General features: G+C 40.0%; 1 protein-coding gene across 9 annotated transcripts; it reads right to left on the minus strand.

Annotated features, from left to right (window-relative positions):
• Positions 1-12,664: 12,664 nt before the first annotated feature.
• phactr4a (phosphatase and actin regulator 4a) lies at positions 12,665-41,638 on the minus strand. Of its 9 annotated transcripts, XM_035182189.2 has the most exons (16): positions 41,293-41,638; positions 40,563-40,779; positions 34,202-34,252; positions 28,196-28,366; positions 28,030-28,110; positions 26,760-27,929; positions 24,204-24,578; positions 20,669-20,800; positions 19,593-20,169; positions 18,447-18,697; positions 17,020-17,191; positions 16,777-16,832; positions 14,742-14,803; positions 14,506-14,643; positions 14,010-14,086; positions 12,665-13,835 (listed from the first exon to the last, which is right to left on the minus strand). In XM_035182189.2, exons 3-16 carry the CDS (start codon positions 34,212-34,214, stop codon positions 13,820-13,822), a joined length of 3,291 nt encoding a protein of 1,096 aa, XP_035038080.2. In that variant the 5' UTR covers positions 34,215-34,252; positions 40,563-40,779; positions 41,293-41,638; the 3' UTR covers positions 12,665-13,819. The 9 variants fall into 9 exon arrangements, with proteins under 9 accessions (XP_035038080.2, XP_035038079.2, XP_035038084.2 ...); XM_035182188.2 differs by lacking the exon at positions 40,563-40,779; XM_035182193.2 differs by lacking the exons at positions 34,202-34,252; positions 40,563-40,779.
• Between the last annotated feature and the right edge of the window lie 14,862 nt (positions 41,639-56,500).

The raw sequence follows: 56,500 nt of genomic DNA on the forward strand, positions 1-56,500 counted from the left end.
CCCTCCCCCTTCTACTTATCCATTTATTCAATATACATACATACGTAATTAGTATTATCCCCCCCTTTTTTTGTTTTTTTGATTTAATTTTATTTCTTTTCTTTATTGTGCTGCTCGGCAGCCGTTGTTCTGTATGTGTGCGTGTGTGTGTGTTTGTGGACGTCTGTTGGAGTGTTGTTTGTCCCCGTCAGGGCCCGACCTGAGCTGGGTGGGTTGTGGGGGGCATGGGTCAAGGATATTACTGACATACTACTGTATGTCTCCACCAACCTCGACAGGTCCCGAGTTGCGTGTGCTCGGGCCCGTTCACTGCTACAACATATCCCTAGTTTGGATTTATTTCTTTATTTAATCATTGTTATTACTAAAACTACTAAAAATATGTAGAATTTATTCTAGTAATGAAGCTCAGCCTGCTCGGCTTTAACCACAATGCAATACAGTGTGGCAGATGACTTTTTAACATTGATGGCAAATTGTAACTCTTTACCGGGTGACAGGTAAAGGTTAAAATGATTGGTTGTCTGTTATCTTTAAAGAGTCTGTTCATAATAATAATAATGCTGTGTAGTGTCCGGGCATCTGATGAGCTTTTGATATCAGTCAAATTGAACCAAGGAAAGTACGTTCCCCACCAATGTAGACCCTTGTAACACGTCTGCATCTACCTGGAAAAATGGTGATATGATGTGTGAGTCTTATTTGTACAGATTAAAATGCCGCAAAATCTGTAAAGAGAGAAGAGTTGTTGTGGTAGGTTGCGTTGATGTAGCACTTCTTTTGGTGTCTTCCTGTCCTGATATATTTCAGATTAGATCAAATTGTATTTTTAATATACATGTAATTCAGGTTGAAAATAATGGGCCTTTTTTTCAATGAGGGCATTAGGGGTAGACAGTAATAACCACTGTTTTCATTTTGTTTGTTTCATACAGAATTGATTCGATCTATGGCAGTGGTGGCAGTGCATGCGCATTGCTTGCCACTTACAGGTATGCGCACAACTGCGGCTGAATCGCCGAGGTCTGACTGTCTGCATAGGAGGTAACAACTCAATGCAGCAATGGGGAAAAATACCCAACATAATGTGTTGTTGAGGGAAAATGTATTAAAAACATGGTTCATTATAAAGTAACTGTAGCAGGACAAATTTGAATATTGTGGGCCTCCACAACCTAGATCATTGATGGGGAACGCTGCTTTGACATGGAGAGATAGGGCATTAGTCTTGCTGGAGGTATGTGTTCTCAGAGTGAAGAGTTCATCTCATAGTCTTGGACATTAATGCTCTACTGAACCAACCTCCACTCCATGACCCTCCATCAGGTGTTGGAAACTGGCTATTCACACACACGAGCACTAGAAAATGTCTGACCCGATGTTGGTTGATGAAGCCTGACACACAGTCTGAGATCCAGTTCATCCCAAAGGTGATGGAAGTGGCCCTGTGCAGGTGAGACAAGTTCTTTCTAACTAAGTGGAAAAACCATTTCCCAGCAGCACTAACTGGAACTTTGGAACCAAACTGCAAACACAGCTCCAAACTAAATGAGGACTAATGGAGTCTGATTCATTTTGAACATATAAAGGAACTGCTGGTTAGTGAAACAGCCCACAGCTATATAACTCTATGACAACATTATATCCTGGTGAAAGTATAATGGTGTACTCATATACTAAAGTATTGTAATTGTTTCAACACAACACTTTAAAGTACTTAATTACAAGTAAAAGGTCTTGGAAGAGGTCACAAGCCAAAAAAGTTGGGAACCACAGGTCTAATCTTTAATGATTCAGTGTATGTGTTCAACCTTCGGGATTAATGCAAAATCTTTATCTGAAAAGTCACAAAGTGATAAAGCTAAAGATATGGTAAAAGGAGTAAAAAGTACAACATGTTTTCCTCTGAAATGTATCCTTTGTATAATTTTGAGGTGCGTGAGTAAGATGTTTTCCCTAACTACACCACAGAAGGTTATTTCATAACTTGACCCTTAACTTCTGACCATGCTGCATCAAAACAGTCGGTTGTCAAGCTGCAATGGCTACACACAACAAACCAAACATTAACACAAACAAACTAAAGAGGAATTCACCATGGAAATAAACAGTATACAGTATTGATGAGTAGTAGAATAAGTTTTTCTTGTTTCTTCTGGGATGCAGTGGGGATGGACAAGTACACGTTTACATTCCCTGGCATCTGTTTTCTTAATTCATTTCTTTGAGGCGACAAATAAATTGTAATGAAATAAGCAGCCCCAGACCAACAAGGATGACATAGTTTAAAGCTCTGTCACTTTTGAATGCAAAAAAAAATGATGTTTGATGTTCAGGATGCAAAACCTTTATTTGTATTTGAGTAATCACTGATGATTAATTCATAACGATCTATTTAAACAATGATTATTAATATTTTATGAATGTAGTTGAATTAAGAATATATAATAAGAACCGTTTCAGACCCACTCCTTCAAATGTCTCCACTTTAACTTATTTGAATCCACACTGTGAATTCATTTAATTCCCCACTGATAAAATGAAAGAAAAATAGACTAGACATAAAAAGCATTAACAAAGCAGCTTCAGCAGAGTTAAACAAAGAAAATACAGTGAATGTGGAGCTCTGAGGGTTTTCATATTTAGGAGCGCAGTAAAATGACATTAATCACTCGGTGGCAAGACGTCTGCATTTTTCTGGGGAGCTTTTCTAAAAGGTAATTGGTAAATCTGCAAGGCTCTTTCTCTTAATGCCTGAGTGCTCTTAAATTGTGATATTTTCTCTGTCTCTCTCGCCACCATTTTACATAAAACTAAATTTAGCTAACAACTAATGGGAAGGATAGAAGGCACACAGATCACGGTACTGAAAGAGTAGGGGCACGGAGTTAAAACTTTTAAATGTAACTTGATTCAGTTCAAATATTATGTTATTAATAGAATGGTGCCTTATGTCACATCTTGTCATGTTAATCGTACTTTAAAATCTACATGTTCATGGTGCTGTGGATATCCTGTGTGATGCTCAGCCAGTTTAAACTGCTGACGTCCGCAGTATGAGACTGCATTCATTGAACATAACTGACAAATGACATATACCCATAGTCTGGTTCATTTTGAGGAAAAAACTGGATCTTAACCAGAACGTGCGCACCAGTGCTCTTACCTTGAGCACCAGCCAAACAGCATGACAAAATTAGATTGTCGTACATTCAATGTGAAGGCGTGTTGTCACATGAGGTTTTTAGACATAGGTGATGCGGCCCTGTAGAGTGACCTTCATGAATAGCTTTGTGTAGCGTCACTACTACTACTTGCTGTTTGTAACATCAAGTAGTAGCTGCCAGGGTTAAAGACAGAGTTGGTAATTCTGAGCAAGCTAGCAAGTGCAGGCTACACATAAAAAAAATGCAACCAATACATCCCTACCCCTCCCATCAGCACCCTCATCAAAGCTCCGCCCCCAAAACACATGAACACGCACTGCCTAGTAACCGCTACAGGCCGACGCTACAGAGTGTGACTGAATTCTCAGTAGACTGTTATTATGCAACCTCATTTAGTGACATCTGCTACCTCACCCTCCACTTCCAAACATGAAAGGGAACCTGTGGTAGCCTTCAGTTGTCATTCAAACTCAAAAGGTGTTTAGTTTGTCCAGTTTGATTTACTGTAAAAAACATGGCAGCCTCCGTAGAGAGGACCCACTCCCTATTTAAATATTAAGTATTTAAATATAAAGCTTTATGTTACGTTCAATTTCTGGGAATAGATCCCTTTCACCTAAATCTTACACACTGAACCTTTAATGCATTTACTTTAAGAGCTGTTAGAATGAAATGTAAAACTTCTTCATCTAAAAGCATTGTAAAGTATAAAGAAGATAAGTAAGAAAGTCCTGAAGCTCTTAACATTTAAAATGTTCCCCAAACCACCAGGTTCAGCTTGTAGCGTAGGTTTTCTAAATTCAAAAAATAAAAGAGTTGGGCACCAGACAGGGCTTCTTCACCTGTCAAAAATTGTAATATCTCCCAGTAAGAGAGTTAACCCAGATAGCTTATTTACCTAACTACAAAAGGCATCAAAGAAATCACAAACAATCAATTTGGTTTATCAATATATATTCAATTGAATTATTCAATCAAGTTAACAATCAAATCAAATAGGTATAATTGATAAACAGACATTTACCAATGCAGTAATCAATGCAAACAAATTCATTTCCAAATAAGAACAATTAACCGTCCATTAAATAAACATATGAAAGAAGCTTCCATTAAGAGTTCATGAGGAGTATAGGTCGAGTTCAGATCAAGTGTGAGATTGTGTGTGTGGGGAGAGTGTTCAGGAACAAAACCGTTTGTATATAATATGCCATTCAGTTCATAATTCGATTGGTAAAGAAGGATGTGTGTGTGTGTGCGCGTTTGTTGGAGAGGGGAGTTAGGGTCCAATGAACAGGTAAAGTGAGGGAAATGTGTTTTTTTTGGCGGTCCTTTAATCTCCAGGTAGAGGGAAGATGAGGGGTGAATTTTCTAGAGGCAAAGGGAACTCGGTGAAGCCAGGAGAGTTTCAATAGGGAGACTTAGCTTGTTTGGTTCATCCAGGACAGAGGGAATCACGTTCCAATCCGAGCAGGTTAGATAGGTTTTTAAAATCCACTTCAGGCTCCAGGGATCAGCTTTTTTGCTTCATGGTCCGGGACGATTGTGAAATAAATCCAGCCGGTTCTTGGATCAACTTTCCAGAAACTAGTTTATCTTTTTTGGTGATCTCCTTCCTACAGTTACTCTCACTTCACATGCTTCCACTCCATGCTGCCTTTGTTTGATTTTCCCTCTCCCCTCTGGCTCACAGGTGTGTCCAACTTATCATCTCCCTCGCCCCTCCTTTTCCTGTTGAGGAGTAAAGGGCCATTCTGTCCTTTTAGTTTTCTCCTTTCTGCTACAAGTTTAAATCTGAAGGAGTCGTTTTCTAGATATAAAGTACAAATGTTACACAACTACTTAGCAAAGCAATTTACAACGCAACAGCCATGTTTTTTTACAGTAGCCCAGACTAGACAAACTAAATACCTTTTGAGTTTGAGATATTAGAGATTTCAAAAAATAATGTCATAATATCTCGAGAAAAAAGTTGTATATTACAAGGTTACTGTTGGTTACATCTGAGTAATATTCAAAGGGGTTTTGTAATTTCTCTAGAAACAATGAGATTGGTTTAAGATTCTGAATCCTGAAGGAGTGGACCCCCAGCAAGCACAGGTTTACCTTGCCGCTTATTTGCTAAACAATGATTTTTCGAATTATGCTCGTAATATATATATATATATATATATATGACTTATTTATCATTAAGGTACGGCTTTAATCTTGTAATATGACTTTTTTCTGGTTCAATTCAGACTTTTTTCTTGTTAAATTACTATAAATTACATTCTTGAAATGGCAGTTGTTTGTCATATGGCCTTTAAACTTGTACAATATAGAGTAGATTGTTTTGTAATATTAGAAAAAACACTCCCCTGGGGACTAATAAGTATGATTTCAGTCAGGTTAAAAAACATTAGGCTGATATATTCCACCATGTCCCAGCACATGGTTGCATCACATTCCAGTGTTGTATTACACTGCTGTGGTAGATTGTGCTTCACTTATATTGATTCATGTGACATAATGTCGCAGTATATATTTGCAGATACAAAGCTGAGCCTCTCCTGCTGTGCAGTGCAGTGTTACCTCAGCCTCCAGGTCTCCAGAGGAAACCTTAAATCTCTGTCACACGACATGTGAATCAACAATATTTCGACATCTGTTTGCCCCTTGGTGAGTTCAGCCTCCTTTTTTTGTTAGCTTCACGTGGGGCCCCTGTGGGCTGAGAACTCAGTAAAGCTTCTCTAATTAGTCTAGATTACAAAGCATGCAGTGGCATCCTTCTAATTACGCCGCAGTTACCATCACGCCTGTTGGAGCAGAGCTCAGCTACTTGATGCAGCTCCTGGGCATTTTAAAGCAGCGACACTCGGGGCTGCAGAGAGGGGCATCAACAATTCTAAAATGCAGGTAGTTAACACACAGAAGAGTCCATGGGAAAACATTTTTAAAGAGAAAGGTAATCAAAAGAGTGAGTGGAGCGGATGAAATGAATCGCTTTTTGCACGTCTGTGAAATGAATTCAATTTGTGCTGCAGGCCAACAAAGTGCTCCCAGCCTAATAGCAGAGCTGATAGGTTGTCACTGGAGATCCATTTGGTTTGGATGTAACAGTCCTTATGGAGAGAGGGTCTATATAAATGTATACGATTTCAGTGCCTCAGCACACATTTCATCACTTCATTTCTATTTCCCCCACTATATATTCCCCCATTGCTTTTTCTGTCTCGCTGCAGCTTTCATGCCTCTTGTAAAACAGTCATTTTTCACCAGCGCTCTTGGTGCAAAGGGCTCTGATTCAGCCTGATGCGGAATGGACTTGATTTTCCAGCAGCCACGTAAAAGCTGAGGCCGAGGCTCTCGACCGGCTGCATAGGACACAAGAATTATTGCTTCATGGTTGTATGTCTGAACCTGTCAAATTCAAGTAAATATGGTCCCAATCTGCCCCTCTGAAGGATGATGTTGAATAATGGCCAGAAAAGTTTTTTTCCAGAACATTATGATCTCAGTGTGAAGTTGACCTTTGGCCTTTTGCACTCAATACGCATGATCCACAATGTTACTTACGTCCTAGTCGCCGCTGCTATAGAGCACTGGTCGCCTGTTTATTCAAAGTTTATTAATACTGATCGTATCGTGTCCAAATCGCACCAAATTTGACTCTGCTCTTCATTGGGCCATTAATCAATCATCAATCAATCAAATTTTATTTGTATAGCCTATATTCACAAATCACAATTTGTCTCATAGGGCTTGAACAAGGTGTGACGTCCTCTGCCCTTAACCCTCAACAAGAGTAAGGAAAAACGACAACAAAAATCCTTTTAACAGGGTAAAAAGAACGTAGAAACCTCAGAGAGCCACATGTGAGGGATCCCTCTCCCAGGACGGACAGAAGTGCAACAGATGCCACGTGTAATGGAGAACATCAGAAAGATAAGGGTATTTGCAGCATTGATTAGAATAAACACTTTGTAGCATAATGGAAGGTCAATGAATTGATGGATTGTTGTCAGTAATGGTCGAGTATCTGAGGAGAAATATTATCTATCAAGCAGTCTTGTTGTAATCATAGTCCATGGTCAGCAGCCACCACAATTTTGATGAACGGGATCTATTGGCAGAAATTGAATATAAAATAATCCTAGTGATGTTTTCGCGAGTGTGTAATTATCTAAATTGTACGAATAGTTTTTTTCTTTACCTTGAATGGGCCCTTTATATTTAAATACTTTATACTGACATAGGGAGCGGGTCCTTTCTACGGAGGCTGCCATGTTTTTTACAGTAGTCCAGATTGGACAAACTAAACAACTTTTGAGGTTTTATGACAACCGAAGGCTACCACAGGTTCTCTTTCATGTTTGGGAGGGGAGGGTGAGGTGAGGGATATTCAGCTGCTACATGCAACTCCACCACTAGATGTCACTAAATCTTACACACTGAACCTAAACTGGGTTAAGGAACCAGCTTAAAGGGGACATAGCATGCCCATTTTACCACAAGTTGATATGGTTCCTTGGGGTCTTAATGAAATGTCTGTAACATACTTTGGTCAAAATACCACAAGGATCATATAAAACAGCACCCTTTTTACCCTGTATAAAACAGCCCTCCACAGAGTGACCTGTTTTGAGTGCCTGTTCCTTTAAATGCTAATGAGCCAGCTCCCCCCTCCCCCCTCTCCCCCCATGATTTTAAACGATATAAATTACATATTTTATATGATATAAATTATCAAATATGCATCCCATACTTTGTATTCCCCTTCTGTTGTCCTGGAGTTTTAATTTTCCCAATCACATAATTAAATGTCCCCTCTGCCCATCCACTACAAGCACACAAGCAGACAAAAGAGAGGGGTGGGGGCTATGAAGACCATCATCTTACCCCGAACCCCGACATTCAACGGGTACAACAACAAGCTGAGAAAGCAGAATCGCGGGCTGACCTTATATATACAGTCTATGGGGCTGACCAGCCCGAGAAATGCGCGTCCGTGTGAACAGCCAGGCGGCTGCGCGCTGGAGAACGGCGCTGCGCTGCCTGGCGGCGCGCTTCCGCGTCCGGTGTAAACCGGCGTAGCTAGTGGGGGCTCTGTGTGTTTGTGCCAGTGTTACAGTAGTGCTGAACACTGTCTTCCACACTGCTGGCTGTGTGGCGTTGACACAAATTCCAGCTCACGCACGGGAGGCGGCGGTCGCTCGAGCAACTGCTGCAGCCTCCCAGTCCCAACGATCCAGACAAATGCCACATGTGAGTGAATCGCGGGCTGACCAGCGGAGAAATGCTCGTCCCGTGTGAACAGCCAGGCGGCGGCGCGCAGGGAACGGCGCTGCGCCGCTTCGCCTCGCTGCGTCCGGTGTAAACCCAGCGTAGCGAGTGTGGGGGACGGGGATGAGGTGGGCCAAGGCCATGTAGGGAGACTTCCAGTGCCTTGTTACGACACAAAACCCAGGAAGCTCAATCGAGTCACTCAAGCATGACGTTTCTGACTTAGAGGAACCATAACAAAACGCGCGAGTGTTTTTTTCCCAGAGTTTTGGGGTTGGTAGACATGCCAGATACCCACATTAACCTGTAGAAGCACTAACAAAGTGGAATTTGCATGCTATGTCCCCTTTAAGGATGACAGTGTCAGTCAGTCGGTCAGTCGGCCAACTGCTTTGGTCCAAACACGAATGACTTTCCAATGCGTCAAACTCATGTCAGGTCCAGGCTGACCTCTTCTAAGCTTCTCTATCTCAGAGCACATCGACTATCATCTGTCAATCAATCAGCCTCAATCAGCCAATATTTTGGGGCTTCTGATGTAGTCATTGGATATCCAGGCCAAGCCTTAATTTTTCATTCAAGAACACTGTTTACAGTTATGACACGAGTCGAACAGTGATGCAGTGATACCTTGGAAGGTATTTTAGGTCTCGTTTGGGCTTTGGAACATTAATAATTGAAATAAAATCATAGTTGTTAGATCACACAGTTTTAAAGGTGCCATGAAGGATCCAGTGAGATTTTGTCATCCCTCGCTTCCTAAAAATTATATTCCAGGCAGATCCACACACTCCCTGGGAAACACTGAAGCCCTGCCGGAGGACACTTGTTTTTAAATTGATGTGTTTGAAGTTTCACTCCCTAGTTTTCCACTCCCCTGTTTTTACTCCATCTACCTTTGTTATATTCACGAAATGTAATTACAGCCTGGCATCAATGACAACCGCCCCCCATCCCCAAATGTCTTCCACTGAGGAGCCACCGTTTAGAGACTCCCAGGCCTCTCTATTGATTCAGTGCTGCCCCTACCCCCTCCACCCCCGTCCAACCCCCTCCAACCCATGATGTGATACGGTGGTGAGATTTTGAAATGTCACTAATAGAGGTATGCTATCTAATTGTGGTCGCCTGCCACAAAAGCTCAATGCATTGATTAGTCTCCAGGAAGACAAATTGGGCATACAATTTTCATAGCTTCAGTGGAGTCATAAATATTAAATGCTCATATACAGGATTAAGTCGGGTGCAGCTCATTTTTTTCTTTTTTTTTCTCCACAAGAACATAACTCACCACCAGTAAACACAGTTGCTGTCAACGTTAGAGATTTATTGCTAATTATACATTCATGCCGAGCCCGTTTCTAAGAACAGAGGTTCTTGCTGATTGTGTTTTTCTCACTTTGTAATTTCTGTGGTTTACTGGTAAAATTTTACTGGTAAAATTATTCTGGTTTTCGGCACATAAGCTTTATGTGCTTTTGTGAAAATAATGAACATTTACTTTGTTAATTTGTTTCAATCACTTTCCTCTCAAAAATATTGTAAATTTTAATTAAGATTTATGATTCCTGTGTTTTAGAGGGAAAATGTTTTTCTGCATGCTGGTATAATCCCAACAGTTTGCTCCACTGACAACAGACAGAATGAAATAAGATAAGAGATCAGTGTCTTACTTTGATGCTTGCTTATGTTTGTCAATTGGTACTAAACTGAAATTTCAGCAGAACTGGGGTGTCATTAGTTTTACAGGTATTTGTCCATGAATCAAAGCACCGGACAAATAACATTTTTGCCTCAATTACGGTGTTTGATGAAAAGATCAATCACCAAGGTCCGTAATGTTTATCATCAGGGAACCATGAATGTCTGTACAAAATACTGTGCCAATCTATGTAATAAGGGTTTGAGATATTAGAGTCAGGAACAAAGATAAGCAGAAAATAATTCTGGCCACATATTAGTGATTGTTTTGAGCCTGAATCCTTTCTAGACTCTGGTCTGTATAAGACTATCTATCCTGTTAGCATGCTAACAATTGCTTCTGGAGTGGACAACAATGGCACTTGAGGAAAAGTTAAGGGGTCGATACCTGATAAATGTCATGGCAATCAATCTGACAGATGAGATATTTCAGTGAAAACTACAAAAGTAAACTTCATGGTGGCGATGGAAGGAAAGTCAGAAGCTCATTAGGATACATCCTCCAGGGATCCTGAATATCTATGACAAACTTTCACAGTAATTCATCCGACGGTTTGTTGAGGAATTCGTCTGAACTACTGTCACGGCATCAACAAACCAACTGACGTCACCCACCCAAGCAGCTGACCAAAGACTGTAAATATAAATGGATGACGGGGCTCCACTTCCTCTCACTTTCCAGAAATGATGCCATCATATCCAGGATATGAGAGCTGCTATCTTGCGCATCAAGGTGCTGCACTCGACCAATCACAATTTAGTCCCAGCTGTCTATCATGATCATGATTCACCCCGTTTTTAAAGCATCAAACAAAAAAATAACCAAACTTAGGAGGGAATTTAACTCTTGGTGTGATAAGAACTGACAGAAATAGTCTTTGAGAAAAATGTGTTTGAGGAGAACTCTGACTTTTTATTTTGCAGCATGTCCCATCCACTATCATTGAGGTGTCAGGATTTATGACCTGTACTGCAGACTTCCACCAGGTGGCTGTCGAGACACTTTGGCATTCATTTTATTGGACAATCATGTCACCCAATCTTTATGTATAGTCTCTGCTAACATGGATAAAAACCAGAGAGAGAAATATATAAGTGTACTGCTGTTCTCCCTCTCCAGCTACATTTAGGCTACTGGCCAAGATGTCAGCCATTCTTATTAGTGTCACACATGTTCCTCTGTGCAAACAGCTTGACAATGTGTTAACTAGCTAACCAATTTAGAGAGGAAGTCTTCTGACAATCTGTTGATAAGGACCCACATGCTCAGAGTTAATAAAATTATAGGATTCATTCAAAGCAGCCTATGAAGGGCCAGAGACACCAAATCACACCCACAGGTTGATCCGCTGTGGCTTGAAATCAGGGGACAAGAGGACAATATCCTCATTTTAGTCCAACAGTCTTCTTAGCTTCTTAGTTACTCGAGGTATTCGCTGAATTTGCCTCATTCGTCTTTTCCTCTTTGTTCTTAAATGTTTTCACTGATATTCTGAATTGAACAAAAGGAAGAATATGTTTTTTGATGTTAGTTTGCTGTCACAGAGACATGATGGTGCTAACGTAATGTGTGTATGTGCGTGTTTATTTTTCGATGCTTCTCTATTATTATTCATGAATTAACTTCATGCAAAGTGCAGTCAGATTACAGAAAAAAAATGTTTTAATGAGTATTTGTTGTGTCTCAGCCGGTCTCCTCATGTGATCAGAGACTGACTCCTTCATGTTTAGATCAGGGCGCTGTGGGGTCCACACCATCTGCTGCCGGACATTTTAATCTTCTTGTCTCTGAACACAGTTCTATTTGTTTTTTGTTTTGTTTTTTGATGACTCTGGCTGTGTGTTTGGCCTTGTTATTTTGTTGCTGAATGAACTGAGGAGCGATCAGACGCCTCCCTGATGTTACAAATGATGGATAACACTCTAAACATGTTTGGTGAAACAAGATATTTCTTCTCAATGTTGGGGTTTCTATAAAGATATTCGAATTTTGGCATTAACACATAATCATCGATTACAGATTGATTAAACCCAACATGCTATGGTTAAGTGGGAAATAAGGATGCTGACAAAATGACAGCATTTAAATCATTTGATATTCAGTATCTACGTGCAGGCTCAGAGGAGGAGAGCTCCATCCCTGTTGACTGTCTCCATGTCAATATGCAGCTAATTCGCAGCATGGGGAGGTTAAAGGACAAACACCAGAGTGTGCGTTTGTTGAAAGAAATGTCAGGTGGACTTAACTGATGCAAATTACTCTCCAATAAGGAGAGTAAATCACACAGGCCTAGAACTCAGAGAAGGAGGAAATTATTCTAATCATGAGTTTCCCTGTCTTATTACCAAAGGTTTGGATTCAGGCTGAGGTGGTGGTGACTGGTGTGTGGATTTATATAACACTGCCCTCATCTGGTCATTTTAAGAGGCCGTTAAAACTATCAGTCACTCCAAATCACCGTTCCAGCAGACAGAAGTATTAAAAGTGGAATAATAATAATAATAATAATAATAATAATACCACCACATTGAAATGAAAATCACTGGTTCTTTTAATTTCTGAGTGGATTTGTCATTTATACAGTGTGGTTGCAAAAAGTTTAAAGATCTCTGTATCAAAAAAAAAGAAAAAGAAAAGTTTTGTACCATTACTACTTGGAAATAACATTTGAAAAATACTTTACAATTAAAACATGTCAGCATTACTGTAGGTATACAATATAAAGTTAATCAAATCTACATGTTTGAGCTATACAATTGCAGCCATCTATAGACTTAAATATATAAAGTACCATAAAACTAGGAAAATCAAAATATGTACATTTTCCTGCTTGAATAATTCAATGATAAACAAACAACAACAACTGAGGCTCAAAACTTTTAAATGCTCAATTAGGGAACTCAAGGTGCCTTAGATCAATTTGTTGATATGTGCTCTATTACAATCTTTTAAGTGATCAACAGAATACAGTAAAATGTACACTTTAGGTCAGTAGGTTGGAATCAATGCTCTGAGGGTCTACACACAGAGCTCAGCTGTCGGTTCAAAAGCGGCTATGACCGAGTTTTAAATAAACACACTGTCGGACCAGCTTTTTTCACATTTTGTCTAAAATTTTACATTACACGAGTGCATTAGATCATGTGAGCATTAAGGCTGATGCCATGTGGCACCTGTGGGTGGACATTTGTAGAACAAACATGTATAGACATATACATAAACAGTGTTTGAACAGACACCAGATTCATTCAGTGGTAACTACAGTCATCGCTGTATGTGCATAGTCCTCCTGTTCTGCAAGGAGATGGCATCATGACAGCAGGTAAAGGCATGGTGAGTGGTTTCCCCTGAGGGAGGCTGTGTGATAACCCTCCATGAGTAACCCTCTCGCTTCCATCGCACCCTCTCGGAGCCTCCAGCAGCGGGAAGGGGGAGGGATTCCTCACTCTTTAGTGTTGGCACCGAACACCAAACAAACTCCTCCTGTCCTGAATTCCACAGTCAAAGAATTTGAGAACCAGCCGTAGTCATTGCGTCGTTCGCTTTGGTTCCAGTTTATCAGCTGAAGCAGGTTAGCAGGCAGTCAGTTAAAAAAAATGAACCAAGTGGGCCACAAGTTCTGTTCATTGTGTGGAAAGGGGCTTGTTCCGCCTCTCTACTCCCAGTCTGAGTGTTTGACTATGGACAGCTAAGGCCGATGGAACCTGCGGGAAAGGAAGGAAAAGGACAAGAGGTTATTCTAGATGCTTAAGAGCTGGAAATAAAAGCTAATCTTCAAAAGAGAAAAAAAAAGCTCATAAAATATGGATGAGACTGCTGAATAAACTTAGAAAACAGTTGAGGTGAATTATTGATGTGGTGATGTGTATGAGCCTGACCGTGTATAGATCTTGCTTTCTTCGTGAACCTCCATCTCCGAACTCTTGAATTCATTGAGCTCCTTGCGGATGGCAGCCTGAGAGGAGACATGACAAAAACAGCACTTCAGCAGGATCGGCTTTATCCATTTATAGCACAACACGAAGGAAGACAGGAAGCATGTGATGAAATCTCTGCTGTATAGTTAGATTTTTTTTTTCACTCTTACTAAACAAGACAAATTTAAACAGACAGGATTCTTTTTTCCTTATAGAAAAAAGTCAACATGTAACATACATGTAATTTATGTTTTACGAGCTTCACTGGACCAGGTAATTAACTTGATAAAATTCAACCCGGTCATTCAGCAGTGTCTGAATTGCATTCCTGGGATTCTTCCCAATCGAAATGCTAGTGGCTGTCTTCACTGTCCCTTCACAATAAAGCCATAAAAATGCCCAAGAAAAAGATGTTGAGTTAATGTGTGTGAGTAAATGAGAATGTGTTGAGTCTCACCTTGTCAGCAGGAGTGAGCTTGGTCCACGGTTTATCTGCTCGCCGGTCGTAGTCATGGGCGTGGGTGCACTCAACATATTCGTGGAAACGCAGGATCTTCCTTTCCTGGAGTTCGGCCACTGTGGGTCTTTGGGACAGCTGGTGAAAGAAAGGACAATTATTGAAGCCAAGTGCTCACAACACTACGATGACAACCCAGATATATTGTCAAATGTACGATAACGTCTCTTCCTGACCTTTCTGGTGAGCCGCCTTTTGATCTCGGATCTCTCTAATCGACGATCTGATTCGTTCTTGGCTGTAAGGGGAAAACACATTCCGTGAGAGAGGGGCAAACACTGCAGCCAGTCAGGTACATTTCATCCCAACTGCCGTCGGCATTCTGCGGTAACAGGAACCTTTAAATCACGGCCTCGCTCTGCACAAGGTGCTGCATTGTTTTAGTGCAAGTGCAAAGCGTCATCTTGGCCCAGTCATTTGAGGACAGGCGAGATACAGTGTGGTGGCATGATTCCTGGATCAAAACCTGTTGACTGATTCTGAGAAGTATTATGTTCATTCTTGGTTCTGGGATCCAAGTTTTACTGCACTTCACTACACTCTGCTCAACATGTTTAGCTGTTCATATGTATATTGTTTCTGTTTGTTACAATATGGTATTTTTGGTATTATTAGGCACAATGCATTCACGACAACAAAATTATGCCTTTATGATACGGTATCTGTCTGAAATCCTGTATACAGTACTGAAATAATACCAAAGCAAAAACCTAAAGGATAAGTAGAAGAAATGGAATAATACATCATAGAACATACAAGAGAGAGAGAGAGCCTGCTTTTACATTTTTATTTTATTTAACTAAGTAGAAAAACTAGGTAATGTGCTCAATAGAGCACAGACCTCTGTCAAGGGGGTGCATTGAGTACAGTGTACAAGCCAACATCCTGGGTTTGAGCTTTGTTATTTATTATATCATACTCAATAATATTGTGGTTTATGTGCTGTTACGTATTTTGATACTATGTCTTTTTATGTGTTTTTGACAATAGTTTTATAACATTAAATAGTTAGATTATTGTAAATATTTAGATAAATGGTGTTGGAAGCAAATATGGCACTTATCAATCCTATTGACCAATAGATAATTGAATTTGTGCAGTTTGTAACAATGGTATATATTATGATACTTTTCTAATTTGAATATACAACGTGACACTGATTAGACTGCATGTTATAGTTAATGACAATAGAACTGAGATGTGTTATATTAAGAAGATATCTTAAACAGCAGCATTATGGGACATATTACTGTTGGATATCTATGTCACAATACATCGCCAACTACACAATGTGCAACACAAAACAATGCTTCTGACTGTCTGATCAGGAAAAGCCATGCACTCGTATCCTGATGTGCTGCCCTGTTACCATGGTTACCAAATGATTTGCTGAGGTTTACCGAGTTAGAATGATGATGCCTTTACACAGCCGCCTGTCATTACAGACAGCTGCAGTTTTACAGCCTCTTGTTGTGTCAGTGTCTCATTGATCACAGATACGTATGATCACTGGCAGTGATCCTTTATCTCAGTCACTGTCATTAATGTCAGAGACATAGTTTATAGCCCTAATATCAAACTCGACCAACTTCAATAGTTGTATTACTGTTGGTTTACACCTGCCTAGGGACCGCAGGTAGTTACTGCATCAGCTAAATCTGCTACAATGCAGCATTTCTCTCTTCATAAGATCAATGTGTCTCACATAAAAACTATAAAAAGAAAAGATCAAGCAAGGAAACAAGGGAATACAACAAATGCACATCAACGGAAAGAATAATACATTTGCAATGTGCATTTGATAACTGTAATCTGAACTATTCTGTGAGGGGGCTAAAAAATAATATTCACAATATCACGGAGATCATCTTTATAAATACCATACACTGTGTGGGGGGTGTGTTAGCACATGGTTTACACATCTGCTCCATGGAGCTTCACTGTTATTTAAATTAGACATTATCTCAATACTTTACTACCAACATTGTAAAAACTGCTGCGTGTTTACTGAATATTAATATGCCTGAGGCAAGAAGAATTTGAAAAAAAATAAAGTTATCCACTGAACAAATGACTGATGCAGATGATTGAGTTCAGCAAAGGATGTGAAAAATGAAAAATGTGCTTTTTCAACTTCTGGTGTTGAAGAATCGAATTGAAATAACCAAACCCGAATGAAAAGGTGAGGGATGGATGGAGTGAGACTCTCACCTGGAAGAATGTTCCTCTGCTCCAGCTCATCTGCAGACGGTCTCTGACTCAGGCGCCTGAAGATGGAGAACACTGTTGATTAACCACTTTCAGAGATAGATGAAATGGTGGATGGAGAGCCTCTCAAACATATGAATTACATTCGAAATAATGGACGTAATCCCTCCAGCTTCGTGACAGTTTTTTTCATCAGACGAACATTATCATGTTCATCAGTCAGCTGACATGATGCGAGTCCTTTACCTTGTCAGCGTACTGCTGATCTTGTTCCTCATTGCCATCCACTGCTCCTTGTTTTGCCAAGTCCTGCTGTCATGGTTCTCCTGAGGGTCCCTCTCCTCTCGCTCTTGTCTCTCCTGTCTCTCCAGCCTTAGGGCTAATGTGTCCTTCCTTTTCACACGACTCAGCAGCCCACCTGTTACACACATGACACATACTTATACATACAGGCTTGCTAGAGGGTACTGGAAATGCACACAGACAAAAATAACACAACGTGTCGAAAATCAGCACAAAGGACTGTTTTTAACTTTGAGTAGTTAAGTCTGAAAACAAACTTTAATGTGAAGTAAAATCCCCTTTTCACTAGGACACAGTTAAACAAAGTAAACTATTAGTAAGTACATTTTTAATAACTGCTTGAGGCTTCAGCTCATATTAAAACTCAAACAGCCCATTCCAAACAGGCAGGTTTAGAAAAGACACTGCACTAGTTAAAACTAAAATCAAGCAGCGACAGTTCTTATAGGTTTCACGAATAGGGATCTGATCTATTGTTCTTGTCAGTCTGTCGTCATTTCTGTGTTAGAGTGTGTTGCAACAAGAAACAAACCAGTGCATTGTACAACAACATTTAACTACACAAATAGTACACATTAACAGTATGGTGTCAAAGGATGGCCACACAAAATAATCCAATATGGAATGTGAAAACAAACGCTTCAGTTGGTTTGTACCGAGCTGGAGTTTCTGTTTCCTCCTCCACTCTGCTCTCACTTTAACTAATAAACACTCAGCACTAGTTATCAGGACCTGATCAGTACATGAGGTAACTTAGTGTTTGTTTGATTCGCTCCAGAGTTAATGACTCTACAAATGGTGATTAATCTTAATTAATTCACAGCTACCCTGTGATTAATCTGATTAAAAATTGTAATCGTTTGACAGCCCTGATATATATATATTTTTTCTATAATATATAATGTCATTCACTTCTTCCATTCTTAAATTTGTTATGTTTCATGTTGCCTTTTTTTATTTATTTTTTCGTTTTTTCTGTTTTTGTTGTGCAAAGCTGTCAGTCAACTGGCTGTGGATGGGCCTCGGGAAAGTGTTACTTATTAATCATTCATTTGTATTAGTGCTTTCAACTACAACAAATTCAGAGCTGAAGGTTTGTAAAAATGGATATTAGGATCATCTTAGCCTCGAGATGCTTTTCAGAGAGTCAAAGCAAGGGCTGCTACTAACAATTGTTATTTTCTGAAAATATACAGAACAAATTCACAGAGCCTAAGCCCCAGTCGCTTGTTTTGTCTGATCAACAGTCCAACATCTGAGGGTATTTTAGGGTAGTTTTCACATTCTGAATGTTGAGAGGTATTCTTAACCACAGCACTTGTATCTCTCCCATAGATCTAACGTAGCAGTACAAGACAGCCAAAACTTACTTGGAGGGCCCTCCTCATCGTCTTCATCATCATCATCATCGTCGTCGTCGTCCTCATCTCGGTACAGGATGGGGCCATCAGAGTCAGACCCCTCGCTGTCCTCGTGGCCTCCTACCTCAGGGATGATGCTGACTCTGGGGTCCCCAATCAAACCCCTCCGGCTGCGGGGCTCCATGTCAGGCTGGCGGGGAGGCCTCTGGGGCTGAAGCTTCCGCATCTCCTCCTCCATGTCAAAGTCATCGTCTTCAGGTCTAAACAGAAACACAGCAGCTATAACAGGGCTGAAGGCTTACATTGGGTTGTTTTACTGTTAGATCTGAGGTTTGGTCACAGCTTTTGTAAAAACTTCTCAAATCCAAGCTAGGCTATCTATGATGACACTGAAAAATGTACTAGTGACAATTAACACAGCTAGTCCAGACTCCTGGACCCATTTTCATTTTACTAAAGAGACACATGCTCTGAGACCAGGCTGCATGAATTTAGAGCACAAATGGTAAAATTACTAACTGGAAGCGTTCTACAGCTCCTAAAGCTCAGCAGCTAAAATAGCACTACATCAGCAATAACTGGTGTCAAAATATGGAGAACCCCAGGACTCTGATCTTGGCCTTTTGCTGTTAGTTTGCCTCTAAGCCAAATTAAACACAGTCACAGAATTTATTTCCATTTGTTGCAGATGATTCTCTGAAGGCAACTATTCTCTAATCATCAAATTGGAGGCTGTGTAAGGCTGGATGAAATTCTTGCTCCTTGCATTGACATCAGTTTTAATTAGGTTTAAACCATCAAGTAATTTAAAATCTGTGTGATTTCTTCTGGAGGATGAAGTTTGTGGTGCTCAAATGAAACAGTGAGAGACCCATTACTATTCCAGAGAACACAAGGGGAAATCTTTGAATGTCTTTAATATCTGTGTCTGTGCTGTTAACAGATACCTACAGTGTAAGTCCATGTAACTACAAGTGACAAGCCATGTGTTTACTCAAAGTAAGGCTACAGGAATTAAACCAAATAATATAAAACATATCACAAACTTCTCGACTAGGGTAAGTACAAATAGGGCAAACTAAAGACCCTTTATTCTTAACTTTCAGAGCAATCATGTTTTGTTATGTAATGTCTTACAGTAAATTGAACACTTACAGCCTGAGAGGTTCGATGGTGATGGGAAGTGAAAGCCTCGAGCTATCCCCCATCTCGGTAAGGAAGTCTGGAGGAGACTCAAACAGTAGTGAGTGGGCTCTCTGAGAACCCTCCGGGTTGGGCTGAGCTTGGCCAGGGCTGGCCAGGGCTCTCTGGATGAGGATGTGCAGTGGAATGGCTGGAGGATGGCTGGGAGGCTCAGTGGTTGGGCTGGGTGGATCCGTTTGTATGATGGACACAGGACCAGAGGAGGTGGTGTCGGGCGGCTGGAGCGACTGAGCCCTGGGAGGTGATGGAGGTATGTGGGACGGCGGTGAAGGCAGAGTGTCGGTGGCAGTCTGAGGAGCTGCTGCACTTGTTTTCTCCTCATTGTTATATCCTTTGGGGCCAGCATGGTGCGCCGGTCCAGGGGCAGCAGCCGGGTCAGCGGTTGCAGACTCAGTGACCTGAGAAGGAGGGGAAGGATCCACAGAGTGGCGCTTGGTGACAGGGGTCATCCTCTTTGGTGGAGTTGGTGGAGAGCGCTTTGCATGTGCTGGAACAATGATGATGCCGCTGCCAGGCTGAGAAAGCTCCGCTGTGAATAAACCAGCCAAGAACAATAATCAGTACTGGTGATATAAATTGACTGTCACAAACATTCTCTGCTGTCAGAATGGGAAGATGCACATTCACTCTGTAAAGGGTGAAGTTAGTGTTATTTGAAATAAGCACAAAAGCAAATTCGTCAAAAGTTTTAGTAGGGGAACGGTCCTGTTGCAGCTGAGCTTTATGCTGAGTCAGTGGAGGGTGACACACGCAGATTAACAAACAACTGTATCAACAGTCTTACATGAACATTCAAAGTGATCAGAAAACACATCCAATGCATTCCTGCACATTAGATATCCATCCAGTTTCCATGCAATGTTAAGTTAGATGGGCGGACAGCTTCAATGGATGCAACACGCATGCGATGAAGTGCTGGTGTTAAACTGGAGGTGGAGAATTGCATCTGCAGCGAAGCATGTGGACCTGTACCACCGCTCGACAGACTTCACTAAGATGGATTGAGATCGTGCGCCCTTGCTGGGTACCTGAGCAGGTCCCTGCAGCTCTTTGGCGCAGGTACAAAGGCAGAGAGAGGTAGAGGCCGAGCTCACTCTGACGTCTCCAGCTGGTCCAGTAACAAGGCTGCCTGGCCTTAGAGCCCCTGTTCAATGAGGAAGCTGGCAAAAATGAGTGGAGATGTCAGGGATGGGGCTGGGTTTACATTCCAAGCCGGGAGAGAATACGAGAGGGATAATGTTTGTCTGGGTTTTACACTGTCCAGACGCAGAGCGTACATCCATCCTTAGATGATAAACAACCTCTGTAGAGTAATAACTCAAGTTTCTAAACACAAGATAAAAAATGCTTTAGTGAATCCTCCTGTTTAGGCAAAGTGGTACTTCCCACTGACAAATACTTTCATTATGATGGTTTTCTCAAATTCCAGCTTATCCATGATGGTAAAACTGCTGAACTTGTTTCCTTGGATTCATCCCTATTAGAACTGTTGATATATGCTTACTGCAGATATATTGATACTAGTGCATACATGTGGTGATAGTAACAAGAAACTCCCCTGCAGAAATTCTAAACTGGGTTTGATTGAGCAAAGCTGTCACCTTTAAGAAGTTTCTCCACTGACAAGCTGACTTTTACATTGTAAAATGCTCCACTTAGTATGTATCCTGGCTACAACTTAAAAAAAAAAATTAAAAGGATCTATAATAAAAATAACCTACGCTCACTTTACACGTTAACAATAAGCACCAACACTTATCACAAGTTACTAGGTCATGAACAGTACTTTGTGTTTGTTTGATTCACTCTAGAGTTTGAGACATGCATTTAAAACACATTGAAAAAAATGTCCAACACTTGCCACACACAACACGAGACGTAACATCCGGATTAAAGTAACTGGAACTCGGATTCATGATCCGACATCATCGATAAATAACTTAATACACGTCATTGTCAGTTCGTGTGAAGACACACACACACACACACACACACACACACACACACACACACACACACACACACACACACACACACACACACACACACACACACACACACACACACACACACACACACACACACACACACACACACACACACACACACACACTTCTTCCCTGCTCATACAGGCAATGTAGACACTTAAGTTAAAAAAATGTGTGATGTTTCCAAAGTCAATCAGTTATCGTGTTAAAAGATCCTGATAAAAATATTGACCATAATAATTTAGGTTTTTCCAAAGTTGCATACACTGAAACAGACACTATCCAGTGTACAGCACATTGCCACTGTAATCTCAGTGGCAATACGGTACTATAAAATATCACATCTGTAGCAGTTACAAATGAAATGTAGTCTCTATAGAAACTTGTGTCACTGCCACAGACACTGTTACAAACAGAAAAACCAGGGATGGGCTGTAAACAAGAGCAGCTGTGGCATGCGGGGACAAAGGATATGAAATAGGAAAAGTGCTGGTGTTGCACAAATGGTACAGAGATAAGCCAGTGCATGTCCCCTCCCCAGAGGCTGGTAGTTATGGACACCGAGCATGCACACTAGCAACATGTTGGAAAACACCTACAAAGCAACGGGCGGCTGACTCACTGACAGACTCATCTCACAAATAGATTCAGGAGAGGACATTTACAAGCCTTGGAAATGTACTATGTGTTTAATTTTAAATGTATAAAGCTGATAGAAATGACACCAACCAGCAGCACATTGACAACTTTAAGTCAAATGTAAACAAATTCTAGCAGTGCTACTACACTAATATTTTATTAGTATCATATACAAGTTTTATTCTTCATGATGTGTTTTCAAACACATACCCTGCAATAAGAAACCATTATAATATCTAAAAAGTAATCAGTCATCAGTGCAGGGAATAAACTTACTGAACTAAATATGATGAGAAACATCAAAACAAAACAGATTATATCTAGTTGTTAATTATTTTCTTTCACTTATCAGTCACGAATCAATTATTATTTTATATTTTCAAAGAATATCTTGCTCCACCATCCAGACTCTTCCTCACTTCCCTATTCCACACACAAACCAAACCATTAAGTCTGTCAGAAATAATAATGAAAAAACAATCGTCACAGCCACACAAAGTAACAAACACAAAGTAACATCTTAACACCTTGTTGGGTGTGCGAGGTTACTGCCCACAGCTTTGAAATAGGTGTGGGCACTAACCTTGCACACCCAACATACCATCTAAATCCAAATCTTAACTGACACCTCACTTAAGTTGTTTTGTTTGAATGAGCTTCTGATTGACAAGAATATTTCAGGGCTGAGGCCTGAAATATTGGCCTCAGCCCTAACCAACCAAAACCATCTTTGTATTCTCTTGTTCAAAGCCATTTTCTGCTTTGATGTTGTTTTACAGTTTTGGTGAAGATACACTGGTGCTCTTCACTGTTAGCACTAGCTCGACATATCTTGTATAATGTAATGCAACTCTAAATTTCACACTGAATTAACAATGTCTGCAGTCTTATAATCTCCTCATAAACTACATCCTAACCACGTTGACTACAATCAAAAACACTGTCTCCGAGAGTGATGGTTCATCCAGCACTACGGTTGTACGGCTCTGTCAACCAGTGCAGGTTCCATCCACATATTTCTACTTCCCCCCCAGATTCTTATAAGGTCACTGTGACCTTTGACCACTGAAATCTAATCACTTCATCTTTGAGTCCAGGATGAGTTGACAACTGATCAAAAAATGAAGAAATTCCCTCAAGGCAGTCTTGAAATATCACATTTTAAGATGCCAAAAACATGTTTAAAATCGAATCAGTTACTTAGTGAGTCCAAGTGAACATGTGTGCCAAAATTGAAAGAATTCCCTTGAGAATTTCCTGAGATATTACATTCACAATGTGTCTGAGAGGTCACAGTGACCTTTGAGCGCAAAATTCTAATCAAGTCATCCATTCAAGTTAATTGTGCCACATGTAGTGAAATTCCTTACTGGCAGTCCTGAAATATCACTTTCACAGAAACATGAGGGCACTGTGACCTTAACCTTTGACCTCCAGTCACCACAATCTAATCAGTTCATATTTGAGTCCAAGGGAAAGTATACTTTGTGAGGCCACTGTGACCTTGACCTTTGGCTACCAAAATGAAAACCAAGTTTAAGTGAATGTTTGTGCCAAATGTGAAATCGATTCACTTCCATGTGTTCTGGGATGCTTGGATACATTTTAAGTTATATCTTTACTCTATGGTATATACTAACTTGTGGGGTGGAACCTGTTTTACTTAGTTATGTTACTTCTCCACTATGTTCATAATAAGCATTTATAGTGCGTTTGAACTAATACACAGTTGTGCTCTCAAGTGTCAGTCAGAGTATCCAATACACTTTTACAGTTCTGAGAAACACTGCAACAGCAACGTTGAGTACTGTCTCCTCCCTTATTAAATTCCTGCAGAGCTTCTTTGACTAATAGCACAAAGAAAAGTACACAAAGTCTAAACCGGCAAATTTTATGTGTGCAATAAAACTGCAGAAGCAGATGCTAACAAACTCACCGAGCAGTGCAGGGTTGCTGTTTCGGTTGGTGGGTTTGGGTGGCGGGACGGGAGGCTGCTTGGCATGGGGAGGGACAGGGGGCGGCATGTGAGAGTCAGCTGAGGAGGGAGCAGCGAGGGAGGGTCGAGATGGGTCATCGACTATTAGGGAGACAGTCCTTGGCGGTTTAGCCACAGCTATGGGAGCAGAGGAGGAGGTTGACGAAGTGGAGGAGGAGGAGGATGAAGAGGAGGAAGGGGTCGAACTCCTACCGGACTCAGTGGAGGGAGCGGTGAGGGATTTTGGGGGAAGCAGAGCTTGCCGGGCAGGGGCAGGTTCCTGCTGTGAGTCTTGTGCAGAATGAGGGGCAGGGGTGGAGCGGACAACAGCAGACTCTACAGAACACAAACACAAATACACAAACACAGACAGACATTAACAGGAGGTTACAACAAGGGTTCTAAAGTTCCTCGTATAACAAGTATAAAAAGGGTCTTCACATACAGTAAAACACTGACAACAGGCTGGAAAACCTTGAAATGAAACATAAAGGTCTTTCAGAGACTTTACGGTAGAGAGGTTTAGAGAGGTAACAAGAATCAGATATGGAGACGGATCAAAGAAGCACAGAGGAGTCCTAATGATTTCTTCTTCCCTCTTTTCATGCTCACCTAAATCCATGTTTGAAAGCCTGATATTTACTGTTCCAGCTGGATAACCCCTGTCAGACTAACAGTTTAATCATTTACTCTATATGCCTCGACAGCACCATCAGGAGACTTTGGTTTACACACCTGCTGTTGGCATTTCAACATAGCAAAAACACTCACTCACTGACTGTTCACTCAGAAAAAGCTTTTGCTGAACCCAAGTGACAGAACGTCTGTGTGTTAGCAACCTAACATTCACCGACACTAGTGAATAATGAATGCAGTATTTAATCAACTACATCATATCTCAGCATCAAGGCGACAGCAGCATGTTTTTGGATGATCATATGAACAAGTATTGTAGATTTTATAAAGTGGCCCTAGAATGAGCTTCTGACAAAAATCAGCTGTACTCTATGTATCTTGTGTAGTAAATTCGATTGACTTGGTTATATCACTGCTTATCATCTCAACATTAACACACTTAGTCATCGCTTTTAACATCTGAGTCACTGCCACAGTGAGACAAACTTAGCATGTAGTTCAGCTTGTTAGCACTGAGAGCACAGCTTTATATTTATGTATTTTATGTTGTAAAGTTACCTTGTTTATTTATTAAAACCATTATCAACTGAGCTTCCATTCATTCACTTTTACATCGTTTCCCATATTTTGATTTATGGCGAGTAGTCTTTTATATTGATTTGCTCGGCATCTACTCTCCTATTGATTATGGATTGTCTGTGAACAGCCCCTCATCTCTATATGCACACGGAATCAAAACATGATCATGCATAAGAATAAGGATTGCTGTTGGCTTTTCCCTGCAGAGAAGACTCGTCAGCGCCAAGTCCACCGACCACAGATACAAGCAAAACAGAAAGCCCCGAAACTTAAAGCACAAGAAAGAAAGCAGAAACAGTCTGACCAGAGTCACTAGTAATCCTATTGGTTAGTTTTGATTATTTCCAGGCTTTGACCAGTGATTCTGTGGCAGCAGAAGCAGCAACAGAGGGACACGAAGAGAGAGATGTGAGAGGAAGAGGAGGACAGCATCGCAGTTGCTGCTGTGGCAAAGGTAGCAGGAGAGACAGAGCAAACAGAGATAGAGCTATATACTCTTCAGCAGCTTGACATAAACTACTTGACAGGCAAAAACCTTTTCAGACGAGCACCTTGTATACTGCATTACATAATATAAGAGAGGCCACCTACCACCACAAATACAACATCATTGTGTTTGAAACATGGAGACTATGTGAGGATTACTCAGTCAATGTAAAAGTACAAATGCATTGTAGGGAAAAGTGCTGAATTAATCCAGTTTGCATTATCACACAGAGGAGAAGAATGTTTTTTCTAAAAAAAAAATGTTTTTCTTTCATCGGAAATGTGTTTACAATCAGAGAAAAGAAACTCAATGAGCCTTTATTTATTCGGTTTGTTTTCAAAAATCTCAACCGTCAACATAATCCACATAGTTTCTATGTTATTTCATCTTATTAGACCCATAGGGTTAAATCAATATTGAAAAAAAAAAAGAACATCAGATCTTTGATGAAAGAGCTTTAAGCTGTTTTAAATTTGAGTTTCAGAAGTAACAATATCAGAAATGTCCAGGGCAAACTGGTAAAACCGATAAACACAAGTGCCCGAGGAAATGAATTGTTTTCTACCAAGTTCTCTCTGCATGATAAGAGCTGGACAAAAGATTCTGCCTCATTTGTGTGCCTTATCCCCTTTTCATCCTGTTGTGAAACATCAGAATCAATTGCGTCACACAGCGTGCCAAGACAACGTGATGGCTGCTGGGTTTTTTATGGTTTCCTTTGATAAGGCTCGGGCTCAGACAAATCATCAACTTTCTCACTAGAACTTTCTGAATAATAACTGCAGTGCTGAATGAAGTTAAATAGGAGACATTACCTGAGCGCTCTCTGAACTCTGTGGATGGGCTGTATCTGGGCAGGGTGGTCCTCCGGTCAGACTCTGAGGCAGGACGAGGCTTCTTCTTGTCCTCTGACGAGCTCTTCTGTAGAGAAGGCCGCAGGTTCATCTCAGAGACCGGTCTAACTAAAGATCGCAGGTCATCCACTTTGTCTCTCCTCTCCTCCCTCTTTTCCCGATCATCTCGTCGCTCTCTTTCATTTCTTTTGGCCCGGTCTTTGTCTTCCCGCCGGTCTCTGTCATCTTTTCTGTCTCTGTCGTCTCTTTCTCCCCGCACATCTTTCCTACCCTTGTCTTCTCTATCATCTTTTCTTTCGCCTCGGTTCTCTCTCTTTTCCCTCTCAGGCCGCCGATCCCTATCTTCTCTCTTGTCTCTGTGATCCCTCTTTTCTTTCTCATCACGGTCCGTCCGTTCCCTCTCGTCCCGATCTCTCCTTTCCCTCTCCTCACGGTCCTTCCTTTCCCACTCATCCCTATCCCTCCGTTCCTTCTCATCCTGGTCCCTCCGTTCCTTTTCATCCCGGTCCCTCCGTTCCTTTTCATCCCGATCCTTCCTTTCCCTTTCATCCCGATCCTTCCTTTCCCTTTCATCCCGATCCTTCCTTTCCCTCTCATCTCGATCCCTCCTTTCCTTCTCATCTCGATCCCTCCTTTCCCTCTCATCGCGATCTCTCTTTTCCCTCTCATCGCGATCTCTCTTTTCGTCTCTCCTCTCACGGTCATCCCGCCATTCTTGCTTATCTCTGTCCTTTCTCTCCACGTCTTCCCTGTCCTTTCTTCCCCTTTCTTCTCTATCATCTTTTCCATCTCTCCTCTCTTCTCTGCGGTATCTATCATCTTGAGGAGCTCCTCTGGATAAAGATCCTCCTCTCTTGTCAACATCAGATGGCAGACGGCTTCGTCGGTCTGCGTCCACAGTCATCCGTGCGTGGGTGTCCACATCCAGAGGTGCCCTGTTACTTCGGGAGGCATCAGACGGGGCTCTGCTTCGACGATCATCTCCCTGGAGCATCTTGAGGGGATTCCCTTTCGGGTCAGACTCCCCTCGAGGCACTCGAGCACCAGCTTCTGACACCCTGTCCACGTCCTTTGACACAGGGTGCCCATTTTTCACTGGCGGTGCTTTGGAGTGATTTACATTGTTGCTCACTGTATATAAAGACACAAACAGTGAAATAACTGTCATTAAAGAAGGAGCCACTTCACTCGGAGAATGTTGAAGAAAAAAAAACTATTACACCCTGCATACCATTTTCTGGGATGTCCTTTAGAAGCCCTCTTGAAATCAGCTCTTGGCGACTTTTTCTAACAGAAATCTTTCTTTCCAAAGCTGTTAAAAAAAAGGAGAAAAAATAAATATGTATAGTGTATAGTGTAATGAACACAACAGGTGAAAATAGTCCACTCTCTCATACCTATAGATGTTTCAGTGAACTTCTCACTTGGCTTCTTCTTCCTCCATTTCCAGGGCTTGAAGATTCTTCCCATCTTGGAGAACTTTCCTTTGCGTTTGGTTGGAGGTGTTCCCCCACCAGAGTTCTCTTCTTCACCCCCTGTTGTGCTGTGTTGCAGGTCTACCTCATCGTCTGCATGAATATGGCATGGTGACAAACAAGATCACAGGTGAACATGTTTTTTTATTGACACCAATACTGCAGATAATCAAAAACCTTCACACTGATTTATTTATACAGGAATAACTACAATGAGCTTCATGCTGCATTTCTATCACTGCAAAATATTACTTGAAAGAAAACTAAAATGACTTTGGTTTTGTCTAGTTCATTTGATCTGGGAGTACCCTGAAGCCCAAAGCAATAACCAGGCACTCTTTCAGTACAATCAGATAAGTTAAAAAACCTGTGACAGAAGAACATTTTAAAAATGATGCACGTCAGCATTTATTCCACTGCTCATACATTCAGACACAATTTTCTACAGCACAGTGCAGTTCATTGTGTTTGTGTGAATGTTTCTGATACCTTGTATTGACAAACCCTCATATTCTACAGGGTTATCTCTGCCTCTGTTAAAACTGGGTACAATGGAAAGAATTTGCAGTCTTACAAAATGTCCACATTCAGATGACAACTACCTGCGACTACATCCAACAGTAGACTTCTCCTGTTTCAGTGCATGACTAGTGTCAATGCCCAAAAACAAACTAATCCATATTTTCTGTCAGCAACAGTCAGTCCATACACAGGGCAGTGCTGCTGCTTTATTAAACTGTCACACTAAAGGACCGAACCTCAAAACGTTGGTCCAAATTCCATTCTGAGTGTCCGCTTCGCTGTGTCAGCTGTCACATGACACAGACTGTGAAATATGGTCAGTCTCTTCTGGTATTATTCACAACGTGGTGTGAATTAATGTGATTTTTGACATGGTGGTGATACAAATAGGATCACGTAACATCTACTTTTTTTCATATTGGAAATGAAACATTCTACGATTTTAGTATTCTTTCTTATAAACAGAGTTATGCATCCAGAGTTGTAAAAAAAAAAAGACAACAGAAGCCATGAGTCAAAATTCCAAAGTTATTCTTATACTATTGAAAATGCAATGGGAGCAATAACTGGGTGTGAAAACACCATTATAATTCTTAGGCAGTGAGTCGTTTGGCAGCAGTTACACAACATTGTGCAACATACTAGTGAGTGTAGAGCATAAAGGTAGCATTCAGGTTTAGCAAAAACCATAAGCACTGCAGCTTTTCATTTTTATGTAATACTGAACATCTCTGTCATTTGTTAAAATAACAAACGTGCTGGTGGTTTGTTGTATTAGCTCTAATTAACTTGATGGCAGGTCTAAATTAAACGTGGGGTAGGTATTAGGTTCTGCGGGTTTGTCACACACACATATTACACCGAGGAATTTAAAAGGGATCGTTACCCTTTTCTAATCCACATGAAGCAGATATCCTGTGGATGAGTTTCTCAAGGTCGCAGATAAATGTAGCCGATATTTAAGAGTAATTTAAAAGCTCAGGACACCAGGCTCCTCTGGTAAAAAAAAACTACTTTTTTCTGTACTGAATGGTGGTATTAATGATTAATGCATGACCTATTCATCTATTAATCCCCCACTAGAATTTGATCAATCAGGATTATAGGAGCTGACAACGTAGATCTGCAGACATTGGTTCTGTCCCTGTCAATTTTTTGTGGCTTCCATCCAATTTCCATACAGTTGAGATAAATATATGTTTTGTGTGGACAGTGGATAAACCACAATAAGACCACATTCTGTGAGTGCACAAGTATTTTTCCATAGGTCAGATTGGATATACTTTGTTGATGGCAGTAAGCCTCTCCCACTGCACTAATATAATGATATATATCACAATAATATTTGTTTTGAGTCTGAATGGTGGTTGTGGTTTTAACTCTTCTTTATGTGCAGAGAATGACAAATGTTTGATTAACAGCAACATTAATATTAACAACATAAATATCATGGTCACTATGAACACTATGTTCAATTCATCTGGTCATCACTAAACAGCACAACACATAAGGGAAATAGTGGATGAATGACAAACTATTACAAAGATAATGTGTTGTGTCACACATCATTTTTCTATTCTCATAAACAAATGTGAAAATTCCAACTGAATTTTTTTAACTAAAAATGTCACTGTTTTCTAAGGTATAAAATAAAAGTTATTGGCATATAAATTTATCATGAAAACAAATGTTACTATGCACTGATTATTTACCAAAACATGCATGTTAAAGTAGAGTTTAGTTGGCATCTACCCTGTGTTGACGACCACTGCATCACATTCTTTCCATACAATGTTTACATTACTTTGTCGACACACTGTGTGAAGAGAACCAGGCTGTTGAAGGGGTCTGTGAAATGAACTCTGTGCAGTACACTGGCCCTCGCAGCTATTCCTGACACATAACCCGGACACCAGCGGGTGTAAAACTGGGCGGGGTGGAGTGGCAGTGAACTGGGATAATACTGATTACGGTTTAGCTGCAACAGAATCAAAGTGTGATGTGGTGAGTGACATTGTGTTACAGTGGCACACAAAAAACCGAGATGGCGGCTTTTCACAGAACAACTGTAGAGTTAAAGACAGTTGAGAGGAAAAAGACTTAACACTAACACAAAGACTACAGATCTGCATTTATAGACTGACTAAACAATGTGGATTCCTGTAAATGTTTAGCCATTCAAACTCAAGGGCCTAATAAAAGCATGAAAGCTGCACTACCCAGCTGACACTAATGCAATAACCCTGCACTCCTCTGGTCAAGCTGTCCATACAGTATGACTCATGCCAGTCACATGATATGTTGCCAGCAGCTACAAAGAACCTCACACCAGGGGTTAAAAATACATCTTGCACAGAGCGCAAATATGTAACAAAGAGGATGTCCTCATGTCAATCGCCTCATGTAGGAAAGTGTTTGTAGGGAAACCCGACAGTTGAAAAAAAAATAAAGCAAATATTGATCCAACAAATAGCAAATTAAGTCATTGGTTCTAATTAACATAATGAAGGCTGGGACCAAATTACAGTCTGATATTAAGCAGGAAAGAGCTGCCAGACAAACGGGTGGCCTGCATTACACAGATGCTGGATTCCAAGAGCTGCGAGCTGTGTTATTAAACTTGCAAATGCAACTTGGGACAAGATCCTGCTTTTGACAGCAAAAACAGGTTCTGATGTGTTTGAACTGTTATTACTACGGTTGCTTAACCAGACAGTAAGGGGGTTCATGACTCACTGTGTACCTATGGAACTAATATATGACTTGAGAAGTGACTGAAGTTAAAAATGTAGATCCACAGGCGGAGATCTGGTGTTAGTTGGTGTCTTGTACCCTCAAATCTGTTTTTCTTTTTTTACAGGGAGATGGGGCCCAGCATGCAGACAGAGAGGAGTTTGTGTGGTTTGTAGATTTCACAATCACCACATTCCATCTACACACATTCTTCTACACTTGTCTATGCATGCCGCCATCCAGTTTCTCTCTGGTTTACGAAACACCTGTTCATAAATATATATACACACTATCCTGATGTTGGCTTTCCATTCTAAATAAATGCAAACATGCTTGCCAGATTGCGTCCACATCTAAAATCGGTCAAAGTTATGTTTCTGGGTACCGTGTAGTGCTGAGCCTTGCCCTCGGACTCACCCGTGTTGTTCTGGGCTGGTTGCTGTGCCAATGTCTCACTGCTAGCACTCTGTCCCATGCTACAGCTTCTGTCCCAACTGGCCTGCCGAGCCCTGCCTCTCCGGAGGCCAGCGGCAGGAGAGGAAAACTCAAAGCCACCTCGCTCTTCTCCAACTAAACATGGAGCTCCTCTAACTCAAGACTGTCTTGACTGCTCACTTGTGTCGTCTTAGCCTCTCTTGCCTCCCCCTCCCTGCCGATTATGTTATTTGGTCTCTCCCTCCCGTCCTCCCTCCTTCTTTTGCTTTAAAACACAAGCACACTCACTTACTCAGTTCTTGGTCCCTCCCTTCTTGGAGCTCTGACTTCATAAATAAGGTACGCGAAAAAGGTAATCCGGCAGTCTCGGATGCCTTTCATTCCTGAGAGTAGATTTTTCAGGGGCAAAGTTCGCAGTAGGCGAGCTTTGAGCTTCGGCAGGTCCAGCCATCAAGCCCTGAGGGATTTGGGATGCAGTGGGGTCCCCCACTAGCAATATTTCCCAGACTGACACAACAGTGCTCCCTAAAGGACAAGGGGCGGGCTCTGCAGGGTGAGGTAACTTGAGAAGTGGAAGGTGAGTCAGGGCCAAGGTGGAGCTCAGTGCCAGAGCAGAGGAAGTGACACAGTGGGGGAGTCCAGTGACTCTCTTAGGAATGTCCCTTTAAACTATGAAATGCACGTGGACACTGATAAGACTTTATCGAGTCCAGAGTCCCCCAAAAAGTTAAATTAGATATTACTCTCTACTCTCTAGTTATTATTATTTATTAACAACAGCATGATATTGCTATCAGGGTTTAATAGAATTGGCCTTAAACTTATGTTTTAAAAAAAGGTCAAAACAAGAAGAGTGTGTGGTAACAAAAGAGGGACCTGACTATCCCTGTGTTTCCTGACATATAATACATCAAAAGGAGCTCACATCACGTATATGTTGCTCCCTCTACAGTCCAATTAAAGCTACAGCACAGAAGAGCAACTGACACAGGAATGTGTGGAATGCAAGACCACACATTGGCTTTTTGGTACAAGGTCAATAATCAGGAAAACGATCCTTGAAAATCACTGTTTAATAAATAGGGTTGACAACTTCCAACTCATGACTCATTGCGGCATTGAAGCCTCTTTTCATTGTTTCTAAAGAGAAGCAGCAGATGGAGACAAACACATATTTCAGGCTTTGAAACAAACCTGAGAACACGAGGCCTCACAGAAACCAGAACAACAACTTGATGACTCAGAAAAGTGCTGTTACATTATGTCATCATGACAATCCCCAAAACATACAACTCACATCATGTGAGCCAACACGCTGGTTGACTTTATCCTTTCTGATCAAAATACGTGAACATGTGAGGCTTCATGAGAGAAACATCACTTGTAGAAAATTGCTGAGGAGGAAGTCCAGTTTATTTTTACTGCTTGGCCGGGCAGGGATGAGTTGATCAAGCTTACTTAATCTGTTCCTGGCTTGGCCTAATTGTCAGTAGGGTACTCGTGGAGCTTTGCACCGTTCTGCCTTGGCATTGAACAAAATAATGTATAAATAATAACTATAAAATAATAATAATCATTTGCTTTCACTGCTGTATCGCATGTCAACAAAGGACAAGTGAACTACAGTTTAGAACACATTCCAAAGTAAATTAAAACATCTGAAACTTAAATGATAACCTTCAAATTTTAACATCCAACAACAAAAAGAAAGCAGGTTTACTCACAGACATATTCAGACTGCACAGCCATCCCAAGCGTTTCCCACAGATTCCACAAATACACAACAACACCTCAGTTCAGGAACAAAGGTCCTCTGAGCAATGCGAGTGTATACGTGATACACTGAGGTCGTCAAATGATCGAGGTCAGTGGTGAAACCTGCACAAGGCCATGCGTGGCACTGAGAAAAACCGGCAGCTCTGCTTACCTACAGGTGTGTCCTCTGGGTGAGGGCCAATCAGATGGCTGCAGCGTCAGCAGCACAAAGCGTCACACAGGGCCAACCCCTTGATGGACAGCTTCGTAATAGCACAGCACTGTGTTTCTGACTCACCACTTTCTGTCATCATGATACTACAGTTATATATAGCATTAGTCTCACTACAGTTACTGTACTCCTAAGTACAATATTTAAAATCTGTTAGACTGGGTTTTCTGCAAAAAAGAACTTTTGTTTTGTAGGAGTCTTTGTTTGCCAACAAATTTTAAACTGCAGTATTAAAAAAACATTTTTATTACCAGGATTTTCCATCACGGTGTCCAAAACGCAGCAGTCAGCAGCTCCTGAAACTGATAAACAAAAGGAAACATGTATAATTTGGTAGATATTCAATAATACAGCAGAACACAACACATTACTTCATTATAAGATGTTTGTTAAAAGAGACTCCGGGATAAACAAATATTTATTTTTTATAATAATTAAATAATCTCACTTGTTGTCACTGAAGAAATATAGCGTAATTTGCAGTGAATTCAAAAGAATTCAGTGAAAGGAAGTAAAAGGAAGCACAATCCTAACGCAGCAGATATTTAAGTTACTCTAACAAAATGTTTTCCAATTACTTAAGACTCTGGTTGTCCATTATTACTCAGTAAGTCAATGAATGGCTCTCAGGGCACTCAACAGATTGGATGTTCTCTGCAGCTAATGGGGACTTGAAGCCTAACAAAAGCTCTGATGTGTTAGTGAAGAGAAAATAGTGTGTTCATTAGCTCACAAGCCAACTAAAGATCAATTCTGAATCCTGCCAGAGCAACATGTCTAATTCTTAAGATGTCATCACACAACGGCAGTGAGCTGGGGAATACAGGGAATACATTATTTCCCCAAATGCACATTGATCTTGCTTTGAAAATACACTCTTAATTTACAAGAGGGGCTGATGCATGCTGTGTGCAATTTTGTTTTATTAATCTCTTCCATGAGGTGATGTGTAAAGCTCACAGGTGACACAAAAATGGTAACTGAGTGTTACCTGAGCAAGTTAAAGACAAAATACTGTAGTTTTACAAAGAAAAATATACATACATTAAAGTAATAATAAACAAAATAGTAGACATGTCTGTCGGTAATGCACTGCTAATTCTATAATATACCTAATAAACAGAGATGATGGTTTGGGGGTTGTTTTAAAGCACTTTCTAGAACAGCAGATATGTCTAGTAGAATCCCCCAAAAAGTTCAAACTTCTTTAGCTAACATCACACTTATTTAGGATCCGAAATGCATAAACTTGCAGCTCCAAGTTTTCTCATATGACCAAATCAGTATGCCAAATTTAATTTAGATATGTGATGGTGAAGCCCAAAAGTGGGATGATTTGACACAAAATGAGCCATACTCGTCATGTTCTGTGTGAGAAGAAAACTGCTAAAATACATTTTAATTCTGAATAACTAAAATCAGACATTTATTGAAGTCCAAACACCACGGTGGATGGCAGTTTTTATTATGTGCAATTAAACAGGAGGTCCATGAAAAGAATGCCCCCATTAGGGCTAAGTCAGCTTTGTGAAACAGTTCTATACTAGTTGAATTTGTTAATTCAAGTCCGCCTTTTCTCTGCCGCTCTGGGTCACCTTCATTCAACATTCCTCCAGTACAAAGCTCCACAAAGTACCAACAATGGAGAAACCACTTCCACTAAATTCTATGAGGTCTGTTATTCAGTCCAGACTGAAATACACAATGCATTTACATCCATCTAGATTTATTTCAGTTGACTTTTTCCTGTAAAATGCATTGTATTGCATTCTATTGCAACTTTAAATATTACTTTCTATAATCTAATGTCAATAAAGCCATCATTACTTAGTCAGGAATTCACAATTTGTGATTGTGCTGTAGCTTTAAGACAGATCAGTGGGTGGAAGGGGGTGAGCAGCAGAGAGTCAACTTCAGGATGATAAGGACAGATAAGCAGCTCAAATTAATAATCATACAGACAATCAGTGATCATTCTCTCTCCCACTGAACTTCACAGCAAGCAACTATTCAAATGATGGCCCTGCCTGTAATTGGTTCACAACCGTAGGTGCAGTATCAGAAAGGGGAGGTTGCAAACAGCAGTATCAGTCTGCACTTTGGAATGTCAAGAGTCCCAAACTGGCAGAACCCAACCCATGTGACTAACTACCCTGCACAATACAAACTGCAGAATAAAAGAGAGACTGTAACATGGGAAGAAAGTACTTGACCTTTTTATCATAGGGCTGCGATGATACGCTTATCTACAGTTGAAATTCACACTGAACATGCTTCAAAATTACATTCCACACAAACTGTTAGTACACTGGATCAGTGCAATAAAAAAAAAACAATTAGGAACGAGGGTGGCAACAAAAAAATATTTTGAAAAAAAGATGTGTGATACTTAGGAGAATCAAATTTGAATCAAACCAAAAACATTGGTCGTTGCCATGTTAATTAGTATTCGAATGGTTCCTTTTTTATCAGTATTATTATACATTACCACTAGGCCTTTCACGATGACAAATTTAGTTGGATTTTATTATTGCATAAATTATATTATTGTCATTATTGGAAGTAGGAGCTGAGCTGTCTTACAACTGAAAAAAATCTCTTTTTCGGTCTCTGGTTATTCATATGGGACCAACCTGCATGCTAAGAAAGTATAACGTTGTTCCAACCACCCCCTCCCTTAAAGCTTCTAACATTTGTGATTAAGTCTTCCTTGATGCTTTGAAGCCTCAAAGATGGTATTCAGGAAATCCGCTATATTTTACTCCATGAACACCAATGCGTGTCTGTGTATAATGTAAACACAGTGTCTGTGTATAATGTAAACACAACACATGCTCAACAGCTGCAGGCAGGATCACATGTATAGACTGTACACCACCTCAAACGATTCACTGAAAATGCCAATGAGCATTCCTCTAGTCTGTATGCTACTGCTCCATATCTTCCTCAGGTTATCAATGTCCTCAACAATCAGTGTACAATGTACAGTGCAGATGATTCAGAGGAGCACCTGCAAGATTTAGAGCTTAATGATTGATCAAATGCTGTTAAATCTTTACAGTGAGCTAATTCAGGAAACTTAACCCCTGGCAGAATGAAAAGGCTCTGTTCAATTAGTGTGGGCAATGACCTCAGAAGGGAAATAGTAAAAAAATTAAAAATAAATCAAAAGACCATGAACACTCTCATTGGCCCATTACCATTTTAGTAATGGATTCATCTGGAAATACTAAAAGGTAAATAGGATGACTGTCAACTATTTACCTTTGTAAAATAACGATCTATTTCTAACAGATAAAAACACCTATCATCAATAGTAACAGGGCATATCTAAAAGAAAAACCAAAGACCTTTAGTTGCTCATCTCACTGCGATCTCTGCTGTTTCAATGCCCAGACGTTGTCCGGAGTAAATACAGGCACATGGAGGCCATACACACTACTGAGTCACATTATGAGTTGCCGTGATGAAATGAATGCAAGTTGGATCAGCCTGTGATTTAAATTCTTTACTTTGATTTTCGGTGTGGTCTTGAATCCAGCCCTCAATGGGTTGATGATTTTGGTTTAGATTGACCATTGTTGCATAATTTTGTTCTCAACAAATGATAAAATGTACATCAGTAAAGACTTTCAACTTGAATAATTTGTTCATCAAGATCTAATTTGTGATTTAAGTGTTCCTTAATTTTTTTGAGCAGTGTATTTAAAACCCAAAGATGGAGTGACATGAAACCCAAACGTCTGAAATGCAGGCCAAAATATATATTTTTTAATATCTGGCGACATTATTATATTGTTAGGGGTGCAGAGAATAATTTTAGGGGGGGTGCTCAATCACCACTAATAAGAGGCTAAACTCGCCTATGACTTGCGCTAAAGGTTATAGCGTCTCACATCGGAGAAACATCTTATCTGTGTATGGCTGTTAAAAGGGAAAAGTCCACCGTATGCATGTGTCCCGTTTTGATGAGCTGCTGCGTCACATGGAACCGTTTCTACAGCATGGAAGGACCCACAGCAGCTCAGTCAGTTAGCAAGAGACACTGTGTCTTGAGAGTGTGCAACCATCATGCGCTGTAAGCTAAGGAGAGGGGAGGGGAAAGCAGGGGTCGGATGCCAGGCAACAGTGAGAAGGGGCGGGGGCAAGGTGAGATTGTTTTCTGAACTGTCATATACAGGTAATGCTCAGTAAACAATGGAGTTCAATTTGACTCAAACTTTTAAAAAATTGGACAATAACCACCATAAAAAGGTGCAACACTATTTTGTATTTAAAAAAGGTACGTAAACCCCTGACCGTGATCATGATGCTGAAATAATATATTGTGCCCCCCCCAAATACACAAAATATCTATAAAATCTCACCTGACTAAATATGGCAGCCCAATTTGATTTGATAGATTTTTTTTGCCATTAAAAAAAAGAAAAGAAAAATTATCAACTTTTTATTCATCTTTTCCAACATGCCCATAAAGAGGGAGAAGTTGATACACACTTGAACTAACAAATAATTCAGTAGATAAAGTTCAGCACCACTGCAACCCAATTCTGTTCTCAAATATCCTCCCGGTGTGTAGCAGTTAGCTGGTGCAGGCTGGCAGCAAAGCAAACAGAGGTGAGTTAATGTGCACCGCTTTGTGAGCATATAACAGAGGAAACGACAGCAGCTGGGCCATCCCCCATATTGTAATGCTGAAGCCTTCAGGACACCACATGAACATGTACAAACACACACACAGGTTCACACCCAGCCCTGTCCCTATCTCACTGAGCATCCAAAAGCTCAAGAGGAAACGTCCTGCTCTTAGTTAACGTGTGCCCGGCTTCAAGTTGTGACTTCTATGCAGTTCTTTGTGTATCAGGCCCACATTGACTATGTCAGCATTATAAAGAGAACAACTCAGAGAACAGTCGGAAAAATGGCAGGCGGATTTTCAGGTTTAGAAACAGGATCCAACAGTGGTATTTCAGCACTTACACGCAAGTGCAAGTGTCCACCTTTATTGTATTCCTAATGGAGGTGAGGCTTCAGTCCTGTTTACACAATAAGGTTGCAAATCCCTGAGTAATGTGTACACTATTTAGGACACGTTATTACTGACACCTCGTACCGGTTAAATTCAGCAAAAATGTCAGTACATTGTCATAAGTCTAATATACATGTTTATGGCAGAACAATAAACTGAGGTGACTAAATCAGGTTGTAAATGAACAAGAGTATGTTTATAAATGTATGCATTATATGATCATGCAACAACTAATACAATCGCAATCAGAGCACATGGTGTGCTATTGACATTTTATGTATCAGTTTCTTCTTGAAATGAACTGTTGTCTGTGGTTTCACTATCTCAGCATCATCTGAAAAAAATCTGTTTCGTTAACAATCATTTCACCACCATTCCTTCCGCTTATAACCAACCAAGCTTTTCTGAGAGTGCATATTTTTTCACGTGATTGCCTGCACTAATCATATCACCAGTAAGTGAGTCATGGTAAGCAAGATGTAATTCACTCTCATAAATCAAAGCCACAGAAAAGATTACAAACCAACACTTTCATCTGCTGTCATGCTAACTGGGTAAATTTAGTTCCTGCCTTGCTGCTTGTCATTCAAATAATACACAAACTCCTTTCATCTAACAGCCATAGACTACAAATTGATTGTTTTTTCAAATAAATATGAAATATAGAAAATAACACCATTTCCTTGCTACTAATGTAGCAATCCAAACTAAATAAACCTTAATAATGTACATTTTCACACAGTTCTAAAAGGGAGCCAACAGAGAGATTATGCTGCCTTGGCAAAGTAAAAACATCTCCTGAGATTGCCAGCTCGATGAATGATACACTTTGCAACATGTCAGAGGTACTTCATACTCTCACTGGCATTCTTAACCATTGCGATTCCTCTGGAAAGTCAATGTTTAAAATCAGCAGCGTTTGGTTCACACTGCACGGTGGTTTATAAATTTTACACAATCCTGTTTGTTCACAGGAAGCTCCCAGTTAGCTCATTAAGAACTCCCAGTTCATCGGATAAAGGGGCCGACCTCTGCAAAGCAGAGAGGAGTACAATCAGCCATTGTGCCAAGTTTCATTCTGCAGACTTAGCAATCACTAAATAAAGAGCCAAAGTGGAGTTTGTTAGTGAGCGAGCTGCATGGACCTAAAAGAGACACTGTCAATGGGTAGCTGTTAGCTGTTAATGGTTCACACATTTGATTATATAAGGCGCACACATATGGACCCACAATATTCAGATGCTCAAACACATCTCCGTGTTCTATCCACTTCTATTCTAACAACCGTGGAAGCACGTTTTAATTAAGTCTGCCACTTCAAATCAAAATTGACTTAAAAGACCTGTACAAAGCTGCAGAATGCAGGTTTAGAAATATGTAATTATATGTAAATCTAGATAGTGTATGTGCATAACTTCCCACCAAATCTAATTTAAAAATGTGTAAGGACCACAGCATTCCCTCCAGACAAACAGCCGGTTATCTGCCGAAGAAAGCACCATCGTAAACATGACTGCAGCTACATGCCAGGGTGGGTTTCTATTTGGTTCTCAGGGTCAACCTCACTCCATGCTGCTACCCACCTTGTGTGCGATGAAATTAAACATCTCTGCTCGATAATCTTTGTGAGATGCAACAACATACAGTTCTCTGTATTCAAACTCAACAACATGTACGGCCCGAGTACAATACTCTAAGCTGCAGCTCCTTTTGTCCTCTCTCTTCTCTCCTATGGGGCGTATTGTCGCTTCCAGTCACTGCTGAAAGCTTGTGGGTGCTTGTTGGAACAAGCGGACGGGCCTGTGAAAGGAATGCAGTGGAATGCTTCAAGTAATTCACACCTGAAGCCTCCCCCTGTGGAAAACACAGGTGGTTTTTTTCATTGTCCTGTGGAGAAGAGGTAGTTCAAACAACTCATAAGAATGGTTTGCTCCGTTCTTCAGCCTAGTGCAAACAATACGTGGACACTTACATCAGATACAGGTACAGGCAGCGGACACCTGAGGCTAACTGTGCACAGTCAGCCTCAGGTGTCCGTAAACAGCCTGAGTAGCGTCCTTTCTACTTTTTGTATTGTCTTTGTGCGTTTCCCTCTTTTTCTGGTTTCCCTAACAGAAAGAAGGGCTGTGAGCTAAAGATAGACCCGCATTACAAAACAACCGCAGGCATAATGCTAATCCGTGTCTGCTGCTAGCCCGAGTGCAGCAACAGGTGGCTACAGCCCCTGTTGCTGCGGCATTAGCTTCGTTAGCTCACATAAATTAGCTGTCGCTCTACACGACGTGTGTATGGTGGTAAACAAAGGCCGCTCACCTTCTCCAGTGGCCGCCTCGCTCGTGTGGAGATGTGTCCGCCACACAGGAGACGTGTTTCCCCCCTCGTATCTCGTCGACCCCCGGTTACTTTTGACACTTGTCGCCGCTGTCCATCACAGGGAGAGAGCCAAGGCGGAACTAGCTTCACTAACAAAACCTCTGCACCCGAACCAGGTCATTAAAGTGACTTTCTGAAGCGGGCGGCGGGAATGAAGCGCACAGACATCAACAACAGACACCAGGAGACGAGTTTAAATCTGTGATCGAAACTTCTTTCTTCATATTCCGCTGTCAGAAGGTGTCGTACACGTAACTCGGTGGGAGGATTAAATGCTGCCGCGCATGCGCACTGACAGACTGGGACGTCACACCGTCCCGTCCCCCTCCCCTCCAGTGAAAACAATTCTGAAGGAACCCGAGGAACCACGTGACCACACGAGCTTTCAATGACATGGAGACAAATCATTTCTTCACTCAAGTTGTGTAAAGATTGTTGCCATGAGAGAAAAAATATATAAGTAGGTAAAGTACTGATATGTTTATGGAACCGAAACACTTAGAATGATAATTAGGACTTTAATTATAGAGGACAAAGTACAAAGTGATGCACAACAAGCCCTATGAGACAAATTGTGATTTGTGAATATGGGCTATACTGATTGATTGATTGATTGACAACAGAGAGGAAATGGTTAAATACAGAAGGAGGTGGATTAATAATAATCATCATCATCATCATCATCATCATCATCATCAAAATCATCATCATCAAAATCATAATAGAGATAAAAGACCAGAATAGCCTGGCACCTCAAGAAATGTCAGGAATATGCCTTCCAAAAAGAGTGTGTTTTTCGCTGAGATTCAAAAGCAGACCATCTCAAACAGCCATATGGCAAACCCCCCTAGTTTTCTGCCTATGAGTGACCACAGATCCGTGCCCAAGATTGAAAGCTGCACAGAGGTAAGTAGGGAACGCAGATGGGTGGATCAGAGGCAGAGCCTTGGGCCAGGCCATTAAGAGTCTTCAGAGTAATCAAGAACATTTTAAAACCAATCCTAAAATAAACTGCAAGTCAATGTAAAAACAGATAAAACAGCTGTGATGTGAACATATCTCTTATAGTTCCAGTTAATATCCTAGCTTCTGAATTTTGTTCAGAGGATATGTATACTATCGCCACGGTTGTCGTATCTCCTGTTAATTTGAAACCAACCATTTATTACAACCTTTTTATGTTATATAATTTTAATGAATTTTTTTAAGTTAGTTGTTACTTATGCCATAGATAGTTAAGAATATAAAGTAAATAGAATCTAAAAATATTACAATAAAATATGAAAATATTCAATACTGATGTGCTAATATCCGCAGCAGCAACCCACTAGAAAAGTGTATCAACTAATGCATGGTAAACAATACATCTCTACTGGCCTTTATGGAAAACCTTCTGCGTGTTCAGCCTTGTGAAAAATACTTCTCTGGAATCTGGTTGTTGCAATTCAGTGTATTTTATCAAAAACTGCACTGCAGGATTACACATGGATGTTAAGCAAAAGGAAATGTGATTTGAATGTTTGTAGGGTCCTAATATAAGACTGATTTCCACAGTGTTTACTTGCAGACAGTACAAGAAAGATTGTGTGATGTGTGATTGAGTGATGAACAGATGTGATGGATAATGTGAAAATCCAAATGTAAAGGGTGACTGTGGCTCCAGGGATAGAATCGTCCACTCTATCGGCTGGGCTGGCACTGTGTGAAAGACAATTTGGAGCATATAGTAACGCTGTATGAATGTTCAGGCGACTGGGTGAATGTGGTTTGTATTGGAAAGCGCTTTGAGCGGTCGATAAAACTGTTAAAGCACTATATAAATACAGATCATTTAAAGCCCAGTTATTTATTTATTTATTTTGAGGGAGAAAATGGTCTTTGTATTGTACAGTGCACCGACACATATATCAACATTTATATATTCGTTTTTTTTCTTATTTTTCACATATATATGGTATTGCATATGACACACTCCATTTCATTATTGATACTGCTTGAATATGGAAAAGATAAAACCCTTTCACATGAGTAATGCAGTAGAAAAGATGAAGAGTGTGTTTGTCAAACAGCTTTTGAATAAAGATAGTTGTCATAGATTAACATATGTTTCTTTATTATGTTTGATTTGCCAGATTCCCGAGGGTGTAATACAGTTCTAGAAAATGCTTAAAACTTTTGTGTCCAATTGTACTTGATTTGACCAAAGTGAATCAGGTGCGATGTAGATATTACCTATTTTTTATATATTTAATAATTGGAGATTTTGACTGAAAGTGAGAAAGTAACGTTATTTATTTTAAACTTTATGCTGAAAATATCCAGTGAAACATGAGCTTTTGCTTCACCTCACATAGAAGTATTTTTGATTCACGTCCCACAGTTTTTGTGAGGGGAAAGATCTGCTATCTTTGGACATGAGCTCACCATGCATCTTTTTTCCGCAGTAGACCCATATTTTAAAAAGTTTGGAGACTGTGATCTCTTCTGGTCATTTGCAGAACTACATGCCATGAGTGCACTACATGTTTGACTGTTCACCATGGATGAGTGGCATTGATTAGTCCGCCCTCTACTGGGCCGGTAACAACTATGTCACTTAGTGCTTGTGTGGATGACTCTTGTAATAAAAATTCCATCCAAAATTATTTAATAAGTCTTTTCATATAATCACAGAAGTAATTGCATCAAGAAGTATTGTTTGTTTCATAGAATGTAGATGTACATTTCATGTAGTATTAATAATGTATGATCACCTAAAACTAATAATCATTATGTTCACGTTACCTCAGCCTGACCCTTTATATATACATCGGCAGTGAGTCCTCTTCCACGGAGTCAGCCATGTTGGACTGCCATGTTTCTACAATAGCCCAGAATGGACAAATCAAACACTGGGTCTAAAGAGGACCTATCACACATTTACATTAACTGCAGGCTCCTGTAGGTTCTCCTTCACGCTTGAAAGGGGAGGGTGAGGTGAGAGTATTTAGTTTGTTGCAGTATGTGATTTCAACACTAGATGCCAGTAAATTCTACCCACTGAACCTTTAAACATTAATCTCTTGTACAAATTTGAACAAACAGGAAAGAAATACAGACAAAAACAGTTTTCAGATCTTTTTTTCACTCCAGTAATGTTTGCAGTAATCCCAGAGCAACACATTGATGCCAGAACTGATAGTGGTGCCGTCCAGTTCATGCAACTCTGATAAAAATTATGCGCCCTTTGTTTGCCTGGTATTAGGAAGTAAACACCATGACGTGCTGCCTGCTGTGAGAATAGCAGCCAGGGCAATTCCCAGTCTGCAGTTCTGTTTTCTCTGCTCGTGACCTTTAGGTGGACCCAGTCTTGCTGTGCCAGACATGGCATCCCACCCTCTTACTGTATTTATTTTTAGTACCCTTTTATGATTTTGATCTTAGGCATATTTTCTGGGCCACTGCTCAACCCCTTTTGAGTTTTATGAGATTTGGGATGGAGCCCTCTTTGTCAACTTGCTGGAACAGTGAGGAAACAGATGGTGATTTAGTTCTAGATGATGATAGCAACACACTAAATGACTTGCAACGTGCATGAGTCAGTAGTATATCTATATTGTTCAACTTTAACATGAACCAATAACATGCATCTTCAAGCATAATGGCTATTATTATATGGCCCATAAGTGCTTGATGTACATTTATGTAGCCTATCTTCCACTATATTTATCAACTTTACATGTCCACATGCTAGTAAAGAAATACTATACCATAAAATCCCACATAAACAGCAGCACACATGTCTACATGCTGAGATGCCTCTGTGGTCTGGTTTTTGTTGAACACAATTAAAGAGCTTTAAAGTTGCTGACACATCTGATAATGGAATAACCATTGTGTTTTCACTTCATTAAATATCATGACATATCAATAAATTGAAAATAAATTCTGGAACAATGAGGCTGAAAAAACACACCTTTCTTTCAAACTTTAATAATCAAGATCTCGGGCCCATTCTTCCTTCTTCCAACCTAAACCCCCACCAAAATGTTGTTCTTGAACATGATCTACATTTCCTTTCTTTCTGGTAATTTTCCACAATTTCCTCTTGTAAAAATAATTTGACAGCATTGTGATCTTCCATGGCATTTTGAAACAGTGAACAAACAGAGGAAACCTGCGTCTCTGAACCCCAAAAAGGCTAACTATAAATATGCTAGATACTCTGACCATTTCATAGTGAATAGAGACAGCACAATACATGGTGCTGTTTTATTAGCTACACCCACATCTTCAATTCTATAATTACTCACTAGGATTATGTGTCAGCCTTTGTTGCGTCTCTTTTTCAGACGTTCATTTCCTGTGACAAATGTGGACGATCTGACCATAAATTCCATGGATGAATGAGAGGGGAAAGGCGCTGATTCATATCACCTCAACTCAATACATTTTCTGTCAGATTTCAGAACATTACATATTAATAGATAGGGGATGGCTCACAGAGAGTTTCTGCTTCTCTCTGCTCAAAGTCATATCAGATTGAATATTCCTGTGAACAGACATTGATGCCAGGAGAAATTTGTTTTCCACATAAAAATACAAATTTTAATTTGATAAGAGTGAAATTTATAATATGAAAACAAAGCAGCATGTTACGTCCCTAAGATGTCTAGGGTATGCGGGACAAACAATTCAAAATAAACCGGGCAAAAAACAAGTAACCAGCAGGATGCGTTCAAGTAAAATCAAGTATCTTTATTAATAACCGTAAGGTCTACACAAAAAGCCCTTCCCAAAACGGAACGGGGGATAAGAAAACAATGAACCACTAACTGAAAACAATCTGCAAAGAAATTAAGATGAACCATGAAAACAAAAGAACACTGGCAGAAGTTATCCACAGAGTTCAACAATACACGAAGAAACACCAACCAACTAATGCACACTAGTACCATAGATACTAGCCATGTCAATAACTAAGAACTAAAATATAGAAAAACACTATCTATGTCTTATGTGTTATTTTTTGCATGTTTGTTTTTTTTGTATATGTCTTTACTCCATGTGGAAAAGTTTATCTACCAAATTAAAGATTGTACAAATTCTATGGAATAAATAAAAAGCAAAAATAAAACAAGACGGTTCAAGTAAATAGAAGACAACACTTCTGAAACAAGAGTAACTGTGCTTAAATGTGTCAACTCAGTGTTTCCCTGCCTTTAGCGCCTGTGTATAATGGGATCCTCTTATTTCGTCATATCCCTGAAAAGTTTGTGGAGCAGGTGTGGAAAACTAAATGTGGTAAATATGTGGTCTGTAGAGTTGGTCAAGCTTTGATGATGTTATACTAATAATGGTATGTAGGAAAACACAGAGCTCAACATTTGGATTTCAAGGGTCATTACACATTTATGACTTTCACAGTTACTAGACTGCAGCATGTTGCAGATACAATAAATGACATAGTAGTTACTAGCTAAACAGTATTAGCTGTCCCAAATAGCTAGTCAATTGTTATTGCATAAAATAAATTCAGCTAGACTAGATTGGAGAGCTTCAGTTTTTTGTCAAATCTCAACTCTTTAACCACAACAAATCATTAGCCCAATCACATACTTTACTACAGTATCACCAATGGGTAAAGTACATCTCTAACATAGTTATACAATGTTTATGTAAGTAAGGAGCCCGAATTATTATCAGTAAAATTTGCATATTAAACATAGACAAATGAAAAATGGATGAATGTATGTATTATATTTTTCACAAGTCTCTTTTACAGCAGTTATTTTGAGTTGTCGCAGAAGGAGAGGCCCAAGTGTAACTGATATCATTAGCAATGTTTTATTCAAGGGTCCCAGTAATTCATTTCATTATTTATGCCTGTGATTTTTCTACTGTGAAAAAATGTGTCAAAATATCTGCAGTGTAATTGGTCTATTGTTGAGTTATTATAAGGCTGAATGAACATGATGTAAATGGTAGAGGTGGAGCTCATTTGAAATGATCACTAATGTCCATTTAAACAGTTCAATCTAAACTAAACTATATTACTAAATGGAGTAAAAAGTATATTTCACTATAATATGTGGAGACGTAATAAGCAGAAAATTAAAACTCTTAAGTAAAACCGCAGCAATGTATTATCTAACAAGTAATTTAACAATTGTATTTTTTCAGTAAAGTTAGAGAAAATAGAAATAAAACAGAGTATAATCTTCACAAGAGGCCATCAAACACAAGTGCATTAATGTAAGTTCACCAAACTTGAACTCCACCTGAACGCCTCCTTGCTCATGTTAATTGGAAGTGAACAGGAGGCGAAGGTTCGCCACTGAAGCACTTGAATATGTTTGATTGGGCCAGAACTCTTTCATTGTCAGCATCTTCTGTTGCTCACTTCCACTGTGGTTTTGTTTCGGTTGCATGGCTTTTTTTATTTGTGTTGGAGCATTTGCATTCATGTTTTACGTTAATCTGTAGTGAAATGTCTTTTAATCGCTGAACCTTAAAGCAAAGTAGTTGGTAAATTATAACAACCTTCCTCTGCTGACAAAGCAAACTGTGTTAAGATGAATTCAGATGTGGAAATGTTCACCTTTTGAATAGCTCAAGGGAGCATTATTGCTATCCTTCCTATAGGATAAAGTAACATATTCATGTTTGCATGTAATTCACAGTGACTGAAGTAATACCAGCATGTAATATGTACTTGCCATTTATAGGAAGGAATACTCTATAATAAATCTGGGAAGTTGGCTGGAAGTTTATTACAGCCAAATGTTTTATTGTTGCTGCCACAATGCAGAAAATAATAATAATAAAATTGTGTGGTGTGTAATTTACACTCTTGCATGCAACGACAGCTTAACATACTTTGTGTGCAAATGAGTCTATACGCATGACCATAATATACAAGTGGAAAACGTGAAACAGCAAAAACACAAATGTGGGTTATATTTGGGTGCACGGGTGAAACCACTGTCCTGATAATAGAGCCGCCTACACTTCCCTCGTGTCAGCGTGCAGGAAACAGACAGGAAAACAATTAGATAAGCCATCCTGAACAACAGATTATGGTGGACTCGTGATTGCAACCCTCATTATTGACCTTGCTTTATAAATCAGTCAATGATAGAGAGCAGTGACACTGAACACTTTCCCTTTCTGTCAGCATTGTAATCTGCCATAGCAAGCTGCATCATGCAACACTAAATACTATGTAAATATAAATAATGCTGTCAGCAAGTCAAGTGTAAACTATTAGGAGTAGACAGGCTTTAACCGTCCATGCAGGTCAACTGCGTTATTAAAAACACATGGATGCATTGGTCAAATGCAAGTAAGTACATTATTTAAAGGGGAGAAACGACCTACTTTACATAAGATTTTCAATGCAAACATATGATCAGAACATAATTCATTTTACAGACCTAGATTAAGTATTCAACTGTATTTACATGAGTTTTAATGAGCAGTAAAGGAGTTGCTGCCTTACACCTTTTTTGTCAGGTTCGATGAAGCAGATAGACCCAGGATGCAGAGTTTAAACAAAAAGTGTCCTTTTAATAGGTGAATGTCCAACAGGAACGAAACAACAAACAAAGGAATCTCAAAATGTCAAAACAGAAAAAACAAAAGCACACAGGGGAAAACACCAGAAGCTTACGAGGAGATGCAGAGGACGGGAGCTCAGGAGACAAGGGATACATAGGAACATAAGACAGGCATTTAGACAACGAACCGACAAGGACAAGGGGCAGCACAGACACATATATACACACACAGGGAAGGCAGGGACAATTGGACACAGGTGGAACACATGAGGACTGGTGCAGACAATCACAAGGACAGGAAGTGAAGAAAACACTAGGAACAGAGCCTACAAAATAAAACAGGAAACAGAAAACATGTGACACCGAAACAACTCATAGACAAACATAACCACAAGGATGTACAAGAAACACGAGGTAATAATTAAACAGAAAACACTCTTCATAAAGAGGCGTAAAAATAAACACTCAAAAATACAAAACCGTGACATATTTGGCTTTTGGTGTGCGTGCGAAAAGCAAACCTTTGTTAATTTTCTTCACTGACACCTCCAACTCGCACTCATTTCACTCATGGATTTTCAACTCTTCATTCTTTACAGGCTGTAAGGTTTCCAATGTCACTGGGTATGGAAATAGTTTTTGTTGTATAGGCCTTACTAGGCATAAGCATAGGCCTAGTAAGGCGGGTATGGAAATATTTGTTGTTGTATAGGCCTTACTAGGCTTAAGCATAGGCCTTTACTCACTGCACTGAATAGTTTTAGCTGCTTTTGATACTTTAAGTTCATTATGTTAATCATGATAAACCTGCAATAACTCATCTTTTGACCACTTGGCTGCAGCGACATAGTTGTCGAATCGTCCAAGAGCTTTATTGACATTCATTTGGAGTTGTGTTTTTGGCCACCCTTCTATTTTCAGATTCATTGCTTTCGCCCCCGAACTCCTGAGGGAAATGTCTGGCTTTTTAGCAACTATGGTAAAAGTGTCACTTAAGCCCATTTTCCACTGGTCCAAAAACCTACCAACAACAGTTTTTATACAAGGTGACGGAAGGTTTTGGTGCGTTTGTGACGTTGAACATGATGCACCAGAGAAAAAACAGCAAGACGAACTGTCAATACGAAAATATAAGCAATAAAAAGGACACAGGAGGAATGTGTGAGATCCAGCGAGTAGGTTGTTATTAAAATAGACTCCTAATCTTTTAGCGTCACAAAAACATCTGATGACAGAACACAAACAAGGTATTATTGCTGGTTTCACCACGTCATTTGCTGCTACTGCTCACGTTCCCTTGTTGGAGGAGTAAGCCCCTTATCACAGAATGAAGTCCAAAGGTGTGTCATCTGAGTCTGAGCACCTGGTGTCTGAAGGAAAAAAACACTATGATCATGTCGTATCGAGATAATGAAGTTGTTCTTGCATCATCAAACCTTTCTTGTTCTATAAATGTCACATTATTATTTCTTTATAGTTTAAAATCTGATTTTTGCTCCTGATTGAAGGTTGTGGTTTTAAACTCCTCTTTATGATCACAGAATTGCACATGATAACACTTACAAATCTGAGGTAGATCAATTATTCCATACCTCCTCACTATGCTTTCACAATAAACATTACATCCATACATTTTAATATTGCTCTTGATGGAAATGGTTCGCTCAGCCCTATTCTTCTCGCTTTAGATTTACATCCAAGTCACTCAAAAAGAAACAGGCACCTCACAGCTGACCCAGCTGACAATATAATCCACCCTGAGAAAGTGGAAAATGAGCTTGGTTTAGCTGTGGCTCACAGAGATACAAGAAACTGAAATTTGAAATGACAGGCAGATTGAAATACGTTGATAGTGTGAGCTTGAAGGCTGACATCGCAATCTTTGAGGATCAGAGAAATGATACAAATCACACATGACGCAAATCTCACCCCAACTGTGACTTCTCACACAGTTTTCTTGTCAATTCTATCTTTTGTCTTGATGTGTGCTGTGAAAAGACAGGCACAGATGCGTTCGATTGTTGTTATAAAGTGGCCGATAGTCCGATGGGTGACAGGATAATATGGAAACAAAAGGAACGTCTCTCAGATAGGAGCACAGAGCATCAACATTAGAAGTTACGCTCCGGAAAATGCAGTTGCAAATAGTTGAAAATGCACCACTAATGTTAAAAACAGTCATATTACAGCAACACAACACACTAACACAATTAGAGAACAGGTTGTCAGCCTTTTTATTGCCTGACAGGTCAAACAAGAGAGTCTGCGTAATCAGACAAAGTCAATAGTATCGTTTAGAAATGTTTCCATAACTTGTAAAGGGCTTTAGGAAAAGTGCAGGAGGCATATTTGTGCAAATGTAACACAAATGACAAGGTTATCAGGTTAGGTTTTCTGGAAGGATGTCTGTGAAGAATGACACATCGTCTGTACCTGGACTCAGACATTAGAAACAGTATGTGACTGCACAGAACAAATACAGTTTTATGATGGGAAGACAGGGGGACAGAAGATATATGAAATACAGCATCAGTTACTGGAAGCATTACAGTGTCACTGTCTCAAATTGTAACATTCACATACAGTGTTTGCTTTATTACGTGTTGGAAAGACTCAAAGACCTTTCGTAATCTATCCATCATAGTTAGAGATGTGGTGTATGAGGTGATTTAACATTAAGCTAGTTAGTATACTCTCTCCTTTAAAAGGACCAGGTTGAATGCAATTTAAAGCAGATTAATGAAAATGATCACTACTTGGAGTTGTGTGTCCACCTGATTAATTTAGTCCATTTAGCTTTGATTTGGTCTCCACCTACTCCAGAAACAATAATGTGTCTCTTTATCAACCAAGTGCTTTACCTATTTTTTGCTATAACTATTTTTCTCTGTGTGTTTATCACTACAAGCAGCTCCTGTCATTTTCAAATGGTTGATCAGTTATTCTCAATATAAAAATAGCGATTATAGTGCTCCTAGCACCTTCTGCATGTATTACAATCTCATGGACTAGAGTGGAATTGTAAAGTGACTCTCTAGAGCTTCTTTGATGTTTACTCATAAGATGTTTTTGTTTTGGGCCAAATTTAAAAAGAAACCCTCAGCTTTTAGCCATGTTGATAGCCAGGAGACTGACCGACCACCTAGTCCAAGAAAAACAGGATTTTGTCATGAGCTGCATTAGCCATATTATTACAGCTACTGACTGCAGCTGATATCATCCTCTTTAATTCACTGGCTTCCCCCTGCCAACAACCCTGGAAAGGCAAGATAGAATACCTCATTGTGATAATGAAACTTTTAAGACATCCTCTGTAATTAAAATCAAGTCAGATAACAAACTTAAGATTTTTTGATCGAAAACGTGCCTGACATTATCAGCATCATTATCAGCATCCAGTGCTGGAAAAGGGTAAACATCAGATTCCAAGGTTTGAGAGTTGGCAGAGGTAACTCTACAAGGTAAGGGTCAGGCTAAGCATCATAAGACACAACTGAGTTTTTTTCATGTTTCAGTTAATTTCTACCCACAAATTTGTGTCATTCATGACTATGCCAGACACAAGCCTAGATAACTGTTTCTTTGTTGGTTGAATTATTATTGAACAAAAAAATTCAATTTGTGTGTAGTTTACACGGCGAGTAAACTATAGAACAAAGAGAAAACAGTAAGTAGCTCCGGGAGCTCCTTTTGACAAGCAAACAAGTTAGCCTTTAGCTCAGCATTTTATCAATTGGCCCTATAGCTTTTTCATCAGGATTTGGAGGAGTTAAAAGCAGCCTGCAGCATTACACCTAAATTGGGAAACAGCTTATGCCAAGACTCTAGAAACCAATATTATTCCAAAAATGTGCAGATTGATTTGTTGCCATGACGAGGCATATCCCAGTTGGATCCACCCTTCCTCCTGCCACCCCCTCTCCAGTCATCATGAATAAAGGTCATCATCCTGGGCATTCCCACTCGATAAAGCTAAGAATGGGAGCATGTGGAGAAAACGGGGAGCCTCATGGGAACTTGATAAAACTGTTGTCTGTGGCAAGAGTTTTTGTTTTAAGAGGAGATTCCTGAGACTATAATTAGTTACCCAAAGATCTGCAGAGTGTCAGGTATATTTAGGCTCGGAAATAAAACAAAGCTGTCTGAAGTTATGGAATTTGTCAGAGTGTCCATTGACGAGGTTGAGGTGTGGGCTAGTGTCTGTAATGTTTCTAAGGGGATAAACATTACAGAGGTTGAGGTGTGGGCTAGTGTCTGTAATGTTTCTGAGGGGATAAACATTCAACAACGGAGCAATAGCTGCTCCACATTTACAATGATGACATGTTAGTGTCTAGAACTAAGATGGAATTTACCCGTTGGAATTCACCTTCCTTTGTGAACAAGGTCATTGTCATGTCTTTACCTCCCACAGTTTTTGATGAACAACTTGTTAAAAGTGGAAAAATCTGAGTCAAACAAGGACGAGCCCAGGTCACATTAAAACAGGATTTGATGGGAATGTTGGAAACATTAGTTCCTCTCATGCCGAGGATGGTCGTCATGTACTACCTGGAGGCAGTGTTAATGTTTGGAGATTAGCTGCTTAATTGTGTTTACTGCGGTTTGAGTAGGCGGCACAAATGAAGGGTGTCATTGCAATGCAAACCGCTCCCATTCTCTGATCGTCCATGAACCGTGGCATGTTGGCTTGTAGACGAGCAGATTGCCTCAGGCACAGGTAATGTTTCGGATGAGATGAGTTGAGATGTGGGTCAAGGTGTCCTGGTTTGCAGAAAAACAGAGATGGTGATACTTAGGTTCAGAATATCAAATGTTTGAGAAGAAAGTTTCGGCAAGAAGAGAAATTTGTAACTGTGGGAGTGCCACTTTATTTAAAAAGTATATATATTTTTATTTAAAACATATATTATTAATATAATGTTAATGTTTATTAACAAAAAAAGATTCAATATCTTTGTATCTTATGTGTTTACATGCTGTATCAAGATCTTTTTCTTTAACCCGTCCATAAACAAAGTACGACAAATATTCCTTTAATTTGTGCTTTTATATTTTCTGGTAAGCCTCACTTCAAGTGGAGAGAGAGATACCACAATAAACTACAGCTCCGCCATGTAACCTACTTGAACTAAACAAAAATTACAGATATTTCTGTCAGTTTACAAATTAGTTACAAACAATATAACCCAGATGTTTATCTTGTCATTTCGGTAGTTCTTATCATACTAATATTTGATTTTAAAGTAGTTACTTGATACTATAAAACAGATTATGACACAATTGACACCTGAGACTGACTCATATGGGTTTGAGTTAAAGTTAGCACAAATACGTCACCAGTGCAAGAGGGTTGTTTCACAAAAACATTTTTTAAAGTATATTTTCCTCAAGGGTGAACTGTTCTTTAAAGAGGATCGCATCTATACTTTTTATACCTTTCTCTTCTTCTGTCAAGCCACTACAGGCAAAGTAAAGATTTTTTGGGGCATTTAAGTGTTTTACATTTTGTAAATTGCTTTATTGTTTCTTTGTCTGTTTTTAGATTTTCAAAGCCACTACAAAAAGAGTTACAATCCAGCAGTTTTATTTCATTGACTGAAATAAAACTGAAAAGATTATGTCATGCCTTCATGTTTTGTCCTCCCTTGCTCGTGTTGTCCTACCAGATAAATGGATAGAGATTATCAGAAGTTCCTAATGATTTGATGTTTGACTTATGCATGATATTGTTATAAGGTGATGGTGGTGTTGTGATGTGGTTTTACAAGTTGTCTTCCTCATTCAACAGTGACCTGGTACCTGTTTACATTCTTCAGCAAAGTTATTTTAAATGAAGACAGCTGAAGAAATGTTGGTGATAAAATAAAATAACAAAAAGATTCAGATTGTATAACTATTCCAATGATCATTAACAAACAGGGAATTGTGCAAAATAGAGTAAAAATGTATATGATGCTAGAATTTTCTGTGAACGACTTTAAAAGACTAGTTTCTTAACAGAAATGCCAACATGTCATAGCACAGGTGTTAGTTACAACAGTGAGAGATGGCTACATTCCATTCAGCTGAGCCAGTTGCACTGAGCTGCTGTGGTGCTCACTGTGATGGTTTACTGAGACACTAAATGGAACACAGCCGTTTTTAATCTTATCAATTATCAACTATGCTTTACCTGCTACAACAAGTCTAAAAGGTACCATGTGCTCCTCAATAACAATAACAATCCAATATCATATTTTTTTTCTTTACTATGTCAAACTATTACTTTCTGGTTTCTGGTGACAGTGTTTCAAAGAAATTACACATCAGTCAGGCCACACACACATACAATTCACTTGAAGATTAGCTGTGCATCAATCCTTTTTCTTACATTCCCGAACAAATACATAGTTCCTCCTGTTTGAGAAACATTTACTGGAAAACTACGGTGCCCAGGCCTTTCTCAGAAGTAAGATTTTTATTTCTCTGTGTGTGTGTGTGTGTGTGTGTGTGTGTGTGTGTGTGTGTGTGTGTGTGTGTGTGTGTGTGTGTGTGTGTGTGTGCTCTTGTACAGCTTCTTTGTGAGGACCAGTTTGAGTCTACGACCAACGGAGTGAGGACATTTTGGGAAAGTGAGGACCTTTTGGCCGGTCCTCACTTTGTAGGTTAAGGGTTAGGCATTTAGTTTGGATGGTTAGGGTAAGGGAAAGGGGCTAGGGAATTCATTTTGCCAATGAGTGTCCTCACTAAGACAGCTGTACAAACGTGTTTGTGTGTGTGTGTGTGTGTGTGTGTGTGTGTGTGTGTGTGTGTGTGTGTGTGTGTGTGTGTGTGTGTGTGTGTGTGTGTGTGTGTGTGTGTGTGTGTGTGTGTGTGTGTCACTGTGAATCAGCAATCCACTCTTCAGATTATTACCATATTAGTGATTTTCTCTGTCATGGGATCTTCATCTGTTAGTAATAACATCATCACATTTCAATCAGCATTCCTCACTGACATTAGTGATAACACAGAAAATTCCAAACTTACTCGGCTACACCTTGTGTGGGGATGATATGAATCAATATGCTAAAGTATTTTTCTGAAGTTAAAAGAATTCCTGTGTGTAATCGACATGCCTGTTTCACTTATACCTGACCTTCTTCAAAAGTGACGTTCAACTTCGGAGGAAGTCACCAGCTCTTGACAAAGATCGTATCTTCTGGAAATTGGTGCGCCGGTTAATCTCCTCGGCTGGGCAAACAAGCACAGCTTTGTTAAATGAGGTGTGAGTCGAGGAGGGCGAGGTCTGCAGGAGTGCGAGGGTCTCCAGAAAATCAAACAAACTGTGTGCCTGATGCCTGTTTCAGTATAATAAACGAACAGATGCAGTGATCCAGTGCTCGCTCACTCTCTCTATTTGCAGATGCTGGAGGTGGCTGCAGGGTGTCACAGATTTATGGTCCACATAATGGTTAGAGGAGATGAGGAAGCACTTAATAATCAACTGAGCGGAGACCCCACGTGGAGAAGAATGGAGGCAGAAATTCTTATTGAATGACTTATATGTGCAGGTGGGAAGGCAAAACACTTCCTTTTGTGGCGATGTCCTGTGTGGAGGAAGTTAGCGATGACATGAGTGAAACAAG

The sequence above is a fragment of the Hippoglossus stenolepis genome, chromosome 17, assembly GCF_022539355.2.
Source record: "Hippoglossus stenolepis isolate QCI-W04-F060 chromosome 17, HSTE1.2, whole genome shotgun sequence".
NCBI lineage: Eukaryota > Metazoa > Chordata > Actinopteri > Pleuronectiformes > Pleuronectidae > Hippoglossus > Hippoglossus stenolepis.

Excerpts from the sequence above, each read along its gene's own strand:
- phactr4a (XM_035182184.2), bottom strand. The coding sequence starts at position 32,003 with ATGGGACAGAGTGCTAGCAGTGAGACATTGGCACAGCAACCAGCCCAG. Across the intron at positions 20,801-24,203 it reads CAGCAACCCTGCACTGCTCG|CTTCCTCATTGAACAGGGGC; the intron begins GTGAGTTTGTTA and ends CATTTTTGCCAG. Across the intron at positions 16,833-17,019 it reads ATCAGCAGTACGCTGACAAG|GCGCCTGAGTCAGAGACCGT; the intron begins GTAAAGGACTCG and ends CTCCATCTTCAG.